General features: G+C 31.1%; 3 protein-coding genes across 4 annotated transcripts; 2 read left to right on the top strand and 1 right to left on the bottom strand.

Moving 5' to 3' along the window:
- Positions 1 to 34,451: 34,451 nt before the first annotated feature.
- On the top strand, positions 34,452 to 37,243 carry LOC131628737 (protein CHLOROPLAST IMPORT APPARATUS 2-like). Its single transcript, XM_058899568.1, has 3 exons — positions 34,452 to 36,021; positions 36,659 to 36,820; positions 37,184 to 37,243. The coding sequence occupies exons 1-3, from the start codon at positions 35,017 to 35,019 to the stop codon at positions 37,214 to 37,216; spliced, it is 1,200 nt and encodes a 399-aa protein (XP_058755551.1). The 5' UTR covers positions 34,452 to 35,016; the 3' UTR covers positions 37,217 to 37,243.
- Positions 37,244 to 41,897: 4,654 nt separating this feature from the next.
- On the top strand, positions 41,898 to 45,992 carry LOC131601208 (putative clathrin assembly protein At5g57200). Of its 2 annotated transcripts, none has more exons than XM_058872990.1 (15): positions 41,898 to 42,128; positions 42,262 to 42,331; positions 42,550 to 42,647; positions 42,833 to 42,971; positions 43,056 to 43,183; positions 43,256 to 43,348; positions 43,612 to 43,662; positions 43,781 to 43,846; positions 43,922 to 43,987; positions 44,088 to 44,168; positions 44,248 to 44,328; positions 44,406 to 44,585; positions 44,677 to 44,752; positions 44,868 to 44,980; positions 45,463 to 45,992. In XM_058872990.1, exons 1-15 carry the CDS (start codon positions 42,039 to 42,041, stop codon positions 45,862 to 45,864), a joined length of 1,734 nt encoding a protein of 577 aa, XP_058728973.1. In that variant the 5' UTR covers positions 41,898 to 42,038; the 3' UTR covers positions 45,865 to 45,992. The 2 variants fall into 2 exon arrangements, with proteins under 2 accessions (XP_058728973.1, XP_058728965.1); XM_058872982.1 differs by having other exon boundaries at positions 41,899 to 42,128; positions 44,677 to 44,758.
- A 6,112-nt stretch (positions 45,993 to 52,104) lies between these two features.
- On the bottom strand, positions 52,105 to 56,861 carry LOC131628729 (uncharacterized). The gene is made up of 5 exons (XM_058899558.1): positions 56,381 to 56,861; positions 55,868 to 55,971; positions 54,968 to 55,144; positions 52,579 to 54,434; positions 52,105 to 52,458 (listed from the first exon to the last, which is right to left on the bottom strand). Exons 1-5 carry the CDS (start codon positions 56,599 to 56,601, stop codon positions 52,303 to 52,305), a joined length of 2,514 nt encoding a protein of 837 aa, XP_058755541.1. The 5' UTR covers positions 56,602 to 56,861; the 3' UTR covers positions 52,105 to 52,302.
- Between the last annotated feature and the right edge of the window lie 15,228 nt (positions 56,862 to 72,089).

The raw sequence follows: 72,089 nt of genomic DNA, 5'->3' as shown, positions 1-72,089 counted from the left end.
ATGTCAGTCAATTGCTTCTCAGCTAAAGGTGGCTCCACTTGAGAAGCTAACTCTCTCCAACGTTGAGCGTACTCTTTGATGGATTCTTTCTCTTTCTGAGACATGCTCTGCAGTTGTCGACGATCAGGTGCCGTGTACATATTATACTTATATGGCTTCATAAAAGTGTCAGTCAGATCTTGGAAGCAATGAATATGGTTCCTCTCAAGTCCCATATACCATTTCAATAAAGCACCACTCAAACTATCCTGAAAGCAATGGATAATCAGTTTGTCATTATTGGTATAGGTAGTCATCTTGCGGTAGTACATGATCAAGTGGCTTCTTGGAGATGTGTATCCCTTGTACTTTTCAAACTCAGGAGTCTTGAATTTTGCAGGCATGAAAATGTCAGAAACCAAACACATGTTTTCAGCAACAACCCCAAAGTAACCATTGCCTTTCATTGCTCTCAATGTCTTTTCTAAAGTTCGATACTGCTCTTTGACATCTTCAATATCTCTAGCATCTCCTTGACTTCCATTATGGGAACATACATCTTGATATTCAAAAAGAGGATTCTCATAAGTAGGATGAGCAATAGTGTGCACAATAGGCTGAGATTTAGTAACGACAAGAGCATGAAACACTAGCTATGAAGATTGACTAATCATAAGTTGTGAAGATTGACCAATCCCAGGAGACTTCTCATAGGGAGGAATGTAATTTGGTGGTAAACCAAACTTAGGCCATGTAGAGGCTGGATGCTTAATTGATTAAGGGTCAGTAAAAACACTTGGGACTTCATAAATGACAGTCCTCTGAGGTGGCTATCCTCTAGAAATCAGAACTTGCAAGATTTCCGTAAGCTTGGGCATGCCTGACTTCAACTCATCAATTTCCATTATGACTTTTGTGTTATGTTGTTCCTGATTTTCCATTCTTCTTCTGACGTTGGTTCTAGTTCAGTACTTATGTTGATGAAACAGATTGACGATAGGAAAATCACTCTTAAGATGGAGACAGTCGAGAATAAGTTTTTTGTGACAACCTGGACATATGCATGAAGTATGCAAATGTTGCCATACAAATGCAATGTTGGTGCAATGCAGCATAGAAGGATCCACAGGTAAAAACTGCAAACGACACATGGGGAACCACGAGCATGGAGTCGAGGATAAGAACTACCACATGGGTATGTACTAAGGGTTTATTGTACCTGACACTCCCTAGAGGTTTCAAATATAACCTAGGGGTAGCATGTAGAATCCTCGAGATTTTATCATGCAAACAACCATTTTTGACCTAATACTCCCATTTTGACCTGACAACACTGCGAACTTGATGTGTGAGAAAAAAAGGGACCATTTAACTATGGTCACCACCAACCACAACTATGATCACCTCATGTCACCACTTTATCCACCTATGGTCTTCAATCTGACCACCATTGAATGCCACCACCAACTATCACTCTAACCATCATCAACTACCACCACTCTAACTACAACTAATCACCACTCCGAACCACCTCCACTGACATTCTAACAACCACTACTTTTGACCACTACTATTAAAACTACTTCAAAACAAATATGTTATATATTTATGATATTTGATTATTTTGCAAACCTAATGGTTATGAATTGTTTGAATTCAAATATGTTTATCATGACTTTTTTTAATGTTTGAAGCTGATTTTGGTTTTTAAAAGTTATATAACTTAAAACTGAAACTAATTTTAGTTTTTTTTTGAATATTTTAAAACTCAAAATAGAATTTCTATTTTTTTTTACAAACAAATAGAAATTGATTTTATTATTTGAAACATTCAAAACTTAAAACTACCCTAAACGGGGCCGAAGGTATACTTTTGATTCATGATTTCAAACTTTAACTATCCATTCCACGACACTTATATTTGGAACAAATCTAAACTAGAAGAACATTTACCATTTTTAAAACATATAATTGTTGAGCTTGTATTCCATTTATAACGTTTTTCCTCTTTCACACCCTAAAATCATCTCGTCTATCTTTTTTGCCTCATTTTTAATTCGGACCTAATAATAAAGATAATTTCATATTGTTTTCCAATCATTTGTTCTCACAACAACAACTTTTCACAAGTAGAAACATTATGCAAAAGAAATTTAAACATTAGGTTAAAAAAATATTTATTAACAAATTAAGAAATTATAATATCAATTAATCTTAAAAATATCTTTATAGAAGTAAACACATCAATAAAATTTACCAATAAATCAATTATTTATATATCAACTTTATCCATACGTAAATTAAATTAAAAAAATAAAATAAAATCATGTTTCATTTTTTTATACGAGAAAAAGTTCATAATTTTTACATTCCACTTATTCTCAAAAGTGAGGTAATTCCCTCATTTTTCATTTCTTCTCAAAAAATACTGAATAAATATTACAGATTTTTGAAGTATAAAAAAATAAAGAATACCAAAAAAATACAAAAAAATTAATTACAATTTATTAATGACATACAATTTATATTTTATATTTTTATGATTTTACAAAAAAAAATTATATAATAGTTTGAAATGTTTCACAAATAACGCGTCATTTTAAATGGAGGTATAATTATTTTTAATACAAAAATAAGATTGAAATTATTTAAACTTAAAATATGAGAATTATTTCTGTGAATTATATAAAATAGAGGATAAAACTGTAATTAAAAACAGACAAAACACTCAAATTATATGCTTTCAAATTTGAATTTATTGTTCCAAATATTTAGTAGTATTCCATATATTTTAGTTACTAAAAAGTAAAAACACAATCACTTTGTTTTACAAAAACAAATAATTAATCAAATCGTAAACATTGATATAATTAAAATTAAATATTCTATTATAGAGTTGGGAGGGTGATTCCTCTAATTTTAGCATGAGAATTTAAACTAAAGAGTGTTTAAGGTTTATGAACTACAACGGATAAAGCTATGTTAACGAATTGATCAATTGTTTAATAACCACTTCAAAAATAAATAATAAATCTCTGAAGTTGCTTCATATCTTTTTAACGTCGATAAAAACACATTCGTACTTATTAATATGTTTTATTTTTTGCAAAAAGATTTTTAGTTGTTTTTATATTTGTAGGAAAATATAAAAAATTGTTTTTCTATTTTTTAAAAAAATATACTACAAATAAATAGGAATAAAAATAATTAATTTCATGAGTATTTTATATTTTCAGAATTTTTTTTATTCCTTTTATATTTTTTAGGAGTATTTTATATTAAAAGGAATTAAAATAATAATTTTCAGGAAAAAACAATTTTTTAAAAAATTTGTTTATTTATTTTCAGAAAAAATAAAATTAAAAAAAGATAAGTGTTTTTTTATTTTTGGAAAGAACAAGTTTTTAAATAAAAAATTTGTATTTATTTTTTTCAGAAATTAAATTATTTTTGTCAAAATTATTTTTGAAAATATATATTAAAATATACTTTTAATTAATAAGATATTTTTATTTTTGTTTTAAATTATTTTTAGATTAAGTTTTTTATTAAATAAATTGGATTTTTAAAAACATATAAAAAGTAGTTAATTAGTTTAAATTGGTTTTATTATAAATTTATTTAACTAAATTATTTATAATATATAGTTCGATTTTTTAATCATATAAAGTTTTCAAAAGAATTTAGTTCAATACAATTTAATAGAAAATGTGATTCAAATAAATATTTTCTTACACTCCCTTCTTTAAACAACTCTATTCAAAAGAATGTTTTATCGCATACCCTTAATATTATCCTCTCACACTTACATTTTTCAAAATATTTTAATTTTATTTTTGTTACCTATAAGAAAATTTTACTAGTCAATTTTTACCATTTTTATCAAGTTTTTTGAAAATGAATTTTTTTTTATCTTTATTATTGTTCATCGGATAACTTTGCTTAAGATTTATTTGTATGTAATTTATCTTCACCAGATAACTTTTAATCAAATTTTCCAATATATTATATGTTCATCGAAATACTTATATTTAAATTTTTGAATGTTATAATATTTACTAGATAACTTGTTAATAAGTATTCTGGTAGTTATCAGTTTATTCACTAAAGAACTTACCTATAAGTTATTCGCTAGTCGTCAACTTGTTCAATTATAAGTTATTTGATAGTCATATATTTGTTTATCGAATTACTTTTAAGTTATTCGCCAGTCATCAATTTGTTCATCGAATAACTTACCTATAATTATCTGATACACAATTTTTTAGATTTTTTTTAATTATTACTATATATTTTAAATATTTATAAATTAAATTTTCTTTTGTATTATTAATATAAAAATAGATAAAATCATCCATTTAACATAAATATTTTAATTTAAAAATAAATTATTAAAGGAAAGGGAAAATTAATTAATTTAAAAATATATAAAATAATCTTTAATTTAGAAAAATAGTATTTCATATTTTTTAGTGAAAATTAATTTAATGTTTAGTTTATTTAAAAATAAAATAAAATAAAAAAATAATTTAATATTATTTTTTATCGTCAACGGCTAACATTCAAGATCTTCATTGATCTTGAGCCAACAAATTTGATAGCTGTAATGATTTGCTCTAAATTTTAATTCTGCAACACTCTTTACTTGAATCTTACAAAGACTTGTCAGAGCGATTGTCTTACTAACGAATGAAGATAATTCTCAACTTTATTTTGTGGCATTATGTAATATTAAGTTACTTTTTAATTTAATTTAATTTGACTTTTAATTATATTTAAATTATTTTTATTAAAAAATGTCAAATACTATTTATTTTAAATTAAATATTATTTTATTTAATTCTAAATAAATTAATTTCCATGTCTTTAAATTATTTATCTTTAAATGAAAAAAATTTAATCAATTTTTAAGTTAAGTCATTTATGTTAAATGAATTATTTTTTCTATTTTCCTTTTATATTAATAATAAAAAAATAAATTTATATAAATTAAGATATATAGTAATAATTTAAAATAAAAAAAAATTAAAAAATTGTGTACCGAATAACTTATAGGTAACTTATAGGCAGAATTAAACATTGGACTGTTAAGTTGTTAACATATGCAGGAAGATCGCAACTCCTCAAGAGCATCTCGTTTGCTATTGCCAATTATTGGTTAACTTGTTTTCCTATACCTAAGAACATTCTTCACAGAATTGATGCGCTTTGTAGATCTTATTTTTGGACGGGTAAGGATAACATTAGTCGTAAGAGCCTTGTAGCTTGGTCCACAGTTTGTAAACCTATCAGACAAGGTGGTCTGGGTATATTTGACTTGAAAACTTGGAACGATTGCACGATGCTTAAGCTCCTTTGGAACATCTGTAACAAGTCGGATAGTCTTTGGGTGAAGTGGGTTCACGCGTATTATATAAAGAATAGGAATTTGTTTGTTATGCAACCCAAAACTAACAGCTCCTGGATAATGCGTGCCATTCTAGCTGCTAGGAAATATATGGAATCTAATAGGGATTTATGGGATGAACTGGCAGCAAAAGGCAAATTCTCCTGTGGAATTTTCTACCAAAGACTCATTGCTGGACCGAAAGTGCAATGGAGTGGCTTATATTTTCACAACCCTGCAAGACCATGTGCAATAGTTATTCTTTGGCTCCTATGTCATGAGCGTCTTGCCACCAAAAGCAGGTTATTACGGTTTGGTTTTGTGCAGAGTGATATGTGTTGCTTCTGTACTAATGTAGAAACTGCAAATCACATGTTCTTTGAATGTCTAGAAATGAGAAAAATCTGGATAACTATACTTGAATGGATTCAGGTTCAGCATACCCCTGGAAAATGGGAGGAAGAACTTTCTTGGGCCATTAGCAAATGTAAAGGAAAGGGATGGAAAGCCAAGCTAATTAAATTGGCTCTGACTGAAATAATTTATGGGGTTTGGCACCATAGAAATTGTGTTACGTTTGGCCATACTAGCAACAGGAAGCTTGTCATTGATGATATCCTTGAGAAAATTGCCTATAGGGGATGGTACCAAAAGACTCTTAAACTACACATTGCTAATCGAATGTTAGGTTGATTGTTAGCTTTGTTTTCTTGTTTATTTGAAGCTGGATCATTTGATCGCTATGTATTTCACTCTTTTTGGAATAATAAAAGTTATTTTTTCCAAAAAAAAAAAAAAAAACTTATAGGTAAGTTATTCGATGAACAAACTAATTATTATCGAATAACTTATAAATAAATTATTCGGCGAACAAACCGATGAATATCGAATAATTTATAGGTAAGTTGTTGGGTGAATAATGATAAGGGTGGAAAAGAATTCATCTAAAAAAATGGATTAAAATTATAAAATTTAAATAGTAAAATTTTTTGATAAGTAGAAAAAAGTAAAATTGAAACATTTAAACAAAAATAAGGGTGTAAGATAATGGTAGAAGTACGATGTAAAACTTTCGCTTTAAAATAATCTTCAAATTCCCCCAATATATGAAGGGGGCAAATTGTAGCAAGTTGGAGTTTGGTCAGAAGATATTAATTTACAACAATCACTAGGAAGAAAACTCAACAAACTTGAGAGAGAGAATGGGAAGATGAATACAAAAAGAGACAGAAGAGAGATAAACTTAATATGTATTTATATGACAAATTGGAACACTCATGTCTGGCCATGCGTATGAATGATGAATATATGGTCCCTCAAATTTTGCTATTTTTCGTAACTATATGGTTTTTTCATCAACTAGCTTCTTGCATTAGATAGTGACACACCTTCATACAAAAGATACTGTTCATTTGGTGACCCATATGTGTAACTAAACTTCCTATGGTCATTTTAATTTCATTTGCATTTATAAGGTTTTTTCTTACTTAATTGAACATATAAGCAAAATATATATTAGTAAAAAAATATTATTTCAAAACTTATATTTAAGGGATTATTTAAACCTAAGCATTTCACTAGATTAGACCATTATGTATTCATATCAAAGTTAAAAAAATTATTACTTAACCAACTCAAACAACAATTTTAACTAGGGGTGGCAAAACGGATCTGGCCTGCGGAAAAACATGTTTTATCCGCACTTTTTCGCAGGGTGAGGCAAGATTTTAAGCCCGCTATCTTTAATGTGTTTGCTCCGCCTCGCCCTAAAAACTTATATTTTTAGGCCTAAGAAGTTCAATGTCCGCGAGCTTTCTCCGTCCCACCTCATTTTTTTGCAGGGCGGAACAAGGTTTTAGATCTGCATTCTCAAATATGGCCTCTCCGCTTCTTTTCTTACGGGCTTTTGCGGAACGAATCTAAACGGAACGGACATCTGCGTTAAACCCCCTTAATTTTAACTTTATCAATCAATTGTTTAATTGATAACACATTTGTTCCAAACAAATTTGTTATTTCTTTGCTTCCAAATATATCTGTTTATGTCAACTAGATTGCATGAAATCATTTTTTTAGTCTTTTATGAAATAATAGGACCCGCATAATTTCTATGATTGATGACATATTGTTATGTAGAATGTTATAGATGTTTAACTATTTTATTAAAGTTGACAACATATTTTTAAAGAAAAAGAATAAATGATTAGCACTTTTTAAGGTGTAAAAGACAATAATTTCCTATTCAAAAATAATACAAAGATAATTTCATTCACACAATTAATACAAGTATAATGAAACACAAAGTATCAAACCGTGGCTTGCTAATATCCCTTCACTAAAAAAGGGACATAAGAAGATAATATTTTGATAACATGAAGATTAAATTATCTCAAAAGTAAAAAGACAGAGCTGAAATAATCTGTGTCTAACCTGACACCACATAGTCACATGTTTTGATGAAATTTGAACCTTACATTATATGATATAATACTCACTCATATATACTTTATCCAAATCCAATGGTTGTGGAGAACCCAAGTCAGTCACTCCCACCTCTGATGATAAGGTAAATATCTCACATGGCTACGTAGACACTTCAATTAACATTCTTTATTTAAATAGTATAATTTATTTTTCTTTCTTTTTTTAAAAATAAAGCACCACCATATCGAAAGAAAAAAAGATTGTGTTTTAGTTGTCAAGGCTTTTTCGAACGTTAATCTCGTGTCGTGGATTATCAAATCTCGTTGGCTAACGTGTTGGGTGTATACTCTTTCTATTGATTTCAGAATTATGCATATATACCGTGAAGCCAATTTTTGTGCGGACTTATTAGCAAATATCGGCTTACAGAGCAAATGTTCGATTTGGTTTAATTTTGTGCATAATGATATCAAGTTGGATTACTTGTTAGACAAATCGGGAACCCCTAGACTTAGACTGATTTCTTAAGAGATTTTGGTTCGATCCCTCTCTTGTGTTTCTTGTTTTCCTTCTCTTTTTGTTTTAATATATTATCCTTTTGCTTAAAAAAAAAGAAAGAAAAAAGATGCCCAAAAAAAGTTAGGGAATTTTATGTCTATACGTATACATTTATTCAAAACAAGCTAATGTTTTTAATATCAAAAAATATTATTAAATAATAATAGCTTTATTAAATTAATTTCATATAATACTTATGTAATTTAGTTATATTTATTAAATTCAAATATAAGTGATTAAATCTCATATTATCTATAATAGAATGTTAAATTTATAAGAGATAACTAATATAAAAAAGTGAAATATAATTCAAGGTAATACATATAATTACTTAAAAAAATGTAATGATTAAATAACTTTTTTATGTCTATTAAAAAATTATTTTTAACATATTTAAATTTAAATTTGAAATGTGTAAATAAGATAGTATTTCATTTAAATATCTTACTAGAAAAGGACATTATTCGTCTTCACCAAAAAAAGCACATAATGCTGATCTGCTCTGTGAAACACAAACAAAAAGTGCTGCATTTATTAACTGACAACAATTTTATACTATAAGAAAGTTATTTTCCCTATTAATAATACTCGGTGATGTATGTTTGAGAATATTTTTTTTATTTAACGTTGAATTATTTCTTAGATATATCTACGAAGTCGTTTAAACAACATTGAAAAATATTCGGTAAATACATTTATGAAATAATTTAATGTTAAATAAAAAAATATTTTCGTAGATATACTTCTGAAAACAAAAATATTTTTGAAAGCACGATATAGTGAGCGAGAACTCCAAAGAGTGGAATGTAAGATTTCCGCCTATTTCTTTACTGAGGAATAGGTCCCACATAATGTAGTAGGACCCACACATGTTTCAACCAATAAAAAAATGAGTGTTTGAGAGAGTGTTGCTAGCACTCCTCTTCTTTACTAGGGTAGTAAATTTGAACAAAGTCGAATAAACTGATTCCAAATTGTGTTCAAAAAACAATTAATCATTCTAATATATTATTATTATTGTTCAAACCATGTACTGGATGGTTAACAAGCTATAATTCAACCAACTAAGCTACAACAATTTATTGATTATGAAGGCCTTTATTTAGTTTATATTAACGTTTTTCTTAATATTTAAGTCGGAGTTTTTTCTAATTCAACTTTTAAAGTTTTTGATTATTATAAACTGATAATTCTTTTAAAATTCTTTTATAGATTGCGTTTTTTTTATTTTTGTTTTACATTAACATTTTTTATATAACGTTTTTTTATATTATTTTTTTTATAACTTTTTTTTTCATTCAGTATGTAACATTCTTTTATTTGCGTTTTTTTATTTTTGTTTTATATTAACATTTTTTATATAACGTTTTTTTATATTATTTTTTATAACGTTTTTTTTTGTTTATTCAGTATGTAACATTTTTTTATTTGCGTTTTTTAAAATTATTTTATAAATTGCATTTTTTTATTTTTGTTTTATATTAAAATTTTTTATATTATTTTTCTTATTAACTATAAGAATTTTTTTATTAAGAATTAATATTGCTCAGTTTTATTATATTACTTTTTTTATAGTTTTATATACTTGTAAAATGTTAAAACATTAATATTTATAAAATGTTAAAACGTTAATATAAAATTTATATGGCCAGTATATTATATAAAATTAGTATATAACGTTATAAAAAAATAATATGTTTAAAAAAATGCAATATCAAAAAAAAAATATATACAAAAAAACGTTATATACTGAGTAAAAAAAAACATTATAAAAAAAATTATGAAAAAAAATTATAAAAAACGTTATAGAAAAAATGTTATAAAAAACATTATAAAAAATGTTATAAAAAAACGTTAATTACATTTAAAACAAAAAAATAATTTTTAAAAAAAATACTCAGTTAAAATAAAAAACGTTAATGTTAATATATATATATATATATATATATATATATATATATATATATATATATATATATATATATATATATATATAAAATAAAAAACGTTAATATATAATATATTATTTAAGAAGTAAACTTAAAACAAATGACAAGAATTTGTCTAGTGGTTGGGTATTTGCTGGCTTTATTAATGGTCTTGGGTTGAATCCCTATAGAAACCAATTTTTAGAATTAATATTTATCCCTTATTATTATTAATATCTTGTAGAATAGGACTTATTTTCTTAGGAACTTTCCTGTAAATTTTAACAAACTTTCTTATTTTTCTAAATATATATTTGAAATTTTTAGAAATTTCTTAGCGTCGCAGCGTGAAAAAAATACTCGAGTGCACAAATGCTCAAAATTAATACGAGTTGGCACTAGAACTTACTATTTAAAGGAGAAACATCGATAAAATTCTAACAAAACAAAAATATGATCATCGCAACTAAATTTAAGTTTGGGAGTCGATTATATACAGAGAAGATATTAGCACCACACACACCCGCTTGTATCAAAATACTCGAGAACTAGGATGAATATTATGTCCAACTAATTTTTTTCATCCAATTTTACAAAATTTATGAAGCAAACTAAATTAGGATTCTTTAACGGAAGATATAACCCTACATAATTTCTTGTAGAAATAGAAAATATTTTCTTCCGAACTTTCTCGAAAATTTTAACAAACTTCCTTATTTTTCTAAATATATATTTGAAATTTTTAGAAATTACTTAGACTTTATTTACGAGTTTTGAGGAGAAGGGAGGAGGGACTTTAAAAAATGGGAAGAATTAGATAAAAAGAATAGAAAGATTTTGGTTGCGAGAGTTTTGGAGATTATTTTTTATTCATAACACTAAAAACCCTTTAATTTTGGAGAATTTAAATTTTATATTGAAGGAGAGTTTTGAGAGATTTTGGAGGATTACATAAATTTTTCAAATATGTTTTATGTTGTTGTAGTAAACATTATTTTATATAAAATTAAATTTTTCAAAAAGTATCAAATATTTTTTAAAAAAAAATATTTTTGAAAGACTTTTTTTCCTCTCCTCTCCAAACTCGTAAACAAAACAGGAAATAAAATTCCGCAAGGAAAATGAAATATATATTGTAAAATAGGAGTACTCTCATACAATTAGCACACTTTTTCTAAATTTAGGAGAACGCCTCAATTGCTTTGGCACTATTTTTTTTTTGAAGTCATACTAAAATTTTTGTTAAAAAATTGGATTGTTTAAATATTTGAATGACAATGTTGGATACATCGATAAAAAAATTTGTTATATTTATATATTTGGTCTGTCAAAAAATAATTATCACTTTAATTTTTTTATACAAATATACATATATTTATTATATTTTATTTCACTGAAATATTCTATTAAGTTCATAATTAAAATCAATTTAATTATTTAAAAAATAATAATATACAATCAAAATATGATAAATTTATTCGGATACCAAAAAAAAATGTTGTTATTAAATATTTAATCAACCATCATAAAAAGAAAAAATGTGAAGAATAATATAAATTTTATTTAAACAATTGATGTTGAAATCAGGAATGCAAAGGTTGCTCGTGATAGAAACATATTAATTAAAAGAAAAATGAGTAAATAATATTAACTAAGATTTTATTCTAAGTTGTCCTAAAGTCTTAAAAAAAATCTTGGATAAATGGAAAATAGGATGTGACCCAGTTATTCTTACATAAACTTTGTAAGTCGAATGGATGCAGACTTGATTTGTGAATCTAATATTTTTTTAATAATATTTTAAGTATATTTAAAATGTTTTAGATTTAACACGCATAAATATCTAACATAATTCAGTCTATATTCAAATTTTATATAAAACAAATGAAAACTCAAATGTAACAAAGATGAAAATCTAAAAAACTTTCTATGAAAATGATGAGTGTTTGTTATGTGACTTTCTGAATCCAAAATGACTTATTTATAGGTGAAGTAGTGTTGTTTCACAAGATTGTGACCCTTGATGAAACACACTTTCAACAACACTTGACATTAAATATTGCAACTTTTCACCTTTTACCAACTATTGCAACACTTCATAAAGCGTTGTCATTTTATAATTAAAAAAATAAAAAATTGAAGCAATGACCACGTCCATGTATGGTGGCTTGCTGCCACGAGGCCACCGAAGTACCTTCATATAACGCCGCAAGTAGCTGATTGCTTTGATGAAACAGACAAAACAATCAACTACTCTTTCAATTGCTTTGGTAAAAGGTTGTTGCTTCACAAGATTGCGATCATTGATGAAACACTTACTTTCAACAACACTTCACACTAAGTGTTGCAACTTTTCACCTTTATTAACGGTTGCAACACTTCATTAAGTATTGTCATTTTTAATTCAAAAAATAAAAATTAAAGCAGCGACCACATTCATACATGGTGGCTTGCCGCCATGAGGCCACCGGAGCGCCATCATATAATACCGTGAGTAGCTGATTGCTTTGATAAAATAGACAAACCAATCAACTACTCTTTCAATTGCTTTGATAAAAGGTCGTTGCTTCACAAGATTGTGACCCTTGATGAAACACACACTTCCAACAACAATTCACACTAAGTGTTGCAACTTTTCACCCTTTATCAACTATTGCAACACTTCATAAAGCATTGTCATTTTTAAATTCAAAAAATAAAAAACTTGCAACTACCACATCCATGGATGGTGGCTTGCCACCACAAGGCCACCAGAACGCCGTCATATAACGCAGCGAGTTGCTGATTTCTTTGATGAGTCGTGCCTAAGTGTTTAATTGTCGACTACAAGGCACAACTGACACCTCTACGCCTGCGCCTTCGATCACAGTCCTAGAGTCAGAGTCAGTGTCATCGATGTTGCAGGAGCAGGAGTGCGGAGGTGACAAATGGCATAAGATTTAGGACCATCACACTTTTCATGTGACACTTTATCCTCTTCAATTATTTTGTTTGGTTAATGAATGTAACTCTATACAAGGACTTTTAAAGTGAGTTGAACTTTCTATGTGAGACTACTTTCCATGTATTGAATACTATTTCCTCACTTGCATGTTTTATTTGTCATTTTAGAATACATCAATGATTCTTAATTACAATAGTTGCTATTAAATATCTAATCAACCATGATAATAGTAGAAAAGTAGGGAACAACATTTGAATTCTATTTGAACCACTGATGGTGAAAATTGTAATGCAAATGTTGCTCATGATAGAAATAATATTAGAAGAATTTGGGATAAATAATAAGAAATATTTTATTCAAGTTGTCCTTAAATATAAAAATAATAATCATGGATATATGTAAAAAAATACCATGTGGTACTAATGTTTATTGTCTACCTTAATTATCCAACCTACCACCATCTAACAAGCAGTCATGATACAATTTTTGCTACTTCCTATTATGGTAGCTTTCAACATTCATTGGGCGTGCCTAGACCCACCTCTATCTAGTGGCGGAGCCAGACAAAAAAAGTTGGGATGGCCGCTAAAATAAAAATATATAAACCTTATTGTATAAAAACATATAAGGTTATTTGAATTCAGTAAAATGATAATTGTTTCTAATATAAAGGTGAGTTGTAGAGCATGCCATTTGACACGTCGCGTAATTTAAATAATTTGGATTCATAATACATAACAATGGATAAATTGAATGTTATGTAAATCGTTGAATTCAAGATGGGGTGAAATGTAGGAGGCCTCATGAGTTTTATGTGACACGAAAGTACAACTCAAGGTGAAGGAAAAATTTTATGTATCATACAGCGATAAGACATACGGTGTCATGTACGAGACAAAAGGTTAAACGATAAAGAATTAATACAAAAATAAAGTAAATTTAAAGATATGAGAATATTGTATTGGATGTGTGGTAAGATTAGATGGGATAAGATTGAAAATGACAATATTGAAGATGAAGAGGAGTCAAATAATTAGAGGAAGACCTAGAAAAACTATAAGAGAAACTATTCAAAAGGGTAAATTCTTTGATACCCAAAAATTTTGGTTGGATAAAGATACCTTTAGTGTAAATAAATTTAAAATTTTTATTTTATAATAAAATAATCTCTTGTAACTATCTTTAGGGCCTAACAGAATGGACAAAATAAGAGGGTCTTATCTTATTTGACTTTTGGCCGGCATAGAACAAGTACTTAAAATTTCACCTTAAAAAAGATTTCGAGATAAATATGATATAATACTCTATTATGACTTGATCATCTTAAAATATAGAGTGTCTAAATATTGTTATTATATGAAAATTTTAAAATTATGTCATTTATTATCATATTATAACTTAATATTAATATTTATTTATAATTATATAATATTTATAATTATTGAATTGAGATTCTAAATACATTATATTTTAATTTAAGATTTAAAATTAATTTAATTATATATTTTTAAGGGAGTTTGATAAGAATACATTTTCTACTTTCTAATTATATACATATTATACAAGAAATGAATGAACCTATATACTACCTTCCTTATGTTAGACATTATATTTCCTTTTTCCAATGACAATCTAATACTACATGTTATGTTATCGTAAGTTGTTTATTATAATATTAAGCCATAATTATTGTGCAAGGGTAGTTACTAATATCATTTGAATATATAAATCTTAAAACAAAAAAATGACAATGGGGTGGCCATGGCCTTCCCCAGTCATAACGTGGCTCCGCCACTGCCTCCATCACAATCTCTTCAAAATGTTCTGTAACCGAAAATGAACAAAACTTTTTCCTACATCCTCAATAATGTTAGGGATATACCTCAATCCCAAATGACACAACCGTGAAAGCATAACCTCCACAAAAGGATCATATGGCCAAAGGCTCTACTTCTCTCACGGTGACGAACCTGCGTCTCAAATTAGTTTCCTTGTGGAATAACCTATATCTTTGAGTAGTCATTTCTTTACGAAAAAGATTATATGAATTCTTATTCCCGTCCATTGAAAATGTTAGAAGGGTGAGATATTTGACACAAGGAATCTAAGCCCCAAATTCCTAAAACTTTTTGTTTGGTCAAAGAATTTCAACTTCAATATTCATTATAATAACTCTAACCAGGTATGGGTATGACTCCATGGACTCTCTCAAGAATATTGGATGCCAAAGATTCTATTCAAAAAATTTAGTACCATCGGTTCCCCTATTTACACTTACCTGATCACCAATAAGCCAATGTTTGACTTAAATTTTGGATAATTCTTGCAATTTTTGGTAAATATGAACCTAACTCAAACCATTAGACATAAATTTTTTGTGGAAAGACAAGATTTTGCCTTCTTTTTAGACATTGACTACAAACACTAGTTTGATTTTTGCACCCACTATAAAATTTTTGGTCATTATTTGGAAATGTGTAAGTGAATCAAGCCATTAATTGAAGGATCTAAAGAATTGTAAATTAGGACAACAAAGAACCATGATAAAGTACCAAAATAATATTGTGTCAATCAAGAACAGAAGACAAGTGAAGCAAAAGAAAGCCATCATTTAAGTTACAACGATTAATGAAGTCGATATATAAGCTAAAGTTGTATTGTAGAGAAAGTTGGTACAAGTGAAACCAAGCATGTTCATTTTTATTCAAATAAATTTTTTTCCCTGCATAACCAAGACTTGAACAACATTGTTGATATGGTGGAGGAAACTTAAAACCTACAAGTTGGGCTAGTTGGTCATGTTAGCTCACAATACACTGGATATGTTTAATACAACAAAACAAATTGAAGAAACTCAATTGGAGGGGGAGTCAATTAATTACCATGATAGAGTACATAAGAATATGGATTTGTTCAAATATTCGTGGGCTAATATTGCGAAAGAGGATGAAGACCATATTCAAAGTGTCTTAGATAGTTAACCTCCAATAAGTGATTTTAGAAAAGGGACTTCCAAATTCAATCACAAAAGGAAAAACTCATCCAAGAACAAATTATCTTATGCAACCAAAACCTCAAAGGTTGATCATTATAAAAATTTAAAATGAAGTGCATCTTTTGGAACATTAGGGGCTTGGCCAATGCACTTACTAGGTTTGCTTTGAAAAATTTTGTGGTTAAAAATAATCCTAGTATTTTTCTTATTGTTGAACCTTGTATGATATCTAAATCTCTCCCTAAGATATGGTTAGCCAACTTAGGTCTCACACAATTCATTGTCAATAATAAGGGCAACATTTTGCTTAACTTGTGGTGCATTTTCCAGACCAATTTGAATCATGTGATGATTTATTTTTCTAATCAAATATACCCTTCACCATCCCATTGTGCGTTATTGGTGATTTTAATTGCAACATCTTAGCATAGAAACATAGGGGTACACATCATCCTAATAGGTAATCCATGGAGGAACTTCAATATTGGACTGACTCCAATGACCTTCTCCACTACCAACTCAATGAGTTAGTTTCACTTGGTCGAATGGTAAGAAGGGTACTAGTCACGTTTTTAGCCACAATATTTTAAAACTGTTCTTGATTCTAGTGAGGAATATTGTTCCGCGTGAGGGAAAAATTGAAAATTTAACAAGAGTATATTTTTTCTCTTGAGTAAATAATTCTCCCTTAGGAAATTTCTATTTTGGTTGGGAGCTAAACCAATTTAAAAACTCTTGTTTGTATTTGGGGATTAGTCTTAGTCTATGTTTGGTTCAGGAGCTCCGTTATTGAAGAAAAAACTCTCTTTGGTTCATGAAGATCAGCCAGTAAAAATTCCCACAACATTTCTTGATCTCAACCCAATTAAATGCTCTATATATTCCAGATCAGACTAATATGAAATTTCACTTGGTTTGTGAGTTTATTCGGGGATAAAACTCAATAGGTTGGAGATCAGTCTGGTAAATATATTGGTTCGGTTTGTGATACACCTGTATAAAATTGCGATTCGGTTCGGAGGATAGATAACTCAAAACTCCATCTTGGTTTTAGATCAGCCTATGCATAATCTCTATTTGGTGTGAAGACTAACCGCTTCAAACCATGTTCGTTGTTTGATTAGGTCTTCTTAGTCGAACTGTGTAATTCTCAAGTGTTATTTATCTTCCCTTATCTCTTTATTTTCCAATTATTTACTTTGAATTTCCGCTGCATTTTCAAGTGTTTTTATAAACTATTTTCAAATGTTGATTTTTCAAATGATTTTATTTAAAATAATTGATTTTCAAACCTACACAATTCGCTCTCATAACATGTGTATGGAATCACATGTCCAAGAATCTTGTCTTATTGTGAGTCTAAAATTTTTTATTCCCAAATGTGAGAATAATTTGAGAATTTAAACATACCTTACATGTGAACATGAGAGAGCCTGATAATTAGAGATACCTTTACAAGTCAATTTTGGATTTGCGACATCGCGGTCACCATCATGAAATGGATACATATGCTATTTTGATAAGACTGGAAATAAATTAGCTCCGTAAGATGTTCCCCACTTACACTACTACGGAAAACAATTCTCACAACAGTTGGAAAAGGAGTACAACCACACCTGACCTACCGTTGTGAGATAAGGGGTGATTGTAGGTATGAAGGTTTCCACCACGGGTGTGTGACCTTTGTGATAAACTATGTAGCACACTATATATCACAAAGGTCATGGGTTCGAAACATAGTAATTGTGTGATATATAATATTTGGCGATCTATCTATCACAATGGTTATTGTAAATAACCATGAAGAAATTATTAGTTTTTTTTAAATTTTATTTTATTTTTTCATATATTACAAACCTGTATTTTTTTTTTTGCGCATGTATATTATACATATATTAGCTAAATATTTTAAACATAAAACCCAAAAATATTATTTACAAATATATATGTACACCATTTTCATATTTACAAATATATATATATATATATATATATACACCAACATCAAAAATAAAGTCATACACTAGGTCCCCTTTTCAACTGGGTCATTGAAAATAAACGCCCAACGTCTTTGGATGTCGTCTAAGTTATCGGGAAAGAAAGGTGTCGAATCATTAAACATCTACATAAAAAATGAAGAAAATTAAATATTACGTGATTTGAATTATAATATTAAATTACTTTAACATTAATATGTTATTGTAAACATATCATACATAATATATATCTGATCCCACGAATCAATAATGTCTCAGAGATGATATTTAACATGTGTTTCATTACACAGTATCTACACTCGTATCTCTTTGGTTGTCTCCTAGTCTACAAATTTAAATATTTCACGATATATATATATATATATATATATATATATATATATATATATATATATATATATATATATATATATATATATATATATATATATATATATCAAGTAATCCACTTATCTTGGGCTCACAAAATGCGAGTTTTTTTTCTAGAGTTGTATAGGGAGTAAAGAAGAAGTTTTAATATGAAAAGTTCAATAGGATTTGTATGGAATGTAAAATGTTTTCTTCAAAGAAAACTTTAAAAAAAATATGAAAAGACTATTTTTAGAAGATGAAAAGACATAGTAGAATAAAATCATAATATTTAAGAAATCTTATAGTTTATCGACGGATACAGATATCTGCGGGCATGAATATCATTATACATGTATCCATATCCATTAATAAACGGGTATTTAAATATCCATTTATTTTATCCATGGATATCTATTAAGCTACCCGTCCCATATCCATGACGGATTTTATCCGCGGGTACGGAGTAAAGAAGAAGTTTTAATATGAAAAGTTCAATAGGATTTGTATGGAATGTAAAATGTTTTCTTCAAAGAAAACTTTAAAAAAAATATGAAAAGACTATTTTTAGAAGATGAAAAGACATAGTAGAATAAAATCATAATATTTAAGAAATCTTATAGTTTATCGACGGATACAGATATCTGCGGGCATGAATATCATTATACATGTATCCATATCCATTAATAAACGGGTATTTAAATATCCATTTATTTTATCCATGGATATCTATTAAGCTACCCGTCCCATATCCATGACGGATTTTATCCGCGGGTACGGATTTTTTTGCCATCTCTAAATATGAGATATTACATTTCTCCCTCTTTAATTGAAATTCCTCCCCGAATTTCTTCAATTCAAGAAAAGAAGCTTTTTACATCACTGTCTTAGGTCAACGCTTGACTTCGCTTCCTGTTTAATCCTTTAACATACACAAATTCCCAACTTTCTTTATTGCTAAATTTTCATTCTTTCGTGAACTCTTGAAACTTCTTGAACTTAATCATACTTTCACTTCCACATTACTTGACCCATAACTTCAACCGAGCTCATCGATACTTCTTACTTTCAAACTCCTGGCTTGATCCTACTCCCAAAGCACTAACTCTACTAGAATACAAATTCCTCATGATCGCTCATATAGGATTAGGTTGATCAGGCCCAATACTATATGCCATGACATTAAGAATCATGTTGGCAAGGCACACTAATGAGGCAAGAATTGATTTACTTGTGATGTTACAAGGCTGGGTCGAGAACCGACTTTCTCTGATACCAATTGTAACACCCTGTATAATATATATCATGAATAATATAATATAAGTGTTAATTTTTGTTACTGACACAACATAAGTGCCTAACGACAATATTATATATACATGTCCAAACTAAAAGTACAACTATGGTACATGATATACAAAAGTGCCTAAATAAAAATCTAAGAACTATGTACAATATCTTCATTGTACAAAATCCACAGCGGAAGATTATGAACTCAAAGTCTTCGAAACATCATCTACCAGCTTCCTCTGAGCATTTAAAGGAAAATGGGGTATTACAATGTATTACCATAAGTCAGTTGTCAATCTCCAAGTTCTTGGCTGATAAGTGTCTTGTCAAATCTTAGGTTTCTAGGCTTACATTGCTTGAATGTTTTCGTGATTTCAGTGGGTTGTATTTCATTCCTTAATTTTTGGTGGCCCCGTTCAGCACTTCCTCCATGTCTTCATCCAATTCCACTACTGTTTGTAATAATGGTATGTCATTTTCATGTTCTGTAACATCTGGTGTAAAAAACACGAGATCTTCTTTGGCATTTTAGACTAGGTCATGCCAACTATCCTGCTATTTAACAGGCTGTAAAGCATTGTAATATTCCTTTTTCGACTTAGTTGTATAATTCTTGTTGTATTGGAAAATCCCATTGATTGTATTCCTCTACATCTATAACAGTGTATCATTCTTCTTTTGAATAACTGCATACGGATATTTGGGGTCCTACCCCTTCCATTCGGCTTCCAGTTTTATTGACTAAGTTGCTTTTATTAATGCTTATTCCAAGTGCATTTGGATCCATTTTCGTAAAAAACAAGTCTAAAACACTTCATGCCTTCAAATCATTTCACAAGTTTGTTCAAACTCAGTTTCACACTACCATTATAGTTGTTCAATTCAATTATGAGGGAGAATTTCGATCCTTCACTAAGTATTTAACTGAGTTAGGTGTCTCTCATAGGCTCACATGTCCACACACGTCTCACCAAAATGGTGCAGTCGAGCGCAAGTACTAAGCATTTGATTTCAATGAGACTTTTTCTCCGGTGGTTAATCCTGTAACCATTCATGTTATTTTCACCTTATCTCTCACTCACAGATGGGAGATAAAAACAAATTGATATCAACAATGTCTTTTTAAATGACTCCTTGCATGAAGATATTTACATGGTTCAACCTCTTGGTTTTTTACAGCATGATCCTTCTCTCATTTGCAAACTATAGAAGGTGCTTTATGAACTCAAACAAGCATCTCGTGCCTGGTATGAGAAGCTCACTCAGGCCCTTGTTCTGTTTGGTTTTTGTCACAGCAAGTGTGATCACTCTCTTTTCATATATCCTCTTGAGGTGTTAATTTTTATGCTTTAGTATACGTGGATGACATTCTACTCACATGCTCTTCCCCCTTGCTCATCCATCAACTCATTGATTCCATGCATGCTAAGTTTTCTCTCAAGAAGTTGGGATCCCTTAAGTATTTATTGGACATCAAAATCAAGTGTTTGGCTTCAGGAAATATTCTCATCACTCAGTCGAAATATTTTTGTCATATACTTGCTAAAGTCAATATGAGCAATGCATATGGTGTTCCCACTCCCATGTTTGGCACGTGCAAACCCAACAAACATGGATCTTCTCATCTTCATGATCTATTCATGTATCGATCCATGGTTTGCACACTTCATTATGTTACTCTTACTCGTCCTCATATTGCTTTCACTGTCGACAAAGCTTTTCAATACATGCCTTCCCCTCTTGACTCTCAGTGGCACCCTTGATCATGACTTTCCTATTTCTCTAGCATCACCCTAGTGCAAGCTTTCAGTTCGTGCATATAGTGATTCTAATTGGACATATGATCCTGATGATAGGCACTCCGCATTTGGCTCATGTATCTTGGTCCAAATCTTGTTTCGTGGAGCTCATAGAAGCAACCTTTGGTGGCTCGTTTTAGCACAAAGGCCAAATGTCGTGCTCTTGCATATACTATGTTCGAATTGCTTTGGCTTGAGTTGCTTCTTCAAGAACTTCACATATAATTTCAGTCTCCCATCCTACTTTGTGATAATCTTAGTGCGGTTCAGCTGTCCCATAATCCGATTTTTCATGCTCGAACCAAACACATTGAGTTGGACATTTACTTTATTCGTAATCATGTGATTTCCAAACTCTTAAAGATCCAACATGTTTCAAGCTCTCCTTAACTTGCACATCCACTTACCAAGCCTCTAGGAGAGGCCGCCTTTCAAGAGTTTCACAACAAGCTCAAAGTTGTCGCTATCACCTCCCATGAGCTTGTGAGGGAGTCTTAGGAGGCTAGAGTTGCATTGTTCTGCATGTGCATTGATGTATATTAATATAAGTAGATCATCATGCACATACACACGTAATTGTAACTAACTCTTGCATCATCCACTATGCTATGCATTCTTTACTATAAATAGGTAGTTATCATTTTGTAAATCTTTGAGAGACCGAATAAATGTGAAAATCACATTCTATCAATAAAAAATTGAGTTAGTTATATAATTTAGGATTGGTTTTTTAATATAAAATTAAAAATGTATAACTATTTAAAAATATGGGTAATGCTAACGAGTGCCCCATGGACACTGGTTAAGAGATTAAAAAGGTAAATTGAATATTGTTTAATAAAGTAAAAAAGATATGTTTTTACTTAAAATATATGTATTTAATGAACTGAAAATATAAATAATTAACTTTTTAAAACAAAATTAAATTTATTCAATGCATTGAATCTAAAATATTTTCATAATTTGAAATGCTTAACCAGTGCCCCTGGGGCACTCGTTAGCATGACCCTAAAAATATTAATTTTCAACCAACACTAATAAAAAAATAACGTTTTAAGAACATGAAAGATAAGGTATCTCAAAAATAAAAACACGAAATAGTCTGTGCCTAACATGACACCACATAGTCACATGTTTTGATGAAATTTGAACCTTACATTAAATGATATAATACTCCCTCATATATACTTTATCCAAATCCAATGGTTGTGGAGAACCCAAGTCAGTCACTCCCACCTCTGATGATAAGGTAAATATCTCACATGGCTACGTAGACACTTCAATTAACATTCTTTATTTAGATTTAATTTATTTTACTTTATGTCTTTTAAACAAACAATTTGTTATTCTATTTCGCAAATTATAGATAAAATTTTATAGTGCTTGGTTAGACATAATCATCAAGATTTAAACACAGATGTTTATGATTGTGTGTATGAATTTTGAACAATTTGATGTTCTTATTATCAAAATATACTATGAAAATAATAATTATTTTATCAAATAATTTTATATAATATATATGCAATTTTATTCACAATAACTTTAAATAGAAATAAAAAGTCGAATATATAAATTTTGGAGTGTCACATATATTTAGTTTTAAAAACATATAATATATTAAAACTTTAAATTGACACTTTCTTAAATTACGGTCGATCATCCGCAACTGCGATCGAAAGGGAGCTGGAACCACATAATGCCAGAACTAATCCATAAACTGGACTAAACCGGTAGTGATAAAAAAAATTGACATTTCCTTTATGATTAATTTATTGTTCGTTGTAAATTTGAGAGCATAAAATAATTAATATTTTATTATGTTAACTAAAAGCTATCTTTAAAATATTTAAATTTCAATTTGAAATGTGCAAACAAGATATTTGGAGTTTCGACTAAATATCTTACTAGAAAAAGGACATTTAGCTGATCGGCTTTGGCTCTGTTTGGCATGCCACTTTTTAAGCTTATGTCTTATAGCTTATAGCTTATAAGCTCATATAACAATAAAAGACCTGTTTGATAACGGTCTTTTTATTACGAGCTTATAGCTTATTTTACTAGCTTATAGCTTATTTTTCAGACGCTATTTCAAATAGCGTTTTAGCTTATAGCTTATAGCTTATCATTTTTTCTTCCATTTTTACCCTTATTATTTTAACTAAAACCCACTTTTACCCTCTATAATTTATTTTAATTTAAAATAAAATAATTATATATTAAATGTCCTTTATGTCATTTTAATTAATCAGCTAGTTGAACCGCTAATTTTACCAAACACTTCAATCAGCTTATCAGCTATAAGTCATCAGTCATCCGCTATAATCTATAAGCTATCAGTCATCAGCCATCAGCCATAAGCTATCAGCTATCAGCTAGCTTATCAATCAACCGCTATTTTTACCAAACAGAGCCTTTGGAGACACTGACAAAAAGTGCTGCATTCATCTGTCAAAAATGTTAAACTAAGAAAAATGATTTTCACCAGCCAATTTTCTGCACAATTTTATATTACAAGGGTAATAAATTTAGAAAGAGTCAAAAAGACTTATTCCAACCAGCAATCAATCAATCTGTTAAAAAAACAAACAATAGTCACGGCTACTATATATCAAAATAATTGTATTTTAAAATACTAATTAATATTTGTTTATAATAATAATAATATATATTTAATTTAATTTCATATAATTATTTTATTATATACAACTATTAATTATTTACTAATTAATATTTATAACTCAAAGTCCGATTCTTTCTTTTAGGTGGACAGTTATATATATAGACTACTTCGAGGAGGGAGTTTTTTAAAAATAATATTAAAAATATATTAGTTTTATAACTAAATCACCTCAATTAGTTTTTATTAATTGTGTACAAATTGAAATGTAATATGATGATGAAAGTTTAGATGGTAAAGATTGGAAAAATAATAGATTTGTCAATTTATTTTGAAAATATCATTGTTCATTGTCACTTTCCTTCAACCTAAAGCAAGATTAATGTTGTTACATTGACCTAATATTTTCTTCATAAATGACTTTGATTTAAATTTATACCCTTTTACCTTGTCTTTAATCCCTTCTGTCTTCTTCAATCAACGCTAAATCGGATCCTAAATCCCAACTAAAACCATAATAAGAAACCTTTGTTGATGCTCTTAATAATGTTTACGACATTCTTTTAAGTCACCTGCCTCAAACTTCTACTAAAGGTGATAACATTGCTACAACGATTCTAAAAGATGATTTTGAAAGGATTATAGACATGCAAGTATATTTTACACGCAAAAGTTATTTGGTCTAAAGGTTCTAAACTTTTGATTGTCCTTGCCTTGCTTGAGAAGCTATCACTTGTGTGGAAGTCTCTAGGAAAATTCAGAGTCACGTCTCTTAGTAAGAGTTTCTATGAACTCATATTTTCCAGTCTCGAGGATGTTAGAAGTATTAGATCAATTTTCTCATGATGTTTAAGCCCTTGATTTTTAAAGTTGTTTGCTTAGTCAAAGGATTTCAACCCTAGTTCGTAACAAAATGCCTCAGCTCAAGTTTGGGTTAGATTTCATGACTTGCCTCAAGAGTATTATCGGCCAAAAATCCTTTTTGCTATTGCAAGTAGTATACACATTCCTATTTGTACAAATTTAGTCACAAATAAGCTAGTGTTCGATAAAACTTTTGACAATTTTATCAGAGCTCTAGTAGATATGGACATTAATCAACCCTCTAAAATGCAAAGGTTTTCGCGGAAAGAATATGATTTACTTATTGAAATAGACTATGAAAACTTGCCTGTGTTTTTCATCCATTGCAAAATAGTAGGCCGTTATCTCGAGATTTACAAAAAGGTCAAACCTTGACATCCTAACCCTCAATAGAATGATACAGTACTCAGAAAGAGACATAAAGAGGAAGCTAGGAAAGTATTTGTTCTAAAAGAGACTAGAAAGGAACAATAATTATTGAAGTTGTGTAGTTAGATAATAATGCATCTAAGGTAGTAGAACTAATATACCTTGATAAAACTAATGATCTTGCAATTTTTGCAACCTCTAAAGATCCAAATGTTGATAACAATTAAGTTGGTAAAGCATAATCAAGCAATTCAAGGTCCTTAAATGATAATTATAACTCTGAGGATGGGATACTTGTTAGGCAATAAGCCATTATTGATAAGAACTCTCAAGGCTTAGATGAACCATTCTTCAATGATGCTCACAATGAGGATGATTCAGGTACTCAATTCTATGAATTATTCGATGCAAAATAATTAAGTGATAATGATACAACTAATTCTCCAAGGGGAACTGTTGTTAATCAGGAGAATGACCCGACTACTCATGTTAGAGTGGAACACATGGAATGTTTGAAGAAGTCATGGGAAAACATGTTGCTATGGAAAAATAAGAAACTTTCCATAGGCCTTTAATCTTTGATAAAATTCAATTGGTGAAGCAAATATAGAAAGACAATGATTCTATTTTTAAGTTGGTGAGATCCATATCAAAGAAAATTCAAGAGAATCCATTGTGGATTTGTGTTCATGTATGAAGAAGAAGTAATGATCAAAGATGTTTTATCAAGATCAAGATGTTTTGTTTGAGAGTTCAAGGTATCAAACCAAATTCAAGGCCTAATTTCAAGCGGCATTTGGTGGAGTTCCTAAGCATATTTGGTTAAGTAATCTCTGAATATTGTATCCATCACGAACTTTATTAAGCCTTATAACAAGAATTCAAATCCCATATGAAGTGCAAAATTAATGATAAATCAAGCAAGGGATTTTGAAGCTTCAAAATTTGTGAAAGAGAGGAATATGAAATCTCGCTTGGTTCGTGTATGAGTGACTCGCCAAGGGGAGTTCTAATCAACGCTTGAGGGGCTCGCCCCAAGCAGCGCATAAAAGATTTTCCTCAATAATAAATTAGTGCAACTAAGGAAATATAAACTTTGAAATTAATGGATAAACTAGAACATCATCCATAAAATGAAATGCCATAAATTATGGACACTTTCACTAAAAAAACGCCTAGAAATGTGGTTACGAGAGAGGCCTACAAAGAGCAATAATAAAATTGTTAAAAAGTAAACTAAAAACATCAAAATTCCTAAGTACACAATGAGGTTTATTCGTTGTTTTATTTATATCTCCTTAAGCAACGCTTGAGGGATTCGACTATCTAAGTCTTTGCCGAGGGACTTTAATATCCAAGTCTCGCTTGAGAGACTCGACTATTTAATTCCTGCATGAGGGACTCAACTATCTAAGTCTCACTTTATGAACTCAACTATGTAAGTCTCAATTAAAGGAATTAATTATCTAAGTATCGAATGAGGGACTCGTACTAAGTAACCCTTAAGGGACTCGAACATCCAAGTCTCTCCTGAGGGATTCGACTATCTAAGTTTTGCTTGGTGGGCTCGACTATCTAAGTCTTGCATGAGAGACTCAAATATCTTAGTCTAGTATAAGGACTTAACTATATAAATATTACCTAACATACTCAATTATCTAAGTCTCACATGAGGGATTTGATTATTTACCTATGGGATTATACTGTAAAGGAGTAGGACTTCGTAAAACTCTTCCCTAGAAAAGTGGTTGAATATTAATAAAATTTCCTCAACATAGTCTCAAATCTAAATTACTACATAATATACTAAAAAACTATCCCCTATAAAAAAGGAGGTTTAATTCCATTGAGAATTAAAATCCTACAGGGTGAAATTTCCCCCTAAGTATTTTTGCACATTGAGACATGATGTTTCACTTGACTTTTCAACCATCTCTTAATTGATTTTGAATCTAACTCTCGCACCTTGTTGTTGTATCAAATGAGACCTTTAATTGCAGACCTTGCTTATTCAAATTGGATACTCGAGTCAATCACAATAACCTTGCAAAGTCACCTACATGACATGCCATTTGTGAACTTAGTGAAAAATCTCTAATTCTCCAATTTTGACCTTTTCTCCATTTCCTTAACTTTTCGTGATTCCACTTGACACAATTTTGAACATGCCATGAACAGTTTGCCTTGAAACTTCAATTTTGACAAAAAAACCTAAAGTCAAGCTTTGACTTTTAGGCCCTTTTGTTGACTTTTCCAAATGAACCAAATTCATTTCTTTCTCCAACTTTACATGCTATATTTAACAATTCGAATCAAACTTAGGGATAAATGAATCTACACTCAAACCTTAGGATCAAGTTTTGGTCAAAAAGTCAACCCTAAGTTGACTTTGGCTAAAACCAACCAATCTTGAATAACTTGATCAACACAAATCCTAAACTTCTTCCTTGAGATGCACAATGATGATGAGAGTATCTTAAGATAATGAGAGCCAATCCAAATCCTAATTCATGACCATCAACAATGAATCAAAGTCCTAAGCCCTTGATGTTCTTTAGAAAACTGGAAGAGGATGCCATTGTAACTTGTTGATGTTTGACAAAGAAATATGATTTTGATGATGTGAGTTCAATCCTTTGATTATGAGCCAATTGAATTCCTCCTTTGAAATAGGAAATTTGATTATGTGGCTTCAAGACTCTTGCTAGATATTATTTGATTGTATAGGAAATTTGATCTTGAGTCCTCTGCTATAAGCAGATAGATTCTTACGCGTTGTTGTCATCAAAACTTCAGATGATGATCTTCATTACCTACAAACACATAGATCCACATGAATAGCCTTGAAACCCCCTCAAAATGAAATAATTTGATCTTAAAATTCTTATAAGATGACTTAAAGGATCGAATCAAAAACTCTGACGGAGTAGAGAAGAAGCCACATCAACCTCACTTAAAATCTCACACTCAAAACCAATAAATGAGAATATAACTTTTTAGAAGGGTCATTCTGACTACTCTCACTCTTCTTGCCTGAAGTACTATAATCACTAGAAGGACTCCTAAAACCTAAAATTTCTCTAAAATAATCAATATACTAAAAGGAAGATTCTTATTATTTTAAACAATTTTTTTTTTATATTAAAGTGACATTTTTTTATTTCGAAATGGCGAGAGTAATCAATATAGAGAAAAGAGGTTATGTACTGACAGTGTAAAATATTTTTACACTGTCAACCAATCACCACCATGCATCCAATTAAAACATTATTTTATTTAAAAAAAACTTTAATGACATGGCACATTCATGACTCCCTATTGGATGACAGTGTAAAATAGTTTTACAGCTTTTTAACTCATCAATATATTACTATTTAGTTATGCATTGTAATTTGATTGGAATGATGTCAAATATTTTATACACAATAATACCGCCTATTTATAAACAATTATATATATAAAGAAATAATGCTATTTATTTAATTGGAATAAAGTCATGCATCATAGTTAAATAATTTAATATTGCCATGTGAAGAACATACGAAAATAATTAAATAACCAATATAAGAAGACAAGTAAAAACACACTACTAGATAACAAAAACACAGAAAAATAATTACACAATCCGTACAATTCTATCGTGAACAAAATTTGAATATTTAAAATCTTATAATAACGACAAAATGGATTAAACAAGAATTTGAATCGGTAACAAAGAAGTTATTGAACATAACACTAGCAACGTATATAGTTGAGAAGCCACAGATTACAAATCGAAAAAGAACAAAAAGGTCGGAATCATTGTTCGTATAACACGTCCAAAATTTCTTCACCTCTTTCACCGAGACACGTGAAAACTGATGAACCACTATCTCATACCATGTAAGCACTGAAAATCTTAAACGTCCAATCAAATTGTGCCATGTCATCAGATAAGAGCCTTTCCTATATATCCTAAAAAGCTTTTTGCAGTTTTTAGGTATGGTTGAAATTATCCTAAAGGTACTAAACATGTTCTTTACTCAATTTACTAAACTGCCCAATTTAAAGCTCTACAAATATTACACAATTCATTCAGGATCAGGATCCTCTGCTGTTTATATACGGTAAATATAGTAACAAAGATTTTTTTGTTAGTTTGACTTTTTGAATAGATAAGAAGAACAACAATTTAATGTAATTAATAGTTGTATGATAATAAGAATAATTTTTTTTTTTGAAAAATAATAAAGTTGACTTGATTTATGTGGAGAAATTAAGGAATAAAATGATAAGAAGGTTTGTACCAAAAAAAATGATAAGAAGGTTTGTACCAAAAAAAATGATAAGAAGGTAGATAGTTTAGTTTTTTTTATATTTAAAATTAATAATGTGTCTATTTTTATTTAATATGTCTATTTTTATTTAACATTTAACATGTCACTTGTGAATTGTGATAAATTATTATATACTTTTTTGGAATTTTATAGATAAAAAATATAAATTACACAATAGACATCTCATCGAATTTTAGAGCAAAAATATGCATGAGATATCAAAATTAAATTTAAAATAAAAAAATTAATTTTGTAAATCAAATAATATAGTGGAGACAAAACTATAATTAAACATTTTTTTTAACATCACCCTTGTCAGAAATCACCTGATTAGATTGACATAACATCGTTATATTTGAATTTATTAGTCTAAAAATGTGAATAAATATTGTTATCTCTAACATTAAAAACTACACAGGAATAGAAGGTAAACGGGGAACAAACTACATTGTTAATCCATTTTGAATAATAAAATTAATCCTTTAACATAGCTTTTTTATACAAAATCTTTTGAACTCTTTGTATAAGATCAATTGCATCTGGTGTTAGAAAATTAAATGTGCCAAATAGAAAATATATATAAAGTCTCGATATCTACTACTACTGGCCTAAATATCGATCTTCCCTCTTGTGGATCAGTCAAGAAGTTCATGGACACCTCTTCCTTCACATATATTTTCGTCAACTTAATAAATAAAAAGGACATCCATAACAAAAATCATGGCAATATTGAAAGTTTGGAAGATCCCTACAATGTAATGCAAGTTTACCACATGTATCCAAACGTTTTACGCAAAACAGATAAACTCTCTTCCATAAAAAATAATAGGATTATGAGGCGATACCTAAAGATAATACAATACTCTGTTGATGACATATGTTGGCATAACCCATCATAAATCTATCAAACCAAAATGTTATCTCCCATATGTGAATGTGTTGACATGTTCTTAGACAAAAATAATAATTTACCCTTGCAGGATCGAAGTAGAAGAAGCATATTATGCATATCACTGAAACATGGAAGAAGATGCATTAAATCCATGATCATAAAAGCTCTCATCATGGACAACCTTTGGATAAAATCTTTATCTTGACTTACAACCCTTTAAAGCAATTTGAGCTCGAACATCGATTTTCTAATATCTGAAGAAAAAACCACCAAAATATTTACTTCCATCACACGAAAGACAAAATAGTCATTTTTTATGATCTTATTCACTTCTTGAAAAACAAGTAAATAACAATCTCAGTTTTAACCATTTGATTTTGGCTGCGCGTGAGAATTATCAATAAAACTCATTTTGTACACTCATGTAAGGGTTTTGGTGATTTTAAAGATGAAAAGTCACCGTGACTTTCCCTCTATCTCTCTCCTATATCATTTTCACTCATCTAATTCTCTCTGATTTATTACTTTTTCTTAAAACATAATTAAAGTTACCAAAATCATAAAAAGACAAAGTCGCCTAATAAGTTCTCGAGTTTTACTCAAATTTCTCTCGAAATTTAACCAGACTCACCAATAACAATTATTAGAACAATTGATGATGACGCACTTAGAAAGAGTTCATATCATTAAGTTGACCAAAATAATATGTTAATAATGTACTACAGTAATAAATTTTATTACTTGCATCACACTTTTATACAAGAGGATTGTAATATCATTATGGTCATTAATAACTAATTACTAACTATCTTAATAAAAAGCGAATGACACTTTTATCAAAATACTATAATATAGTTTAAGACAACTCAGTTGATAGCTATATAGAGACATCATATACATGAGTATGAGTTGAAATCTGCGACATCTCATTTGTTAATCTTTATTAAGGTGAACTTCACTAAATAGACTACTTAACAAAAAAATTATTATAGTATGATTTAATTTAATTACATATAGCAAATTAAATTAAATTACAAAGGTTAAATTAAATTATATTTAATTACAAAGCAAATTAAATTAAATTAAATATGATGTACTATATATATATATATATATATATATATATATATATATATATATATATATATATATATATATATATATATATATATATATATTATAAATATAGTTTTAGATGATTAAAATATGTAAAAGTACTCATATTTATAGTGCGAATTCAAATATGTAATTCTTTGTTCTCATATTTAAAATACCCTAGTTTTGTAATTATACTATTTTGAAAAATAGTACCCTGCCTTTTTTTTTTGACAAAATCGAACTTAACTCATATCATTAATCAAATGGATATCAATACAAGGAGGAATTACATTAAAGATACTACGCCTAGACCAAGAATTGGCCGCCTTAACTAAAGAGTCGGCAACCATATTCGCTTGGCGTTTAATAAACTTTACCTCAAAGTTTGGAATAGAAACTAACAATTGCTTAATAGAAAGAAGAATAAAATTAAACTCAGATGATCCCGTAATCGACGAGTAGATACCATTGCTAACCAATTGAGAGTCGCTTTCAAATATCACACAATTCATGTTCAAAGTGACCGCATGTTGAACCGCTTCTTTCAAGGCTAAAGCCTCCGCCTCTAAAGGCGATAAATTACCGATATCTCATGCAGTGCCGGCCGTAATGAAACTACCCGTGGCATCGCGAAAGCACCACCCTCTATTTGTGGATCTGTAAATATTATTGAAACCAGCATCAACATTACACTTTACCCACCCTTCATCAGGAGGAGACCAGCTTACAGAATTTTGAGCACTCGAACACCTATTCTGATTATCTTGGGCATTAAACCACTCTTGCCAATTAATGAAAGCTTGCAATCCCAATCTAGATAGACCCTCCGTTCATTATTCCAAACTATATTATTACGGTTTTTCCAAATCACCTCTACCACCATAGCAAAATGCCCGGCTTCCTTCCTATCTTCTCTACTACAAACATCAAGAATAAGAGATTTAGCATCATTAAAATGATGGAGACGAGGCTCAATGATAGATAACAAACCTGCTGCCCGCCAACATTGGATAATGGTATTGCACCCGAAAAACACATGCCAATCCTCTTCCTCAATGTCCTCGCACACAGGACACTCCACAGGACATTGGACAAAATGTTGGCGCAGGTTGACCCGAGTCGGTAAACAACCACGACAAATCCTCCACAACAAATGTTTAACTCTAGGAGGAGCCATGATATTCCACAAGTCTTCCCACTTACCAGCCACTTTGTAATTAGTCCGATGAGCGGGCGAATTTCTCCAAAGTCTGTAGCCTGAACGAACACTATAAGACCCATTGTTCTCTGCACTCCAAACCAACCCATCAACAAACACATCCTCGATCAAAGGGACATTCAAGATCTCTTTTGCAACTACATCGTCAAACAAAGAATGAATAACCGGAATATTCCATTGTTTAATATTAGGCAAAATAAGATCTTGAACATAAAGATTGTACACACCTTGGGAAAACGGGCCTCTCAAGCAAACATCAGAACTTCCTCGAATCCACGGCTCATTTACAACCTTAATTTGACTCCCATCACCAATACTCCACCTACATCCCAACCGCAACACATCTTTAGCTTTCCAAAGGCTTCTCCATAAAAAACTCGGATTAGAACCAATATTAGAATCCAAGAAAGAATTATTGGGATAATACCTTGCTTTGAAGAATCTGGATACTAAGGTATTGGGGTTGGCCAACAAATTCCACCCTTGTTTAGCCACCATAGCCAAGTTGAACGCTCTAAAATCCTTAAACCCCAAACCACCATCCCTCTTAGAACAAGAAAGCTTCTCCCACGTCATCCAATGAATCCCTCTATTATTATTACCACTTCCCCATCATAAGGAGTTTAACATCTTCTCAATCTCATCTATCACCCCATCAGGAATTATATACACGCTCATAATATAGGATGGGATAGCCTGTAAAACCGATTTTATCATTACTTCTTTACCTGCTCTAGACAAGCACCTCCCCCTCCAAGAATTAATTCTTTTCCATATGCGATCTTTGATAAAAGAAAAAGTTTCCTTCTTGCTCCGACCAATCATCGATGGCAAACCCAAATACAACCCTGTCTTTTAAGCAATATGTAAAAGTACTTATATTTATAGTGCGAATTCAAATATGTAATTCTTTGATCAATTATTTATCCAAAACATCATTAAAGAAAAAAATAAATTCAAATATATGTACCGGTTAAATTTATTTAGTACTAATTCAATTTTATTCAACTAAACATTAATTCTTCTACGAGTACAATTTGATAACTTGACTTGACAGATTGATAAAGCTTAAATAAGAATGAAATTAACATTGAATTTTTATAATTTGGTAGATAATTTTGTTGTAAATGATGCAATCAACAATGCATTTACTAATGATTTTTTTTAGCATTCTCATCACCATTTGCATAAATGAAGTACTCTGAAAACTTTTAAGATTTGAAATTTAAATTCTGCTAGATGTTAAAAAATATTTGTGTTGGATATCCACATATACCAAGTTTTAAAAAAAAGTGCTCTAAATTTTAAAAAAAAAAATGAAAGAAAAAGCACAAAGGAAGGACATAATAGGAAAAGAACAAGGTAGAATAATTGAAGAGTAGTAAAAAAGAGAGTGGAAAACTCATAGATAAATTTAAGTGGTCCTGCATTAGGAACAACAGAAACTGAACACTGTCTCTTCCTCCGTTCTCATCTGCCTTAGTAGACTCCTCCCTCTGCAATTCTCTCTCTCATACAAATTACAAAGTCGGTGTTGCCCAATTCCTCTCTCTCCCTCTCTTTCCATGTCAGTTTTGCCTATATTTACAGACACTCTCAACAGCCCTTTTCCTTTTATCTCTCCTCTCCCGTGACCCCCTCTCTCTCCTCTGTCTCCATCTCACTTATAACTCTTATAATTACACTCCTCTTATGCCCCATTCTTTAACATGTTCATTTCATTGGTCTCATAAACCTTCCCTTTCTTCTCACCCTATCAGTACTTTCCTTTCTCCTCGGCCAACCCCAATTTCGGCTCTGCCACTTTGCAACAACCTCTTTCTCTATCTCTATTCTCTCCCAAGTACTTCCCCTAAACTATTAAATTCCCCAATCCCACAGTTTTCAACTTCCTTTTCTTGGCCTTTTCTGGGTTTTGGGTTTAAGTTTTTTATTTTTTTTATCCCCACTCTTTAGCATGTTCTATTCTTTCTACTAGAATATAACGAAAATGTCTTCTTGTTTGAGTGGAACCGGAGCAAGAACTTACGGGTTAGATTTAGATTTAATTAAATCACCACCATGTTCATGGAGTCGAACATCTCAAACATCTTCTTCTCCCTCTTCAACAATCTCCGAATCAAGCAATTCGCCACTCGCCATCTACACCACAAAACCTAGAAACCCTCGAAAACGACCCAACCAAACCTACAACGAAGCAGCAACACTCCTCTCAACCGCTTACCCGAACCTCTTCTCCAATCCGAACCTAAAAACAAACCCAAACAATAAATTCCACAAACCGTTATTATCGTCTGAGAAAAGTTATGAATCCAATTCTTCGGAACTTCTATTACCTTTCCGAGTATTCGACACGTCTTCGTCTTTTCTACTTCACAGTGCAATTCATCAAAGCAAAGTGAATTTGAATTTGAATTTGAATTTCCCGTCGGAGCCGAAGCCGGTGAAACCATGCCAGAGTCCCGGGGAGATAAGTTCCATGGTGAATTTACTCGAATTGAACGACGACGGAGATGATTTCGATGCGGAATCGATTCTCGATGAGGAAATTGAAGAAAGCATCGATAGTATCATGGGAGGGAGAATTCAGGAGGATGAATCTAAGGTAGCATCTTCTCATCATCTTCCATGGATTGGTTTAGGCGGGAAAATCGACTTCCGGTTAGGTTTACAGAGAGCCGGAGTGAGAGCTCTTCGTCATGTCGATGAAGGTAATTGGTGGAATTTTCCGGCGGTTGATATGCTTAAAATTTCGCCCAAAATTTGCAGTGTCGGTGGTAAAACGCCGGCGCCGGTGACGGAGAAGAAAAAGAAGAAGAAAGTGGTTGTGGTTATGAAACAGAGTGAGGCGTTGAAAGAAACTGAATTGCCGAAGGCGAAAAGTGGTTTGTTGTTGAAATTGAATTACGACGGCGTTCGGAAAGCGTGGTCCGACCGGGGAACACCGTTCGCCGACGACAGCCCTGTTTCCGATGTATCGGGAAACGATGTCAATGTATGTTTCTCATCTAACTCTTAGTTTAAACCTTAATTCTCTCAATTTTTTTTTTCAATGTTGTGTTTTCCGACATTAGTACTACCTTAATCCCTCACATGTTTCAAGAACAAGTGTATTAACAAAAATTTTAACATTAATTTGAAAATTTTATAGTAATAATAATCACTTGAGATGAATAAAAAAATGTTTGAAACTTGACTCCTAGGTGAGATTTTGGTCACGTGGAATATGGGAATAACACTTTTTGAAACTAAAATAGTAAAGTATTTCATGCATGTCATGCCCCATTCATCTTTACTACTTTACTTTTCAAGATATTTATTTATTTATTTCACAGAAAAATAGAAACATTCTCTTACTAGATTTAATGGTTTTTTCATTATGTTATCATATAAAAAGGTTAAAGTGAAATCATGTATATGTGGTCTCATCTCAAAATGATGTAACAAAATCATTTATACTATTTTTTGTGTATTTTGTATAGGACTTTATGTTGATTGTATATTTTTGTCTTGAATTAGATACATTTGTCTTGTGTCTAGTGTGAAAGACATGTTGTGACATTATTTGAAATAAATTATGTCATATTCTCACATATTTATGTAATAAATTTGTTTTTGTTTGTGGGAGACAGACGCGGTTGTCACAAATTGATTTGTTATGGGAGAACAACGGAGGAGGAGTTAGAGAAGCTAGTGTGCAACGTTACAAAGAAAAGCGTCGCACGCGTCTCTTCTCTAAGAAGATAAGATATCAAGTTAGAAAAGTCAACGCAGATCGACGGCCAAGAATGAAGGTATGATGAATGAATTGAAGACACTTGATTGAAAGATGAAAGAAAAAAAAGAGATAGGAAATCTAGTTTATGATATGGTTGTGATAATTGGATAATGAGATATGTCATCATAGTTTCTTTTTTGTTATGGAGAGTGGACCCGTTAGTGGTTGTTGGTCACTTTATGTCCAACTTTTGAGGATCTTTCTATTTCAATTTGTTTTTAGTTACTGCACCAATGTTTAGGTTTTCTTTATGTAATGCTAGTCTCTTCAGATTTTTTTCGATTAGATTATTACTCCTAAATGGAATAATATAATGATTTTCATGTATGAAAGAAAAAAAGGATTGTAAGGTAACACATCTACCTTTGTGGTGTGGCAGGGACGATTTGTTAGGAGGCTGAATGCTTGCTAGCTCAATTGCACACAAATGATTGTTCTAGTAGCAGTAGAGCACATGTTTTTGGGACCCCATTAAATTTTTAAAAACATAATAAAATTGAGTTTATTTAAATTCATCTATTGAGTACAAAAAAACCATATTCACCTTTTTTTTTTGGTAACATTACTTTTTTTTTCTTTGTTCTTTTCTTTTTGGATACTTTGCTAGAAGATAAGTTGGAACAGAGGCTGGATGGGAAAAGCAATGAAGTAGTGCAAATTAAATTTAAAAAGCCTAAGATTCTATTACACTTTGAATCTCTTTGGGTTATATGGCCTTTGGGAGATGATGTTTCAAATTTTTTGAGGTCCTATGTAGGTTAATTATAGTTTGTATATGGTAAAATAAATAGAGACTTTATTTAATCAAGATTTAATCTGAAAAATAATTTATAAGACTCTACTTCCCTATAGTTTAATTTTAAAATTTTTGAAACCTTGTACAGTAGCCCGCCTTATACGCCCTAAAAGACGACCTGCTGATAAATATAAATAAAATATTATTAAATTTTATTAATTCAGTTCAGTTGATAGTTATAAAAAAATTGTTTGATGTGCGAGAGTTTGAAATTGCTTCATCTTGCTTATTAGTTAAGTTTTGATAATTTCATAAATTTATTTTGAAAAATAATATAGAATAAAAAAATTGTTGTAATAGTAGTATCATTTTTCATAACACAACTTCAACAGAATTTGTCACAATTAAAAGAATCTAGTTTTCAATTACACCATTTCAATATGGTAATGATGATGAAAGGCTTAAGGAAATCTAATCTAATTGTCTATAGTGGCAAAGTACTCTCCATCGTTAGTTTGATATGTGAGTTGTCAATTAAGTCATCGTTGATTTATTCAATCTTTGCTATGATTAGGAAAATAATTGTCTTATTTAAAAAAGTATATATTTGTCTGAGTAAAAAAGTATTATAATTGGCTAGAGAGAAAATAATATAGTTTTCTAGAATTGTTTTTATTTATAAGCAAATTTGTATTAAGTTATATAAAAAATGTCAATCCAACCACTCAAAATTACAGGACTAGAAAAAATAATAATAATGGACATCCATTTCATGAAAGCACATCACAGAATTTTGTTGGCGAATATTTCTAATTGCACCTCTTTGGCACAACTCCATTCTTCTAGGTAATCTCCCTTGTAATAACTTCTAACCGAAAACACTATCTTTTGAAGGTTTTAATGCAGACCACAACATGTTTTTTAACACTCACAAACATGTTGTCAACCTCTCTATCAATCTTCGTGATAACTAATTAATAGTATCAAGATTTGAATCATTAGTACTAGTACTAAACAATGTTAAGATTTCACTTTATGACTATGTGTTTCTCTTCGTGATAACTAATTAATAGTATCAAGATTTGAATCATTAGTACTAAACAATGTTAAGATTTGAATTATTTTAAGATTAAGATCACTTGAAATCTGTGTGTTTCTTAGATGAAATGATAATCGAAGAGTTGGGAAAATTATTACAAAAGGTTGTGATTATCAAACTTTTGAAAAGTCGATTGGTAACTTTGTAACGATGGATAAACATAAGTTGATTTGGAAACCCACTGGTGGTCTTAATATAATTGATATTTGATATAGATACTAAACAATGAAGTTTGACGTGCGTGAAGATCATGAGTTTTTTTGGCTAGGAATCTTGGGTGATCTTCGATCATTACTTGGTGATTTGTGAATGGTTTTCAGAATTTGATCCAACTTAAGATGATATAGATCGCATGTCACATAACCTCTTGAAGTTGATCTGTTGTTGAAGGCTTGAGACTTTAGACTGTTCTCCTTTTAAGATCCCAGGTTGGAATGCTGTCAGTGCTAACAATTTATGTCTTAGTCATGTCTTCAATTGGACATTTAACCCCCACTAGTAGATGGTGGAATTGAACCCCCAAATTAGTTGGTCCTAGAGCTGAATACCGACTTTTCAAAAGTCTATACATATAGATTACATGTTAGTTTGGGTGAGAATAATTAGAGTATGCGTGTAATATTATAATAAGAGTGTTTTACTTGCTTTAGGAGCATGTGTTATTACAAGATGATTGACTAATGTTTGTAGGCAAAGTTTTTAAGCAATATGTCTTTACTTGTTGCGAGACATCTTGTCAAAGATTTCAAATATGTGTTTCTATTTTAACTCTTCTAAAAGTTTTCAAAGATTGTGTTTGGAAGAAGTATTTTAATCAAATATATTTGAAGAAGATTTTATAAAAATTATATATTTGAAGAAGATTTTGATTGGATATGATTTATTTAAAAAATATCCAGATTTGGTTTTACTATAGAAGATTTGATTAGTATTTTTGGGGTTCAACCTGTTTTTGAGCAAACCCTAATGGCTTTTCTGTTTGATCGTATTTGCTATTTAAGGAGATGGTTATCCTTGCTTAAAGACCTATCTATTTTGAAGATTTCTTTTGAGCACCATATTTTTTTAGTCTTGTGTGTTTTCTTGATCAAGTTATCCTTCTGAATCGAACTGAAGACATTTGTTTAAAGTCAACACTATAGCTCAACGACTCTCAAGTAAAGACCTAAGGTTTACGATCACCATCATTTTAAACTTTCAACATCTCAAATGATTGTAACTAATATGAAAATATTTCAAGCCTTATCAAGAAGACTCAAGGTTCATGTGTGATGCCAAAATCAAATATAATAATGTCAAGACTTGAAGCTTCATAGTTTGAAAGAGAGGAAGTGTGAAAGCTAGTTTGATCGTGTTCATTTGAGTGATAAATATCTTATAAAGACACAAGGGCACTTTTGGATGTATTATGAATAAATTACACACACACTTAAAACATTGAGAAGCCTTTTAAATTTTAATTAAAATATCTAAAAATGGTTTTGGAGCCTAGCCAGTTGACTGAGAGACTCCCTGCTTGATTAGGAAAACTTTTTTCAAATTGTCTAATTGATTATATTTATAGCCTAATCAGTTAGATGATGCCTAATTGAATCTCTAATAGATTATGAAAGTCTTTTTATGATTATTGACGACTTTATATGTAAACCTTCCATTATGTGCAACTTTAATCGATTATTGGTAGTGCCTAATAGATTATCCTAATTGATTAAGTCATTTAATTGACCCACGAATTATTTTCACATTTACACCATTTTTTGGAATAAAAAAAAATATTATGAGAGATAAACTAAAACTCGCTCACATTGCAGGGAATAATGTATATTTAACCTTTTATAAATTGTAAAAAATAGCTTATGAAAACAATTCATAGTACATATAAAACTATTTAAATTTACTTTATCTTTTGCTATAAAAATTACTTATACAAACTTATCCACAAATGTTTATTTTTATAAGTATTTGGGTTATAAGTTGCAAATAACTTGTTTACCCAAACATGTCCTTTATATATAAATCGAGAAAAATAAATATATGTCAGGATGGCCGAGTGGTCTAAGGCTCCCACTTCTGACATTTTTTAAATTATTTTATTACCACTTCTTCTTTTATTTTTATTTTGTTTAATTTCTGTTTGTGAAATTTCATTTTTTATTTTTATTTTGTTTAATTTCTGTTTGTGAAATTTCATTTTTATTTATTTTTTTAATTTTGAAGTTTGTTTATTAAATTATGAGGCATAAATTTTTAATTTCTTTTATTTTTCATGTATTTTATATGGGATTATCCGATTAATAGGAAAAAAAAAAAGGTAAAAATCATTTAATTGGAATCATTTTATTATCAATTTCCACACTTTAAACTAGAATAGATGAAAATGTTCATTAAAAAAAAATGCGAAAGTTAAGACATAATTCTAATATATATAATTATAGTACTTCTTTTATTTTTATTTTATTTTATTTGGTTTAAATTCAGTTTGTGAAAATTCAAAACATTACTTTTAATTTTGAAGTTAGTTTAGTGAATCATGAGGCATAATTTATTGTCATTAAAGTAGCAGATATAATTAAAGTAGCACATAGAATTAAAGTAAGTTCAGTAATATATGTAATATTTTTAAGTAAAATGTGTTAAAAAAATGTTTTATAAAAAATTGTTCTAAAAACTATGTTAAAAATTTAATTAAAATGTAAAAAAAATGAAAAATAAATAAATAAACGGGCAAATTCGCCGCTCGCCAGCCCACCACCTTGACGAGACGGGTTATGTTTTTATGTCCATTTTAATTTGCGGGCTTGCCCACCCCTCTTTTTTTGGCGGACATATGACAGGGCGGGACGGGCCGCCGCTTTGCCACCCTTACTAAAAGGCAGTTGATCCTTAACCGATAGTCACTTACATACTTCCCTCTATCCTCTAGTGAAAAGGGATTGATAAGTTTCCTATAGATGAATATTATTTTTTCCTTTGATCATTTGTGTGTAACGAGAGGAAATTGATCATCTAGAAATAGTTTTCCAAAGTTAATTTTTTTTTTATAAAAAACTAAATTAAAATATTTAGGAAGGGTAAATATTTGTTTAAAATTATAAGTTAAATATTTAAAAAATAATATTTTTGTGAAACATAAATATAAGCTTGGAAATGTTGTATTGGATTGGATGTATTAAATTCCACAATATAAAAATAAAATGCATATAAATATAAGCTTTTAAAACAATACATAGGCATATCTGTAATTTAACATGCCAAAACACCCTTTTCATCGTTGTTTTGTTCTTTTAATCGCTGGAAAACAAGTAACAAACAAACAAAGAAGAAAAAGAAGAAGAGGAACAATAACAACATTGTTATTGTTCCTTCTTCTTCCTTTCCAAATCCAACAACAGTTGGTGAATGGGAACGTTCCAGACATTGAGAAAGGCCTACGGAGCTCTCAAAGATTCCACCAAGGTTGGCCTTGCCAAGGTCAATAGCGAATACAAGGTTGGTTATATACATTTTTGTTCTTCTTTTATTTTATTTCATTTGATTATATATATATATATATATATATATATATATATATATATACACACACACAAATTTTCACGTTGTTTCTCGGTTTTTGTTATCGCAGGAATTGGACATTGCGATTGTAAAAGCGACAAGTCACGTCGAATATCCTCCTAAGGAACGTCACGTTCGGAGTGAGTTTTCGAAATGTGTTTGATGAAAACGGTTATGCTTTTTATTATTTTGATCAATCTTATAATTTGTTTTGTTGAAGAATTGAATATTTATTTGATGAAGCATTGGTTGATGATCAATCTATTGTGCTTTGTAAACTTTTGATCTTGTTGCTTGCGTTACAAGAAATTAGAAATGAAGATCATCATTTTTCTTTCTCTTTTGTTCTTTCTTGTAGAGATATTCTATGCCACATCGGCGCACCAACCACGAGCGGATGTAGCTTATTGCATACACACACTTTCGAAAAGACTTTCCAAGACGCGGAATTGGATAGTAAGTCATGTTCGTTCTTTCTAGTTTGCGATGTTTTAACGCATGCAAATTGTTTACTTGAAATTATCTAGAGTTCTATGAAATCGTGGCGATACAGTGATTTTTTGTTGATGTTTTTGTTGTAATCACAATGATGCTAAATTTATTGTCAAGTCCAGACATGTAACTGAATAATGAAATTACAGGTTGCTTTAAAGACATTGATAGTCATTCATAGGATATTAAGAGAGGGTGATCCTAGCTTCAAAGAAGATCTTGTAAACTACTCACACAGGGTACAATTTCTCCAAATTTCCAATTTCAAAGATGACTCAACTCCTCTAGGTAAATTAATTGGTTTCTATAGATTAATTATTTGTTATGGTTTAGACCCTTTTGTTATTTGAATGTTTTTTCATGTTTTTGCAGCTTGGGATTGTTCTGCATGGGTTCGAACCTACGCACAATTTTTAGAAGAAAGACTTGAATGTTTTAGAATTCTTAAATATGACATCGAGTTCGAGCGTTTAACAAAATCATCACCGGCTTCAACTAAGGTGTGTGTTTTTTCTTCAATGAAAATTTTTGCTATTGATTTTCAGAAAATGAGTAACTTTCAGCTTTGACAGGCACATAGCAGAACAAGGACGTTGAGCAGCGATGAGCTGTTGGAGCAGCTTCCGGCATTGCAGCAACTTCTTTATAGACTTGTTTGTTGTCAGGTAAGAGTTCTTATGGGAAAAACCTATGAAGCATGGACACCGGATACAACACCAACACGGTCACATCAACCTCGATAATAATTTGAAAAAAATTGAACGTAATCACAAGTGTCGGTATCAGACACACCTTTTATCTAAGGTGTCGGTGTTATAGAGAAAAAACTTAGTTTTGATATCTGCATGTTCCTAATATATCGTGCCATGTCTCTTAAAATTGAAAAAGATTGTTGCATTTTGTTTTAATTTGCTTTAATATCTTGCAGCCTGAAGGAGCAGCTTTCAGCAATTATCTAATACAATATGCATTGGCCCTGGTATGAGTATTTAATTTCCAACTTTTTCACATAATTGCAGGTTTTATAGGTTTTGCTTAAGAAAATATTGTGTCATTTTCTCTAACAATACTTTTACTCTTATGAAAACATCATTCAGATATTGAAAGAGAGCTTCAAAATATATTGTGCCCTCAATGATGGAATCATAAAACTTGTGGATGTGGTAATGTCTAGCTATCTCAGTTTCATTTTGTTATTTATTTCATCACCTCACTTGAACTAATAGTGAAAGCTGTAGTTCTTCGATATGGCGAGATACGACGCGGTAAAGGCATTGCATATTTATAAAAGAGCAGGCCAACAGGTTCATAATGATGATTTACTTACTACACATTCTTGTTGTCCAAATTGAATTATATATTTTTTTCCTTAACAATTGATGGTTGCTTTTGCTATGTATGCAGGCTGAACATCTTGCTGATTTCTATGAATACTGCAAGGGTTTGGACCTTGCTAGGAATTTTCAATTTCCAATTTTGAGACAGGTTCTTTATAGATCATTAATAGCTTAATTTCATTTGATATCAAAAGATTTGTGGCTAAGTTTTTTGATGAAATAAACAGCCACCACCTTCTTTTGCGTCCACAATGGAAGAATACATTAAAGAAGCACCTACATCTCGCAGCGATGATGTTAAGAGACTGGTAAGAAAAGTAATATAGAAATTTGATTTTTTACAACTTTTTTTGTATGTATGCTAATAAAGATCATTCAAAATCAGGAATATCATGAAAATGATCAATCGCCAAAACAAGAACCAGAACAAAAAGAAACCGAAGAACCTGAAGCAGTCGAGGAACAAGTTGAAGAAGTCAAGGAGGAAGAACATGTTGTTGAGGAACAAACAGAAATGGTCGAACTTCCTCCTCTTATATCAACTGATGATGATGATGATTTGCTGGTCTGTTTTTGTTAAGAGTTAATGGTTTATCATGTTTGTGATATTTGGTATGATGGAGAATACGTAACAACTTATCGATTCATCTTTGCAGGGTCTAAATGAAATAGATCCAAAAGCACAAGAACTAGAGGACATTAATGCTTTGGCCCTAGCAATTCTACCACCAGGTGGTGGTAAGGCCTAGAATAAATCATATAGTTGATTAAGCAATATGAAGTTTTATAATGCTTGTTTGTTGTTTGATACTTGACCCGAATTCTAAGATCTTACAATTTCATGTAGGAAACAATTCAAACAATCTTGCTTTGGCTAATTTAAGTGGAACTACTGGTTGGGAACTTGCGCTTGTTACGACGCCAAGCAGCCACACGAGCCAAGCGCCCGATCGCGTAATGGTTCGTGTTTCCATTTCATCACTCGCTTTCAAATAGGTTTACAGACCTCAATAACACAAGAGTTCTGTTTGATAATAGTTAATATATAAACACACATCCAGGACCGTCTTTGAGTGCGTGCAGGGCGAATTGCCACATAGGGCCTAAAATTTGACACGGTAAAACTACATAGGGCTAATAAAATATTTGTCCCGACTAAACCGTGGAAAAATAATGCCCTTATTTGTTTTACCACAGTTAAACCTTGACTAACTTGCACTGGGCCTCGGAAAACTTAAAACGGCCCTGCACACACCATACATAATCAAATATCACATTACTACTACTAGTGACTGTTAAGAAAAGCTCATATTATATAACATTACATTCAAATCATGCTGAAGTTCTTTTCATATTAAGTTCAATGAGATTACAGATAATCCCTTAAACATGTGAGAAGATGACATTGATGTTCTCTCTATCTCTTTCTTATGTTGAGTCAGGCTGGTGGATTTGACAAGCTACTGCTAGACAGTTTGTACGATGACGAAAATGCAAGAAGGCAACTTCAACTCCAGAATGCAGGTTATGGATATGGCGCAGCGACGATACATAATCCATTTGATAATTATAGTCACCAAGATCCATTTGCAGTATCGAACATTGTAGCGCCTCCACCTAACGTACAAATGGCATCAATGGCACAACAACAACATATGATGTTCCAACAACATCAACAACACAACACGATGATGGTACCTTATCATCAGCAGAATCCATTAACTCAGTACCCTCAACAGATGCCAGTTATGAGTTCTTCTAATCCATTTGGAGATCCGTTACCTGTACCTAGCTATTCTTATAGTCCCATGCACCACCATCAAGGGAACTACAATTTAATGTAGCCTTAAGTCCCATTGTAACTTGATCCTCCCCTCTTCCCATTCCCACCATGAAAAGAATGTATCGTTTGTTATTTGAAACGGGTCCCATTGTGGATTTTTTTAATAAGAAAATCGGCTTCTTTTCTCTAGTGTCTGATCTTGATCAAACGGTCACTGATATCCTAACTACTTGAATGTGTAAGATTCTAAATGCGTGCAATTCAAATCCATTAGATCAACATTGTTGGGTAACTTGTATTCAAAGTTATTAAGAGAGAAAGTCAAAAGTAATTCTGAGAGAGGTATTATTGGAATAAATTGTATACAAGTATACGAGAGAGTGATATTAATAAGGCCTATAAAGTCATAACTAACGTTTAATTTTTCATAACAAACTTGATCCCTTAGGAAATTATACCTCCTCTCTATGTGTTTGCTCCTACCATGCCTCATAAGATGATTTGCTAAATCAATTGTTTAATGATTGTCCACTAGCATCTTGATTTTAACAATGTTAATTACATTCAGTTCTTCAAGTGGCATCTCTAACCACAATGTTTGGCAGGAAGCATAAGAGGTTACAACATACTCCGTCTCATATGAAGGTAAAGTCACAATTCCTTGCTTCTTTGAATTTCGTATAATTGGTGTTGCTCAAAGCATAAAAAAATAACCCATTGTGCTTTTTCTATCATCTTTATCACCACTCCAATTTGAATCAGAATAGCCATAAACTTTGGCCTCAATCTAGAGTTTTGTTGATGTGATATGAGTATCACATGCTATATTGTTCCTCTAATTTATCTCATGATTCACTTTGGTAGATGTAAATGACAAAGCCTTGATTCCTCCATAAATATGCTAAGTAATTCTACACTATAACAATTTAACAAATATTTGGTATTGTGTTGCAAAAATATTATAAAGTGTCAATGATTTGTTTGTACAATGTGCCATTTACTAGTTCATCATTTCATTCCTTATACATTTTGATGTTGGTTTTCATAGGTGTAATTGCAGGGTTTCAATTTTTCATCTTAAACTTCTTCAATATCTTTTGCATATTTGTTCTAATGCAAGAAAACTCCATGCTTCATGTTTATTATTTCCATTCCTAAGAAGTATGCCAAATTTCCTATCAAAAATCTACCATTTCTCTAGTTCCATGTTAAAGGTGCTCACTTCAATCCATACAATTTTTTCTCAGCTTGTACAACATTTCTACTTTCCCTTTTACGTTAAAACTTGGTGGCTCCTACACATAGACTTCTTCTTCTAAATATCCATTGAGAAATGATGACTTCACATCAAATAGGTGCATCTTCTAACCTTTATATGATGCAATTCTTATAACCAGTTTTATTGTTTAAAGTCTAGCCACTGATGCATAAACTTCATTAAAATCAGTTCTAGATTTTTGAAGAAACCCTCTTGCCGCCAATCTTGCCTTGTACTTGGAAATTTCACCATTTGACTTCAACTTCAACTTTAACTTATAACCATACCTGACATCTATATTTTTCTTACTTGAGTACTTGACAAGTTTCCAGGTTTTGTTCTTCTCAGTGTCTTTTAATTCTTCATTCATTGTACCTTGCCAATTCTAAATTTTCATGGCTTGAACATGATCAATTGGTTCTTATTCAACCATCATGGCCTCTTCAATTAGGTAACTGCTATCTCTTATTCCTTGATCAGGAAATCGTTCATAATCATTCAATCTAGTTGATTGAATTCCAGCTCTTGTTGATCTCCTCACTTTCTATAAGGTTGTGCAGGCCCAATCTCCATTTATTGGTTATCTTGTAGAGTGGTTATGATGTGGCTTGAACCTTCATCTTCTTGCATTGGACTACTTGGAATTTTAAACCAATTCTAACCCTTACTTTCTTCAAGCTCCACATCTTTACTAATCATTACCTTATTCTCATTTGGTGAGAATAATTTGCAGGAACCTATGTAATGGTATTTAACCAGGAACATGGCTTGACCTTTATCATCAGCTTCCTTCTGAGTTTCTCAAGTACATGTATGTATCATAGTGAGCAAAATATATTAAATTGTTCAACACTTGGTTTCATGCCTTACCAAGCTTCATAAGGTGGCTTGTTGTTCACTTTCTTTGTTGGACATCTATTGATGATGTCGACTGTAGTTGAGGTAGCTTAACCCCAGAAATGGTTTGACATTTATTTTGTCTTAAGCATGCTTATTGTCGTATTCAAAATCCTACATTATCCCTCTCAACAATGCCATTATGCTAATGTGTGCAAGATGAAATAACTTAATGTTGAATCCCTTATTTCTAAAAAAAAATTGAGTAAATTCAGTTTAGGTGTACTCATTACCATCATCAGTTTTCACCTTCTTGATGACATATTCAGCCTTCTTTTTCAAACTACCCGCTTGAATCTCTTGAAGTTGGTGAACACTTTATTTTTATTCTCTAATAAGTAAATCCACATATACCTAGTGAGTTCTTATATGATGGTTAAGAACTAACAATTACCTTCTAATGAAGTTAATTAAAAGGGGCCAGATACATTTGAGTAAACAATTCTCTAACTTTTGTTGTAACTTCATTAGAAAATCATTTTTAAAGACTTTATTGCTTGCTTGGCAGTGCAAGACTCCTCACACAACAAATTTGTCATTATGATTTTGAGAAGTTCACACACCAACTTCTTCATGTGCATCAAGCTGGGACTCCTAAAATTGAGATGACCATACCTCTTACGGCATATCCAATCTTGGTATCTAATTATGGTTGATGAAAGACATTGATGGTCTAACATGTTGATCATATTCTTGAATTTACCCAAGCTTATCCTGGTGCTTTCATCAAACACCTTGAGCTCCTTATCATATAGCCCTCATTGTATAACTTTTGCCAAGAAATTGACTCAAGCTTATTAGATTGCTTGCCATTAAAGGAACATACATAATATCACATATGATTGCTTCTTGTCCATCCTTCTTTTTTCATAGGAATATTTCTCATTTCTGATGTGACCGTGCTATTACATGCAAATCTAATGGATCATCTTACTTATTCATCAAGCTTGATGAACCAACTCTTTTTGCTAGTCATGTGATTGTTGCACCCTATATTAAGGTATCATACATTGGTTTTGTCTTGAGTTAAGTGTGTGGTGGCCATCAAAATTACCTCCTCATAGTCATTACTTCCTGCATGTACAAATTGTGTTACACCCTTATCATCTCCTTTTTATTATTTGTTGATATAACAGTTCCTAGCATAGTGTCCAAACTTTTCACAATAATAACATTGGGCTTCCTTCATCTATACTTTCTTCTTGAATTTTTGGTTATGGGAAGCACCATTCTTGTTTGTCTCACCTTGAATTATTGGATTCTCGCCTACATCATCATCAATCCGTTTCTTCTTCCACTTTTCCTTTTATTTGTTAATCTTTGAAAAGTTTTCTTTCAAACTTAGCATAGAAAGCTTGTTCAGTTACCTTCTCTAAGTTTTTCTATTTCAGTTTCAGATCATGAGCTTCAAAAGATGTTTGCAATTATTCAAGCATAATCTCAGATAGATCTTTAGAATCTTCAATGTCTACAACAATGTGATCGAATTTAGCATGTATAGATCTTAGAACCTTCACCACTTTCTACAATTCAATTCTATTTTCTCCATGCATTTTATTTGATTGGTCAACACCATCAATCTTGAGAAGAAATTTGCAACTACTTCGCCAGTATTCATCTTTCTGTTCTCATGTTATTTCCTCAGTTATAGCAACTAGACCTTCTTTAATTTTTCATTTCCTTCATACCACTTCTTGATAGTATCCCATACATCTTTGGATATTTCTTGCTCAATTATCTTCTCAAAGATATTTGAATACACAAACTGATGGATAAACAAACAAGTCTTTTGCCATCTATCTTTCTCAGTTCATAATGAACAATTCTTTGGGTCTCAAGAGCATTCGTCTCTAAATACGACTTTCATATGCACACCTCTTCTATCATATTGTTCTCCTTTAATATATTGGTTGGAAATTGATTGAAGGTTGAACTTCAATTTTCCATGGATGATCAATCTTCCATGGATGAAAGTTGAGGATCAAATTGGTACTCTTGATACCAAATTGTTGGATAACTTATATTTCAAGTTATTTAAAAATTGAGAAATCAAGAGATAAAATCCAAGACAATTATGAGAGAGGGATATTTTTGAAATAAATTGTATATAAGTACATGAGAGAGTTATTTATAAGGCTATAAAATCATAATTAATCAACTAGTCATGATGGCTAAGTTATGACTGTTTGTTTGTGTTGTAAGTTACATTTGCAACACTTCCATATTGTCACTAACAACAAATGTTTAGAAACATGATAAAGTTAAACTAAATGTCATTGAACTTTACCTGCAATTTAGGGTACAAACCATTTAGTGAATTATATATCTAGGATGATAAAAAAAACGTGTATCAGCGGATAAAATCCATCACGAATACGAGACATATAGCTTAATTGATATTCATGGATAAAATAAATGAATATTTAAATATTCATTTTTTAATAGATACAGACGCGGTTTAATAATTTTCGTACCTGCGGATATTCGTACCCTTTAATAAATTATAAAAATTATTTAAATATTGTTAAAAAAATTAACCTTATATTTCTTTGTTTCTTTTTAAAATTTTCTTTGATCTTTTTTCACAATATATACAAATTATGTTTGACTATTTCATATTTAAGTTTCTTCAATTTTCCTGACCATCGTCCAACCAACTAGTACGGTCTTTCCTTTGTCCAACCAATGTCTTCGTTTCTACTTTTTTATCGTCCGCTCTTTCACCATAACTCACAATCACAAATTTTTTTTGTTAAAAATGAAATAAATTAATGTGATAAAATCGTGTTGTTAAGTTGAGATTGAATTGTATTAATGTTAGAAATAAAATTTTTTTGTATCTTTAAAAGAAATTAAAAATATTTTTTTCAAAATATATTTATTTTAAAAAATATTATCTATGAATATCTGTAAATATTTGCGAGCAACTTAAAATTTACGGATTACCCGTTTAGTGCATGCCCACACGAATATGAGACAGATATGTATACCATATTTACCCAACAGAACACATAGAGATATCATAGTATTTATCTGCGTGAATATCCATTTACACTCCTATATATATATATATATATATATATATATATATATATATATATATATATATATATATATATATATATATATATATATATATATATATATATATATATATATATATATATAAAAGATATAAAAGATCAAGGGATATTTTGGTCAAGATTAGTCTAAGAATGTTAAATAAATACTAACAAAATTGAACTTTCCTTCTAAAGCAATCTTAAAACCATTGGTGTCTTATAGATCAAGGATCAAGGGATGTTGTGGTCAAGATTAGTCAAGAATGATAAATAAATGCCAACAAAACTTAACTTTCCTTCTAAAGAAATCTTAAATTGTCATTGTCATTGTGAAAATCTTATATTATATTTAAGATTTATCCTTATTTATTTATTTAAGTCTAAATATAATTTTAAAATATTAAAAAAAAAATTTCTATTTTAGACAAATGTTATCTTTCTCGTATTTTTTGTTGCACTTTTATACCTTCTTTTTATTATTCGTTAAATGTGTTTGAATTTGTTTTATCTTGTTTTTAAAATTTGATGTTATGTTTAAATTTTTTAAAATTATATATTTTTATGGTTATGTTTTTACATAATATTCTCTATTTGAATATTATATTTTAATAATGAATTTGTATTCGAATTATGAACGGTAAATATCATGACTATGACTAATATTATAAAATTACATGTATAAAAAAGTGATTAATTTTAAAAGATTTTCCTTTCTTATAAATCAAACATATTTGTAGTTAAAGTCTCCTATCTCCTCTCCCCATTCATATTTTGAATTAAATATATTAGTAATTAAAATTTCTTCCCTTTGATGAAAATACTTCCCCTTATGATTCTGAGCTAGTGGTAGCTCTCACATTCTCCAATCATCTCAATAAAATGATATCATAATCTATCTAAAATCCGTTGAAGATGATATCATATTTTCGCTATCAACCCCAATATGCACCAAATGTCCATAAGTTAGGTATTCTCTAAATACCTCAAATTAATATAAAGGATATTACTCTATTAGTAGTTTTCATATAAAATCCAAATCCTTGAAGGTCATCAAGATCATTAATACTACATGGCTAGTGATAAATCATCATAATTTATGTCATTTCATTTCACATAAATACATGTATTTACATAACAATCCCTCTAAACATCTGCAAAACTTGATATTCGTGAATTGCAGAAGTATAGCAGACTACACTGGCATCATTATCACCACTAAAGAATCGTAATTACACGTTACAAAAAATATACATAATATATACAGGTAAACATAAGGTTTGTCTCACATTTCAGACAAAAGGTTGCTAATTTTGCGCAGCTCCTTGAGAGCCGACATGGCGGTAACCTGCCCTTTGCCAACCAGATCATCTTTAGATGTATTATTATTATCCAATGAATCTCCCTGACCACACTCTTGTTGGAAAGCAGACTCAATCACCTGTTAAACAAAAATATAGTCCTTAAGATAACTTTTCTGACGTTTCAATCCTCAAATTGTATTTTCAGTTAACTCACTAAGTTGTCATTAAATTTTAGTGGCAGTCAGAGAGAACCTTACCTGAATATGCTCAAGCATGGACTGCCCAATATTCCTCAAAGTTCCCATCACATTTTGGTCAGGAGAATCTCCTTTTAAGTTAACAGAGCTGCAATTCTCACACGCTATAGACGAGGGTACTGTGGTACTTTGATTATTACAATTGTTGGTCGGCTTTACAGGCTCAGAAGCACGCCCTCTTTTCTCGGACACTAACTCGATGTTCTTACGACCAAACTTCCAAAGCCACTGGAATTTATTCAGTTTTATATCCCTAGAAAGTGTGGCCGAATTTCCTGTGGAATCATTATTGCGCCCTGGCGCCGGAGATAGGTTATTCTCAGGATGATCGGAGATTGGAAGAGGCGAATCAACGGGACTACTATTTAAAATTTCACTAATAACATCAATGGATAAATTAGACCCAACATTACTTTTCGGTGAGACAGTTTTATTTTCATGATCTTTGATCTCATTAGGAGGACTGGCTGGGCTAAATGAGTGTTCCTCCCTGCCAGTGTTTTTACTTGGAAGTCTATCGTCAGCACCGTAAGTAGAGGTATCATCTTGTTTCTCTACTTCAACTGCTACTGAATGATTATCCTGCTGGCATAAGATTTCATGACTGTCGAGTTTTTCTGTATCTTCTTCTTCTAACCGAAGTTCCTTGGAAAGATCTTTTAATAAACTCCGTTTAGCAGATGTCTTAGATTCCCCTTTACCACTCTTAGTAGTTGATGAAGATGGTTCGGATTCTGTTCTTTTCAAACTTAACTTTACCTTTTCTGTCCATCTCTTCTTCTGAGATGGAACCTGCCTTTCTACTCCATCTTGTTTAAGTTCTTCAGCACTGTGGACAACTCGCCACTTTTCTTCCCAGTAGCTATTATCAGGTTGAAAATTCTTAGGAGTTTTTGGTGAACCTGATTCAATTGGAATGGAAACAGATCTTGCAATTACTGATTTACCGTTGTTGTGATACTCTACAAGTACAGGAGTCGAGGATGCAATTTCAGGACTTAATGCAAGAGTCTGCAAGGATTTAGCCTTCTCTATTAGTTTTTGAATGTTTGTGTTCTCAGGGAAGCTTAATAATCTCTGGAGACAAATCGTAGGATTTTCAGTCGCAAGTAGCGAAGATCTTATATGAAGTAACATTGCCACAGCAATAGCTGAGATAAATGCTCCACGACATGAGTGAAAGATACTTAAACCATTGTCTACATTGTCCTCCGCGAGTTTTTCTATTTTACTATTGTCTGATAAAAAGACTTCATCCCAGATGATCAAGAGGTTGTAAAGTGAAAATTCTCGTCCAAATAAAACTCTCAACCAGCGGAGAGCAAAGTACTGTGGTTCAACCCGGAGATCAACAAGATGGCTATACAGAGATGAATCCACATGAGACAACAAATGATACAATGCAGTGGAAGCTTCAATTACAGGTGGCAAACCAGTATGGGATCCAGGAACAGGGGAATAAGAGAAAAACTCGGCCATTGCAACTGAACCGTGAGCACCATCCATTAAGGCTTCAAACATGCAGTAAGCATCATGCTCAATGAATTTCTCAGATAAAACAATGCCCAGTTCACCTTCAGCTTCATAAGCGTCACTTAGCAATACAATGGTCTGTATCTTAGGATCAAGCTCGTCAAGACTCTTGATTTTCATTCCTTTTCCGTGGGAGTCAATTTCATCATTCGTCAGGTCTGAAGATTTTTTAAAATCAAAGCTGTAAGAAAGATCATTCTCTTGGCAAAGGAGATCATCAAATCTGTCTGTGAAGTGATCTTCATAAAGTTTTCGAACTTCCAAAAGGTGCTCCACATCAACTTGGAGAACATAAAGCAAAGGAGCGAGCAACTCGTGCATTCCTACAAAATAAATTAACTAAAGAAGCTCAATAATGTTGGTTCATATTGTCGTATTTGTATAACATAAACAACAAGTTAATCATTTAATGTTCATTAATTCATGAATCTTCCCATAAAGCAGATGAAGTTTTCAACAATTCCATGCATAGAAATAATAGAGCAGCAGTCAACGTAAAAGTAGTTATAAACTTGTTACCGATAAAGATTATATGATAGAAATAGTAACTAAATCTCGTTTCCGATATGTTAGAGAGCATGAGATTCACAATGAGAAAAGCATATGGCGTGCCTTGTTTTGATTGATCAAGTAAAGCTTTTATTCCATTAGATACGCTAATGTGCTAGGCTAGTTATATAAGGTTGCGAGGAAAAATAAGACGCCTATTATAAATGAAGAAGTTCGCCAAAGTCAACAATTAAGCAGTTACTTACTGAGTTGGAAGGAAAAATAAACGACGTCCCAAAGTGAGAAAATGAACTTAGTAGGAAGATAAACATATTGTGCGTAACTGTTGGTTGGCTGAGCAATTTACCTTGTCTATAACCATACTCGGGGTGTCTAAGACACCATAATAGTAAAATTCGTCTCAATATGCCTTGGCACCCTTTTGTCTGGAAATAGTTCCCATGTTCCGGGTATAAGCGTGATAGATCCTGATCCACCATCCTCTCCATCTCCGCATTGTGAAAAAATCGACCCCATGTACTGTCTGCATATAAAAAACATTTTATTGCCACCATAGATGGAATTCAATAGCTAGAAATCTACATAATGGTATTCCAAATTTTGGTGACAGCACTATGGTAACATATGCAACAATATACTCTTAAAAATCTTGCAAGTCGGAACATAGAAATAGGTCTGGTAAAAAATAGAAGGATAATGGAGGTCAAAGCTCTTTTTATCAAAGGCAAAATGGATATATTATAATTATACAACCAAAGCCAATATAGAGGGTGTGCAAGGATAGAAGAGTATACAGTACAGTCCATAGATAAAAACTAAGGCTTAGAAACAACAGAGCCAAAATGACACCATGTTGAATTCAAGTGTGGGTGGTTAAGTTTCACGTCGACTAAAAATGTAGGAAATGCTGGATATATAAGAGAAAGAACCCATGCACTCATTGCCTTAAGGTTTTGGGTGGATATGTTGTGTCAAGGTCTCTTGGATTCTGAACGTTTAGCCTATTGACACTTCCAACGCTCCTCAGACTCCCCAACACACCAAACAGTGAAGACAGAGAATCTAAACGGCTACAAAGGCAAAAACTATTGCTAAACCTATCTCAAGGAAGATAGAAAGAATTTTCTCTCCAATAAGTAATAAATAAGTAGGAATGACGGTATATATCTGGCTAAATCGGGGAAACAAATTTATCCACAAGTAATTCGCAGCACGAAAGGAGTGTAAGTAGTCTGCTAATGTTTACTTGGATTTTGCGAAAGTGGGTTGTCCATGACAAGATTGGGCGAACTAGTTCCATCCATTTTAATGTGAGGATCAACCAGGAGCCGCCCTCTCAAACTAGCATACCTGACAAGATGATAAACACTACAAGTCAAATAAGCAATACATATCCAAAAAAAAAAAAATGCAATTGAACCATATTTGACAGACATCAAGAAACAAACACCTCGATCTTACAGCTCAAAAATCTCTCAAGATAGCAACACGATATTATACATTCCATAAATATTAACGCCAAAGGCCAAAATCCATATAATTTACAGAAAGAGACCTCAATGCCAAATGAAGAAATGGTGATCATCACCAAAAATAGCAAGGAAATTGGGATATTTGAAGCTAAAATACCTATCAATAAAGCTCTGAACATTGCACTGAATCTAAGGAATACAATAATCCAAATACAATTGGATTATTGGAGAATTGGATCAAAACAAAACCCTAATATAGGACATGATTACCGAGTGAGTTGGCTTACCTCCTTCGAGAATTAGCGGTTGCGCGACGAAGATCATCAATGAAAGTTGAAGAAGAGGAAGAAGAAGAAGGCAAAACCCCAAGGTTTATACGCCACTGCAAACCTCTAAGATCGTCGAATTGCCGACTCTCCGGAGCAGGTTCGTAGAAAATGGCCTCGGAGGATAATGAATGTACCGACGATGATTTGGACAATGGCGGATGCAACACGGCCGGCGGCATGATTATCCGGCAATCCCACACCGACGGAAACGGTTAGAGAAAACAATAATCCGGAAAAATGGAAGGATTGTTGAAGAAGAAATTGCGGGGGTTTGTGTTTAGGAAGAAAGAGGAGAGAGAAAAAGGGGAATGAAATGAAGAGGATTTGGTGGTGAAAATGACGTGGCAATTATAATTAGGGAGATGGGAAAGAAAATCAATGATTGGTGAAGTTGCATGTTTTTTCTGCCCCTTTTCTGTCTCTCTGATTATGAGAGGGATTTAGAGAGAAAGAATGTCACGTTTTCTATTCTTCTATTTTGAAGAAAAATAATACTCCCTCCGTCCCAAAATATAAGAGAAAAAACAAAAAACACACTTATTAAGAAAATTATAAACATTATCATTTAATTTGTGGGTTAAATGAAATAAAATGTTAAAAAAAATGTAAAAATAAATTTGATTGGTTGTTGATTATAGAAAAGATGAGAGAGAATGTAAACCAAATGCAATTTGCATTTAATTTTATCTTGAAAATACTCCCTCTGTCCCAAAATAAGTGTCTTTTTAGCCATAAAAAGTTGTCCCAAAATAATAGTCTCTTTACTTTCCCAATACAATATTAACTAACTTTTATCAACTTTACCCCTTATCTACACTCTTTTCAAGACATGATAATAAATAACACCCAATAGTAGTTAAGGGTAATTTTGTAAAAATGTTATCTTTATTGACTCAATCATTACTTTTCTTAATCTGTGTGTAACAACCTTAAACGACATTTATTTTGGGACGGAGGGAGTATAAAATATGGTTTTTTTCTCTTATATTTTGGGACAAGAAAAATGCATTTTTTTCTCTTATATTTTGGGACGGAGGGAGTACTACCAAATTTATGTGTATGGAAAAGGAGAATGAGTGCAATCCATGAACAATTCTTGCATGGACATAAACTTAAATTCATATATTTATGAACAACCAATAAGAAAAGAGAGAATTTAAATTTATTTATAATTTAATTTCGTTTTTAATTGTCAACATGGAGGGTGGTTGTGATAATGGAGGAGAGAGATAATTTTAGTTTTATTATTTAATTAATAAAAAAATGTGATTGGTTGTGTGTAAATCCAGGTGTTATATCTGTGTCCATCTAAGTATTTTCCGCAATGCATATATGCATCGAGATTTATATTATTGTCCAATAAAAATATAATAAATTATTATATTATTATATTAATTTTAAATTATAATTTAATTAAGAGTTTAATTTATATGCATTGACAGTGTAAAATTATTTTACACTGTCATCCAATAGAAAACAAATAAAGTGCTTTGTCATTAAAAGAACTTCTAAATTAAAGTGTGTTTTATTCTGATACAAAATTGATGTAATAAACTAGTCAACTAACAACATAATTAATAACAAAATAAAGATAAGTCAACTATAATACTCGCTTCAAGTTGGACTATTGAGGTTAACAAGGTCAAACTTATTGATAAATTGCTAAAAGTTGACTTTGGTAGGACTAGTAATAAATCTTTTTTAAGGCAATAAATAGGTTTCTTGAGTTTGTAGACTTTGGTAGTGATGGATGAGTGAGGAAGTTTACATCCTTGTGGGATGGACATGTAAAAAAGTACTTTCTCGTCATGATTATAAGTTAAAATATTTACTTTTATATAGATTAAGAAAAATAATTAAATATAACTAATTTTTTTTGAATTTATGTATAATCAAAATAAAATTTACTATAATATTCTTATTTATATTTGATGAATAAACTACTAATATTAAGTGTTTTTTAATTAAATTAAAGATATAATAGTAATAGAAATATTTATTAGTTTAAAATTTAATGACTTTTGTTTATAATAATAACTAAGATTTAAGGTATTTTTTTACTTATTGTGTCATGGAGCTTCCCATTTAGTAAATTTTCTAAATAGTTATCATGCTTTTTTTATCCCGTCGAATACTTTTTTATGTTGAGTTTTCCATTTAAAATTAAGGGTGTTCGCAGATCGGTTTGATTCAGATTTGAGAGAATTTGATTTTCAAACCGATTAAAATTAAATGGATTGGATTTGTAAATTTTTGCAATAAAGGCCAAACTAAACCGAATTGAGAAATAACGGGTTGGTTTGTGTTGGATTGATCGGGTAGATAAAAAAATACAAAAATACTTGAAAAAAATAAATTATTTATGAAAATTAATTTTTCATAATAATATAAAAAATAGTATTAATAGTGTTCTATTGTAAATATTATACTAGCAATTTTTTCCTAATAGTTTCAAAATATCTAACCAAAAAAATCAACATAAAGGCTTTTGAATTTATAACTACTCACTTAAGTTAGTATGATAATAAATGTGTTTTATACTTCTATGCTCAGTTACCACAGTACACTAACAATTTTCTAATAACAAATTAAAATTAACTTGTCCACATACGATATTTCGCTTTTTTCTTCTTGAAGTTGAATGTTTAGTAGTAATTTTCATGATAATTAACTATTGTTGGTTTGGATTGGGTTTGCGGGTAAAAAATTGAAAATTCAAAGCCCGAACCAATTGTCATTGGATTTCAATGGTTTGGTTCGGTTCTTGTCCGAATTGAAAAAATGTTCAACCCAAACACTTTAGTTTGGTTCGAATTCAAGTTTGATTTGGATTTACCCGAACCAATTAACACCCCTATTTAAAATTCTCTACGTATTTAAAATTGAAAATCTGAAGCCCGAACTAATTGTCATTAGATTTCAATGGTTTGGTTCGGTTCTTGTCCGAAGTGAAAAAATGTTCAGCCCAAACACTTTAGTTTGGTTCGAATTCTAGTTTGATTTGGATTTACCCGAACCAATGAACACCCCTATTTAAAATTCTCTACGTATTTAAAATTGAAAATCCGAAGCCCGAACTAATTGTCATTGGATTTCAATGGTTTAGTTCGGTTCTTGTCCGAACTAAAAAAATGTTCAGCCGAGACACTTTAGTTTGGTTCGAATTCTAATTTGATTTGGATTTACCTAAACCAATGAACACCCTATTTAAAATTCTCTACGTATTTTAACTTAATTAGATGAGACAATGTTACATTCTCTACGTATTTTAACTTAATTAGATGAGACAATGTTACATTTTTACCTTATAACTTAGAAATTAAACGTCTCAAGAAGTTATTTTTATCAAGGAAAGTTTGTAACTCCTTGTTATATGTTGATGAAGCCAACACAACTTTGGTTTTATTTTTACCGACACTGATTCCTTTTTTGTGAATTAGACATCCAAAAAAAAATTTACAGCTAAAACACCAATGCCACAATTTTCCATATTCATCTTCAAATTGTCTTTTTTCATGCGCTTTAAATACTCCTCTAAATGCACGAAATGATTTTCCTTACATGACCACAAAATCATCAAATGTTTACTTTGTTAAACTTTACAATGACATATAATTGTGGTTATTTCCCTTTGATATGTCTCTACAACATCCCTCAAACCAAAGAAGAAAAATACACATTATTGTGTTTGAATTTCCCCTACATATAATTTTTATTTTTAAATAATTGGGACATCTCTATGTCTATTACATAAAAACAAACGCTAAAAAAAATCTTAAATTTGTAGTTATTTTTTATTATGGTTTTTCAATAAACTGACAAGCTTAACAATATTAAAAAATGGATGAGGAAACTTGCTTTAAATTTACCGATTTATAAATTTGAGTTCCAATTAATAAACTTGCTTTCACATATTTAGAAATCACTCTAGAGGTGTGTTGATGGGGTGAATTTAGAAATATTGCAAAAGAAGTAAAAAAAATAAAAAACAAAAGGATAAGGTTGACATTTTTATGATCTATAACAGTAGAGAGATAAATGCTGATGTATGTAGTAAATTCTTGTTGTAGATTTTATGTTAACATATCTAATTTTTTTTATTTGGTGAAATGAGCAATATTACAATTGAAAACCATTGTCAAAGCAACATATCTACTAAATTTTTATTAAAAAAAAGGAAGCAACATATCTACAAATGGCAGGGATTAATTATAAGCGATAAGCCCATTGGTAGACTTAAAACAATGTCCGCAAAAGCATAAGGAACGACTTTTCACACTGCCTTTTTTGCTATTACACATATCTTAGACAGGGAAATAGTCTATCCAAACCAAAGTGTTTATAACACTTCTAATTTAGAATTAGCTGTACAAGTATTTGAGAATTGATATTTCAACGTAAGATTTACATAAAATTCAATGACAAATTAAATGGTTAGCATAATAATTAAAATATATGATTAACACATTTTATTTTTGATAATTAATAAATATTTCTTTAGGGGAAAAGAAAGAAAAAGAAAAAAAAGGAAGTTGCTGACAGAATGAACTCTTCTGGTGTAGGACGAGAACTTTAAATACGGTGGAGTGGAGAGTACCTCTAAGGTTGGTACTGCAAACTCAAGTTAATGAAGTTAGAGAGATGTAGTTGAGAGTGAGAGTAGGGATGGCAACAAAACCCATACCCGCGGGTACCCACCCGAACCCGTCCCGAAATTGACGGGGAAAACCCGCTTTGACTGGGTTTGGGTTTTCCCCGATTACAAAATATGGGGTCGGGTCAGGTAATGGGGACACTAGTACCCACCCCGAACCCGTCCCCGAACCCGCCCCGTTTATTTCATTCTATATATTATTATATATTTTTGATAATTTAGAATAATAAATACATAGCCAAAGTTTTGATATTTTGATTTAAATTTATTATTTAAAACATTTGAAATGTACATATGATTTTTTTAAAATTGTTTCATTTTATTATTTATAAAGTAAATTAATTTTGGAAAAAAATAAATATTTCTATTAACAAAATTGATTTTACTAAATAGATGATGGCAGAGCGGGGATACCCGAACCCAACCCGAACCCGTTTGGGTCGGGTTTGGGTTTTAATTCTCCATCCCCGTTTGGGTTTGGGGCGGGAAATGGGGATTGTTTTGGGATTCGGGTTTGGGTTTGGGGGAGGTAATAACCGTCCCCGACCCGCCCCGTTGTAAGTATAAGATTGCGCCTAAGAGGGGGGGTGAATTAGGTTTTCAAAAATTTAATCGGTTTTATGAGAATACTTCTAATAATTTTCCCATGCTATGTAGGCCTTTTTATTTTTGAACTCCCTTTTGCCTTTGAATCCATTCTTCTTCGAAAGCTTTGGACATTCCGGCTTTATGTGTCCTTGTTTCCCACATTCATAGCATGTAACTTCTTGTGATGAAGTGGATGCTTCTTTATCTTTATGCTTTGAGAATTTCTTTCTTTTGACATAGTTAGTATTATCAATATTATTTTTATTACCAAAGAATTTGCCTAACCTTTTTACAAGAAGCAAGAAGTTTTCATCTTCATCCGATGTATCTTTCATTTTGCTTTCTTTTGAATCTACTTTTAATGCAATGCCTTTGGATTTCTTCTCTAAGTTCTCATGCTTTTCCAATCTTCCAAGTTCTGTCTCATATTCTTGAAGTTTTCCAAATAGTGTTGCGGAAGTAAGTTTTGATAAATTCTTCTTTTCGGATATCGCCGTCACTTTTGGTTGCCACTCCCTTGTCAAAGATCTGAGCACTTTAAGATTAAGTTCTTCGGTAGTTAGAGTCTTACCAAGTGCCTTCAAGTGATTTGTCAAATGTACGAATCGTTTTTGCAAATCGAGAATAGTTTCTCCGAGCTTCATTCTAAACAGTTCGTACTCTTGGCTTAAAGTATTCAACCTTGATCTTTTAACTTCAGCGGTACCTTCATGAGTTTCTACAAGAGTATCCCAAATTTCCTTTGATGTTGTACATGTTGATATTCGGAAGAATTCATCCATACTAAGAGCACCATGAAGAAGACTGATCGCCTTTTTGTCAGCAAGAACCCTTTTTCTATCATTATCATCCCATGACGCTTTAGGTTTCTCCGATCCAACACCATTAACGACCGTTGTAGGAACATGAGGACCTTGTAGGACAGCCTCCCAAACTTCTTCTCCTTGTGCTTCTAGATGAGCCTTCATTTGGATTTTCCAAAAGTCAAAATATTCACCACAAAACAATGGAGGCTTGTTGTTAGAACCACCATCTTTGAAAACCGGTCTTTGATTTGCGGAAGCCATTCTGGATCTTTAGGAACAAGTTACCTATAACTTGCTCTGATGCCAAATGTAAGTATAAGATTGCGCCTAAGAGGGGGGGGGGTGAATTAGGTTTTCAAAAATTTAATCGGTTTTATGAGAATACTTCTAATAATTTTTGGTTAAGTGTTTGAAGGTTTTTTTGTAAGGTTCTTTTCTTTTCTTTGGTAATGGTGATGAATGCAATAAAGTGCGGAAAAGTAAAGAACGCAACAATATATACTGGTTCCCCTCACAATCCGAGAGTACTCCAGCCCCCTTTCAAATACGAAAGAGATTTCACTATAGTTAGAATTATTGTACAAGCCTATGCCTACTATCTAACCTATAGGGTGATCAAAGGTTCTTAACACCTTTAAGATTAATCAACACTAATGTGAATGAAGAACAATCCTCTTCAAACACACCACTTACTTCCAACAATCCTGGATAGTAAGGAGATAATTTTCTTTGAATTTTTACAAGAGATTTAGATGAAGTTTGTATAGCACTATCAATCTTGGATTGATCTTCTTCTTCAAATAAACAATTCTCAAAGTGAATATAAGTGTTCACAATGTATGCATGAAACTTTAAATGAATTCTCAATGAAAATGTGTGTAGAAAGTTTCATATAAAAATTCTGGTTTGTGGATACTTGAAAATAATGAAATTTATGAGTATGAATTGTTAATCAAGAAGGTGAATAATGATTTTGAAATATGTAGTATTTATAATGTGTCAAACACCTCTTTGAATGGTTATTTTTCCATGAAACAATGCAATGATCAAGTGGTAAGAAAAAGGATTCGTTTGAATAAGATCATGCAATGAAAAAACACACTGGTTCAGTAGGAACCGGTTCCTACCTGGGACAACCCGGTTCCTGCTGAACGTTACAGCAGAAATTTCAAATTTTGAACTGAGGAACCGGTTCCCACCTAGGGACAACCCGGTTCCCCATAGTAAAACACAGAGAACTGAAAACTTAGAATGCTGGGAACCGGTTCCCCCATAGGGACAACCCGGTTCCTAAAACCTTTATTTTGAATTTTAACTTAGAAAAAGGTTTTAAATGAACTTTTGAAGGATGACACTTTGTAGTATGTTTATGATATGCATGGAAATATATTTGTGAACAATTATATGTCAAAGTGAGTATTGTTTATACCTTTGACACTTTAGCTTGATTCTTGAATCTTCACAATTTCTTCAAGACTTTGAAATGATGTATTTTTGCTTGATACTTGAAAATCTTTTTGCACATCCTTTATAAAAGCTTGATGTCCATATTGTCTTCATCAAAACACACTATGCTTGAGAAGCTTGCATTTACACCCGTTGCCATCCCTAAGTGAGAGTGAGATATCACTTGTAAATAGTGTGTGGTAGAGCTTATATATGGTCGGTAGTTAAAACCGCTTCCGTCTAACCCAACGTGCACTACGAGGAGGTGTTCGATCAAATCTAACAATGGACGATGTACCAGTAGTTCGGATCAGGTTTTCAATGTTTTGTTGAGGTTCTACCTTTTTCTTTGTTGGTTGGGTCAGTACTTTGGGTTGGGGCTTACCATTGGAACATCATTCCTACACCTTTGGCCAACCTCAAACAGTTGTACTATAATTCCTTGATTATACTTGTGGTGCAAGGATTTTGTCGCCCATTCACTCCTATTCATCATCTTAGGCATCTCGGTAAGCATTTGGCTCGTGAAGTGGAAAATTTAGTGAATTAGAGTAATTGGCTTCAGTAACTCGCGTATTAAATATTTGTCTTATAATCACAATGTATATATTTTTTGATAGAGTAGCTAAGTAAAACGAGGTTCGATTAGGTTAGTTGATGGTATGGGTATGCTTTCCTATGTTTTTGAATGTTGATTTTGTGGTGGTTGATCAAGCAATATATGGAGATTCAAAGGAGAATTTTCTCTTATTTCCACTTTGACTGTGAGATTTTGAGATTTTCTCGTTACTCTTTCTATTTTCGACTCCATCTTCCGTTATAGTTTTCTATCCATTCTAACACCTCTCGCAGAGCTCTAATGTTCTAATTCGCACTCGCATCAGGAATCACCCTTCTTAAAAGGTAACAGACAATCTCTCTTTTTCTCCTGTATTTGCTTATTGTTTGTCAGGGTTTTGTGAAGGTGGTTGTGAAAGAATCATAAGGAGATATTATTGTCGAGAATGGAGAAAAGGTTGATAGTCTCGACTCTAGGGAAATCTCCAAGGGTTTCACTTTCCCAATTTTCCTTTGACAAATCCAACTCTCCTAAGCCACTTCAAGAAAGAACAAAAGGTCCAGACTTACATTAGAAGGCATCACGACAATATTGATTGTAGCCCTAAATATAGTTAAATAATGTGGTGGTTAGAATCTCAATCTTGTTCTTATATTATGGTCGTTCATTTTTATGTGTTTGTAGTAAAGATGAAATGGACCAAAATAGATGTCAAACTGCTCGGGGCGAAGAACTAGTGGTATAACTGGATCAAGAGATAATGGATACTTGTGCAACAACAAAAGAACAGAATTTAAGATTATCGTCTCCATTGGGGACTGATGCGATTTCAAAAGTCATTCAACAGTTTCTTTGGTTTTAAAAAAAGTAGAGTAGAAGTTTGTTTGTTGTAAGATTTAATGATAAAATAATAGTAAATGAGATTGGTATTTTGACATATGAGAAAGCTTGTTGGGGTTAGATTTCATGATCCTATTTTCATGTATTACCATGATCACTAATATGCATTTCTAATAAGCAATTGGTATTACCACATATCGCTATGTGTTTGTTGTTTATATCGAAATCAAGAATGTGAAATCAATCGTATTGAATAATAGACGATCTGTCAGCCTACTAACCAATACGATAGAATCAAGATTTGATAATATTCGTGGATGCTAGACCTAAATCTATGTCTAGAGTTTAGTATCTAGTAGATAAAAATCTTTGATCTAATCAAGAAAAATATTTTTCATGGTCTAGTTAACTACTCTAAAACAAGCATTAAGCATGAAGATAATCAACAATACTAAAGCATAACTAAAATTACATAAAATGTCATGATCAAGATTGATACATGAATATTCAGACGACTACATATAATCTCCAATAAAAAATTATTTACTCTTAGTCATAGTAGTTATATAATAACAACCTAGCAGAAAGAATTGGAATAACATCTGTGTCGATTTATCGGAGAGCGCTTCCGCCTTCAATCTTCCCTCTTCCTTTATCTTTTGTTGTCTCTGAATTTCTTGTAAAATAATAACTTGAATGGTTTTCAAGATATCTCAAGTAAATGGCATGGACTGCTATTTATAAAATTCTATTAAAATATTTTCACTTAACGAAACATTTAGCTCGTCTGGAGAGCTTGCTTTTCTTCCTCTCTAAGTCATGTTTAGTTCATCCTTAAGTGGCTTTGGCCACAATAGTTGTGATTAAATGTCCAGTCTTTTGACAAAATCTCACATGTTTCTCTTATCAATTGAGTGAGTATTATAGATTGGTCTTAATATTAATATTGAACTTTTTTCTTGAACTTTTAGCCAGTGCAGAACAAACATAATATTGTTGAAATTTATTAATCATATATGAAATACTGCCGTTCTAATAACAATTAATGAATAATCATATTTAAACACCTAAAAATAATATATCTATCCGCTTCACTCCTCAATCCAGTCCACCATAACATATTCTACATCCTCAGTTTTAGTTTAATAATTTGATCTCTCTCTGAAACTCATGGTGATTCATAGGCATTGCCTGAGAAATGAAGGGTAATTCCAAATGATGTACAGAACTTGCACTTTCTTCCTCCGTGACACATTCAAATTAAAATAATGAAATTCAGAGCCTACCACTTCCCTGTTTGATGGACAAATTATCACACCTTTCAAAAAATGTTTTGACCAAGTGAAAAAGGCACTAGTACTATATTTTTATAAAACAAGAAAAAGGCAGGCGGTACTAAAATTCTTATAGTAGGGACTATCTAGGCAGAGATTGCATGGCAATCAAAACCATGTCTTGTGCAAATCTGAAAGGTGAGATCATTGATTATGTGTCCTTAACATGCATAAAAAATCTAACGACTTTTGTCAATTTGACAACCACTTTTGTCCCCATGTCATTTATAATAGATGAATCAATGATGGATTAGTGCACGTTGTTTTGTTTTCAATTAATTCATCAACTAAATAAATGGTGTTCTATTACACAATGAGTTCAGGATCCTAAAGACATTTAATGGAAAAGATGTGGAAAACAAAACAAGAGAAAAGTAAAAATGTTTAGTCAAAACCTAATACAATTTTCCGATGATTATGCGCACTTACATTTGTTAATGATGAAATAACTTGAAATCAATCGTACTAATAATAGTTTTTTTTTTACCATACAGCTATCACCAACTGGCAGTGTAGAAAAACGTACAGTAGGTAGGTAAGGAGACTAGGAGTAACTTTTATTTCACTTTTTATCTCTTTCGTCATGAAAATAAATTGAAAGATAGTACGATTCTAAACAAATGTGTGATTATGTTTAATGTTTAGTTTTATGTTTTTGGAATATTAGAAATTAATTCTAATCATCTAAAATTGATTTTGACATATTGATTACTCTTTAAAATAATTGATTTTGTGTTCAGATTTAATTTTAATTTAAAGTATAATTTATAATTTTTGAATTCAATCAAGATTTTTATATTAAACTTATAGTTTAATTCATTTTAATAAAAATATATTTAAACATAAATTATTCTATTCATTAGAATTATTTTTTGGAGTAAAACAAAATATTCATGTCGTTTAATTAAGTATGGATCTCTTTTCCCGTGGTTGTGGTGGTCTCTAGAATGATAAATTAAGGGTGTGTCTTTAAGATTATGATTTCAATGTTCAAGTCAATGAAGTTAAATATTGATAACTTTGTATAAGTGAATGAAAAAATATATGTCATGGCGTACAGACGAGTTTATATATTATAGGCAATTAAAATTGCTTTTGATTGGTCTGGGGCAGAATGCAAGTGCCTGTCATATTGAATATGATGGTGCAGGACATAGAGGCTGCCAAAACTACGAACAAAATCATGGAGGACACGAAGTCTGCCATGACGAGCACAGAGGAGTCTCTCGAGGATGTGGTGAAGAACATGACAAAGCAGTTGGAGAAGTTAAAAGGAGAATATAAAAAAAATGTTCGTGTGGCTAGTCAAGTGATGCATGTTTTTTTAAGGAAATTTCTTAACAGACCTCCTAACTTTCTTGGCCACCCCTGGCGAAATTCTCAGAATGCCCCTATATTTCGGAAATGCATCTTCGAAATCACTTTTTTTCTAATAAAAATGGTGATTTCGGAAGTGCACTTCCGAAAACACGAAAAAAAAGGTGTTTTCGGAGATGCATTTCCGAAAACACCCCTTTTTTGAGTTTTCGGAGATGCATTTCCGAAAACACCCCTTTTTGGAAAGGGGGGTGTGTTCGAAGATGCATATCCGAAATATTCCAAGACTAAATTGGTCTTGGAATGTTTCGGATATACACTTCCGAAAAAATTTAATAATTATTAAAAAAATTAAAATCAAAGTGAATCAATACAATTAATAGGTATAAAATCAAGGTGAATCAATAAAATGAAGGTGAATCAATAAAATCAAGTTGAATCAAAATTTCCTAAACAATTTTAAAGTTAAAAATTATTTTACTAACTTATATAAATCAAAAACATTTTAATTTCATAATTAAATTTTGATTATTTAGAATTAAATATAAAATTTATTCTTTAAATAAAATTAAGACAAAATCTTTTTTTCATTTTTTTAAACTAAATAAAAATTTATAACTCATTTTTAATTATGAATCAGAATAGAAATATATAAATATATAATAATAATTATTAATTTTATAAGTGAAATATATAAATATATAATAATTATTATATAAATATATAATAATATAATAATTATTATAAATTAAAACACTATTTTTTTAATTTTTTTAATTATTATATAAATATATAAATATATTTATAATTAATATATAATAATTATTATATAAATATATAAATATATAATAATTTTTATAAATATATAATAATTATTATAATTATTATATAAATATATAAATTAAAACACTCATTTTTTTAATTTTTTTTGTAAATATATAATAATTATTATAAATATATAAATAAAAAATTATAACTCATTTTATAAGTGAAATTATTTTAATTTTTTTAATTAAAATTATTTTAAATTTTAAAATATGAATCAGAATAGAAATATATAATTATTATTATTCATAACTCATAAATTATATCAAAATATATAATTATTATTATTCATTACTCATAAATTATATCAAATTTATGATATATGAATTAATTAATATCATAAAATTAATTTTTGAGATTTCTTTAGATTTTTTTTGTTGTTTCGGAGATGCATCTCCGAATTTGTCAAAATCCCAATTTTTGGGATTTTTTCGGAAATGCATTTCCGAAGTCTGAAAAAATTTTGAAAAAAAAATATTTCGGAAATGCATTTCCGAAGCGGGGTAAAATTGGGTTTTCGCAGGGGGTGACCCCATGGGGAGGTGGGTAAAGAAAAATTCTTTTTTAAGGTTATTTTTGGATTGATGGAACATGACGGATTGAAGCTGAATGGAATAAAATAATGTTATGTTCCATTGTTTGATTGATAAAAAGAGAATGAAATGGAACAGAACATGATGGAATGCATTGCTTCCCATTTATCCAATTCTTTAATTTTAATTTCATCCGATTTGGAGTTGGCCTCTAGTCCGATTTTGTAAACACTACTTTGAATCTTTTTTGACTTATTGCTAAGTTATAATGGCTTTTTACACCAGTTAACCTTTATGGATGATTTTGTTTCATAATTTGTCTTTGCTAATGATTTTATTTATCATTTATCTCTAGGAATGGTTTCGTTTCATCATTTATCTTTGTGAATAATTTTGTTCACCATTTATCTTAACGAATATTTTTGTTTCATTGTATATCTTTAAGAACGATGTTTTTCACCATTTATCCTTTTATATAAACTTCTTTCACTCTAGAGCTTCTTATAGCCATTTTTAAAATATGCCTTCATGTAATGTGACGTCTCTAGAGATCGCGCTCGCTCAAGGGTTTGTTCCATTTATGTGCCCCTGATGAAAACTTGGTTCGAGGCCGATATAATTGAGGTTTCACCGCCTCCGCTTTGGAGTGACTAGCTACCAAGATATGAGTGTGCTTGGTGTGGCATTTTTTACCCCTTTGAAAGTTTTTCCGTTCTTTCAAAGGTAGGTGGTACATGTGGAATCCTATTATAATTTCATTCAAATTTAATGCCCATATACTATAGTGAAAGATGATTTCATTATCTTAGTGGCATTACCTTCGTGAATTTTTGTAAAACTCAACATTTATTTGAAAAAGAAATAAATTATCTTTAATAGCGCTTCAATTTGGTAGCATTCCATGTCCTTAAAATGAGTTCCTTGGAAAGGGTTTCAAGGGTGTAAGCTTACTTTCTTAAACTATCCCGAACTCGGTTTGATCCTTTCTATTTTGTAGAAAACTTTTTTTGCCAATGTTCCTCCGTCAAATGTTATTCCTGTTAGTGCTTTTGAGGATTGGCTTTATGTGTGGTAAAACTAATTTAGCAGCAATAGGATAAATAGAATTATAACTTGTAAGAGAAAGCATGTTGTGTTGAAATGTTTCAACATCTGGAACAACATGTCGAAGAAGATGTCGTGACATCCTATTTGAGCTGACAGTTTGGATTCTGTTATAACAGAAACAGAATATTCCTAAAATTGGATCCTATGTGGAGCTATATCTAAGGAGATCAAGGAGAACATTTAGGAAACTAAATGTTGAAAGATTTTATAGGAGAATCTGTTGCAAAAGTGTAACAACTTATTGTTGTTACTTGGAGCATATTTTATGGAGATATTTGTGGAGAATATCTTGGAGCTTATATTGTGGAGCAATTTTAGCAACAGTTTGTTATGTCAGTTTGTTACGATTTAAAGGTCAAAAGAATCAAGACAGAATATTGAAGATCATATAGTTTCTAATTATGGAGACAATTTAGGAAACTTATGATTAAAGACCTTTCTTTTAGCAGAAGAATTCTGCTGACTTGTAACAGCAAATAAGGCTGTGATTGAAGGCCCAAATCCAGTTGGCTAATAGGTTATAAATAAGCAGTTGTAACTTAGTTTTAGCAAGCTAGCCGAGTATTGACAAGATGTAGTTTTTAGGTTTAGCCATGTAAGTGAACCACCCGGTTTGAGGGATGGTCACTGATTTGTGCCTCGAAGCCTATAGGCAAGAGGTTTGTTTTACTCACTCAGAATCTGTGAAGCAATGAGTGAAGTTTTGTTCTTGGAGAAAGCTTGTAAGCAACTTCAAGTTAACTTTGTATATGTGTTTAGAATGTTGGTGAAGGGTTGTTGATGCAGTGGCTGAGGTGTTGACTGCTAGACATCATTGCTATGATTGGGAGTGGAATGGAGATATTCCATATCTAAGGAGGACCTAGGTAGAAGGGTCATTGGGTAGTGATTAAGTGAGAAGTTGTAAATGAGGGAGTTTAGATTTAAATTGATACTGCTAATAGTGGATTACATCCCTGGCTTGGTAGCCCCCAGAGTATGTTGATTGAACCGAACTGGGTGAACAATTCTGTTGTGTTTTTATTGCTTTCCTGCACTGTTGTTTATACTCCTACCTTGTCTGTTTTATAAAGTCAGATCAGATGTCAAGATATCCTTATATGACATCTGAGTCTGCTGTCACAAGAATTTCAATCCCAATAGACTATAAGATCATTGTGTTGGAAACATCGGGGCCAACCGCTCTAATTGTATTTAGAGGCAGTGACTTGCTTAACAACGATGTTTGTGAGGGTGGCAAAACATCTTCTTTTGTCTAAGAGATCCATCTCTTCTTTAATGGCTTGTGAGTTGTTCCTTTCTTGCAAAGGAAGTGTCGTTTTCCTTCAAAGATCCCTAATTTCTACCAGAATAATGGTTTCAGTTCCATAGGTAAGCCTGAATAAGGTCTCATCGTTTGTTGAATGTGGTGTAGTTCGACAAGCCCAAAGTACACGTGGAAATTCCTCGACCCAATTTTCTTTGGATCCTTTAAGCCTCTGTTTAGCCCTTTTAATAACATTCTATTGGCGGATTCAGGTGGCTCATTAGTTTGGGGATGTTCCACCAACGCAAAGTGGTGTTTGATCCTGAGATTTTCTAAGAGTTTATTCATATTCTTGTTTCTGATTTGGGTTCCATAGTTGGTGATAACAGATTAGGTAATGTCGTGTCTCGCA

This window comes from Vicia villosa, linkage group LG1 (genome assembly GCF_029867415.1).
Source record: "Vicia villosa cultivar HV-30 ecotype Madison, WI linkage group LG1, Vvil1.0, whole genome shotgun sequence".
NCBI classification, from domain to species: domain Eukaryota; kingdom Viridiplantae; phylum Streptophyta; class Magnoliopsida; order Fabales; family Fabaceae; genus Vicia; species Vicia villosa.
This window is presented reverse-complemented; position numbering and strand designations above follow the sequence as displayed.

Coding starts and splice junctions, on each gene's coding strand:
- LOC131628737 (XM_058899568.1), top strand. CDS start 35,017: ATGTCTTCTTGTTTGAGTGGAACCGGAGCAAGAACTTACGGGTTAGAT. Junction 36,022..36,658: donor TATCGGGAAACGATGTCAAT/GTATGTTTCTCA, acceptor TGTGGGAGACAG/ACGCGGTTGTCACAAATTGA. Junction 36,821..37,183: donor ATCGACGGCCAAGAATGAAG/GTATGATGAATG, acceptor GTGGTGTGGCAG/GGACGATTTGTTAGGAGGCT.
- LOC131601208 (XM_058872982.1), top strand. CDS start 42,039: ATGGGAACGTTCCAGACATTGAGAAAGGCCTACGGAGCTCTCAAAGAT. Junction 42,972..43,055: donor AGATGACTCAACTCCTCTAG/GTAAATTAATTG, acceptor ATGTTTTTGCAG/CTTGGGATTGTTCTGCATGG. Junction 44,759..44,867: donor AATTCTACCACCAGGTGGTG/GTAAGGCCTAGA, acceptor AATTTCATGTAG/GAAACAATTCAAACAATCTT.
- LOC131628729 (XM_058899558.1), bottom strand. CDS start 56,601: ATGCCGCCGGCCGTGTTGCATCCGCCATTGTCCAAATCATCGTCGGTA. Junction 55,972..56,380: donor ACCGCTAATTCTCGAAGGAG/GTAAGCCAACTC, acceptor TCATCTTGTCAG/GTATGCTAGTTTGAGAGGGC. Junction 52,459..52,578: donor CCATGCTTGAGCATATTCAG/GTAAGGTTCTCT, acceptor TTTGTTTAACAG/GTGATTGAGTCTGCTTTCCA.